Here is a 72,089-nt window from a genome sequence, read left to right on the forward strand (position 1 = left end):
GATCTTCCTGACCAGGGCTTTAACCTGTGTCTCCTGCACTGGCAGGCAGATTCTTAACCACAGAGCCACTAGGGATGCCCAAGACCAGGTTTTTAAACTTCCAGGACCAGAAAACATAGGCTGTCCTAGGAAAGGACCAGAGAGACTCTATGATTCCCGACTCATCACTATCTGCTCCTTCCACTTTGATGAGTGATGGGGAGCTGAGCTCAGAGGAGATGGAAGGCTGGTCTCCATTTGCTTGGTCTCTCTACACGAGACTGGTTCTCCCCATGAAAGTTCTTCTGTGAGGACAGACCCAATGAGAGGTCCACCCCTGGTCCAGAAGACAGGGTGAAGCAAGTCAGCATGTTAGAGGTCATAGAGAAGAGGCAGCATCAAGGAGAATGCAGAACCCTTCCTGGAGTGAGGGACAAGGTCTGGGAAGAAGCAACAGTCAGCATGAACCTTGGAAGACTGAAATAGAACAGAAAGGAAGGCCTGATGAACTGAGCATCTGAACAAAAGCCCAGGTGTGAATGTGCGTTCAGGAGGATTTAACAGCAGCATCTGTCCCCAAGGAAGCATAAGCTTTGCTCTAGGGATATCCAGATCTGTAGTCATATGATTCATCAAATACAAAAGTTTATTTTTTAACGTGATCTTGTGTTTGAATGTCCTCACTCTTTGTATGACATTAGTCCTCTTATAGACTCTGCAATGTAGATGCTGCAAAAACTGTATTAATAGTATCTGTTCCTATAAGTGATAGGAACCTAGTCCCTGGGAAAGTTCTTTTTAAGTCCCAATCTTTTCAAGATAAACTCAAGTGTTTCAGATACTTTCAAGAAAGGGTAAGTACTCCCTTTCACTCTGAAGGTACTCCCCGAGCTTCCTTTAATTTCTCAAAGCATTATAATATAAAGTTTAGCTTTTTCAATCATGTAAGAATTGCATGTCCAAATACAATGCTTGCCATATATGGGAAGAAGGAAAAACCTCCCACAGGCATGCTGCACTGAACGTCCACCATTGATATTTTGGTGTTTACTTCAAAGATTTCAGGCACTCCTTAACATAGTGGTGATTACCATACATATTTATGTTATTTCTTGCAAAGAATATTTTTATGTCCATAAAGGTAATTAATTGGACTTCCCTGGTGGCTCAAGGTGACTGGCTTTATTTCCACTTTAAATCGTCAAATTAGGGCTTCCCTAGTGACTCAGTGGTAAAGAATCTCCCTGTCCATGCAGGAGACATGGGTTTGATCCCGAGTTGGGAAAGATCCCACGTGCCATGGAGCAACTAAGCCCGACTGCCATGACTACTGAGCCCACCCACCCTAGAGGCTGTGCTCCACAGCAAGAGAAACCACCTGAGAAGCCTGCGCACCTTGACTAGAGACAGCCCATGCAGAAACGCAGACCCAGCACAGCCAAAAATGAATAAATCAAATTATTTTTTTTTAATCTGGGATTTACATCTGCTCAAGTACAATACAAGAGATCTATCAGTGCATGGTATCATTAAGAGAGTTCTCACATGGACGTTTGATGGCTGAAGGACAAAAATTAAAGCAGTATTACTTACTGCTAGCATTCAATATTATGATAGCATTCAATATTAAAGCACTCAATAGTAACCCTATTAATATGCTCCATTTAAAATCAGCTAATGGACAGTTAAGCATTAGCCAGACCTGTTCTGAACTTAACAAGAATCATCAGCTTCCTGAGAGCCAACTTTGGGCTGGAGGGGTTTTTCAAAGGAAATGTACACGTCTGATGAATGCTAATTACATGGTTCCAGATCTTCTTTAGCCAATCCGCTGGCAGCTGTTATCCAAGTTATTTTATAAATGTTGGAAACAGCTGTCAACATTCTGAGGGAGAAGCTCTTCAATCAATGAATTGACAGAAATGCAATACTTAGATTTTTCGGAGCAGAAGGCAAGAGAACATAATATACATCTATTTAGTGATGTAGCCAGCAGTGAAAGGGAAGGATCGATAACACCACTGTGTTTTCAAGTGTTATAGAACATTTTCACGCTCATGGGCATGGAAAAGACATTATGAGATCACACGACGTGGGGGAGACCCGCAAAGTCAAATGGGCTATTTGAGTGTCCTGAGGACACAAAGTGGTGCAATCTTATTTTCCTCTGATAAGAATGCTTCCAGTGGTGTCAAGCAACATTGTAAATCATATTTTAATTAAAATTTTAGTACTTGATGTTATTTGTTTATTGTCTCAATAAAACATTTTTAACAGATGACATCTGGACATTTTGCTTAATTTCTCTCTCTCTCTCTTTTTTTCCTCTATAAAATTCTTTAGTAAATCTCATTGTCAAAAAAAGGCATTAGACTGACAGCTCTGGAAGATGAAGCCTTTTCTTCAGCCTTCGAATCTGTGTGTTTAGAAAGGATCTATTTGCAGGGTAGGAATGGATACGGAGATGTGGGGAATGGACTTGTGGACACAGTGAGGGAAGGAGAGAGGGAGATGAATGGAGTATGTAGCACCAACATTTACACACTATCAGGTGTAAGACGGCTGGTGAGAAGCTGCTGTGTAACACAGGGGCACAGCCTGGCATTCTATAATAACCTAGAGGGATGGGGTAGGGGAGAGGAGCGAGACTTGGGAGCGAGGGAATGTCTGCGTAATTATGGCTGATTCACAAGGTTGTATGACAGAAACCTATGCAACGTTGTAAACTTAAAAGAAAAAGCACAAATCATAAAATTAAAAAAGAAAGGAGCTGCCTTTGGGCTGTTATGGCCTCAGTTCCAGGCTAGAGAAACGACTGCTTCAGAGAAGGCTCAGGCCATTTTTGACCTTGGTCTAGTGTTTGCTTCTTTGCTAAGGCTGCACGCTTAAGAGCAAAAATGAGCAGTGCTTTCTTGAGCCCCCTGTGTCTAAAATTAGACTGAATCTACTTTGTCTTTCTATTCGCAAGTGGTCCAAAAATGACTCTTGCATCACCGTGACCCACTTAAAAGTAACCCGATATTTTCTTGCCAAGAAAAGAGGGAAAATGTTATCTGCTCTGACTTCTCATGGAACCATGTTTCTACATGGGCATGCCATCATCAGTCTCACGCCAGTAGCAGTAGACAAGGCATCTAATTAGGGTGTGTTAGCTTCACAAGTCTACCTGGTTAAGTTATCCTGGTGGAATACATATACTTATCTCTGCAAATTTGATACTGATGATCAAATATATGACAGCATTTTGCTGTTGATGCTGTTGTCTAATAGATGGAAATATCGGTGGTTGTGGCATGGGATCTTTGGGCAGTTTTCAAAAACACAGAATAATCTTTTAACTTTCAAATGAAGAATAAAAATAGAATGTCCTCTTTGGTGACTTTGAGGCCTCTTCAAGCATTGCTGAATAAGTTTGTTCTTTTCCAATTAACACTTCACTCTATGATTTTCTCGTTTCTTCCTTAATGAACATCTTTGTACGGTTGGTTAGTTACTCTACTAGGCCACCAAGGAACCATAGCCTCACTGGGTTCCCAGAAGCAGATCCTGAGACAAGAATGTGTGTGCAAATGATTTATTCAGGAAGTGCTCCCAAGGGGAGCCAATCATGAGTGGGGTTGCTGGGTGGAGCAAGATGAAAAGAGCAAAAGTAAGCAAGGGTGTGACCTCGGGCAAAGTTTGCTGGAGAGAAGAAACAGGCTGATCCCGCAGAAGAACTGATCTGTGAGTCTTGTCACAGTTTATCCCAAATGGAGCAAGAGAGCTGCGTTTTCACTGGCCCCACCAGTAGCTGTTCGCTAACGGTATGGGGGGCTTCCCAGGTGGCTCAGCAGTAAAGAACCCGCCTGCCATTGCAAGAGATGGGAGTTTGATCCCTGGGTTGAGAAGACCCCCTGGAGGAGGGCATGGCAACCCACTCCAATATTCTTGCCTGGAAAATCCCATGGACAGAGGAGCCTGGCGGGCTACAGTCTGTGGAGTAGCAAAGAGTCAGACACAACTGAAATGACTCAGCACACATGCATGTCTTCTAAAAATTTCTTCAGTTTTCCTTTTCTCTTTTCATTTTTTTCTTTTGAGAGTCAAACATTTAGGGTCTAGGACATTTCAGAGCAAGCATGTATATGGGGGAATTGAGAAAAGTCATCATGCTTGCCTGAGGAAACAAATAGATGACCTTGTGTTTGCATTTCAGGGTGATTATCAGCACAGAGACAGCCTACAGCAATCAAAAACTAACAGAAGTCTCTCCTCATCAGTGAAGAGAGTGAAAGAAGAGAGTGAAAAAGCTGGCTTGAAACTCAACATTCAAAAAACTAAGATCATGGCATCTGATCAAATCACCTCATGAAACAGTTCACTTCCCCACTAGATGGAGAAAAAGTGGAAGCACTGACAGATTTTCTTTTCTTGGACTCCAAAATCACTGCAGACATGAAAGAAAAGCTAAGACCAACCTAGGCAGCATATTAAAAAACAGAGACAGTACTTTGCTGACAAAGGCCCACATAGACAAAGCTGTAGTTTTTCCGGTAGTCATGTGTGGATGGGAGAGTTGGACCATAAGGAGGGCTGAGCACTGAAGAATTGATGCTTTTGAACTGTGGTGCTGGAGAAGACTCTTGAGAGGCCTCTGGATAGCAAAGAGATCAAACTAATCAATCCTAAAGAAAATCAACTCTGAATGTTCATTGGAGGGACTGATACTGAAGCTGAAGCTCCAAAACTTTGGTCACCTGATGTGAAGAGCTGACTCATTGGAAAAGACCTTGATGCTGATAAAGATTGAAGGCAGGAGGAGAAGGGAACAGCAGAGGATGAGATGGTGGGATACCATCATCGGCTGCATGGATATGAATCTGAGCTAACTCTAAGAGATAGTGGCATGTGTGCATGCTAAGTTGCTTCAGTCATGTCCAACTCATTGCGACCCTATGGACAAGCCCACCAGGCTCCTCTGTCCATGGGATTTTCCAACCCTATGTTGCAATGTCCTCCTCCAGGGGATCTTCCTGACTCAGGGATTGAACCTGCATCTCATTATGTCTCCTGCATTGGCAGGGTTCTTTTTACCACTAGCCACCTGGGAAGCCGCTAGGAGATAGTGGAGGACAGAGGAATCTGGCATGCTATAGACCATGAGGTCTCAAAGAGTCGGACATGACTTAGTGATTCAACATCAATTCTTTAACAGTAATTACTTTGCGAGAAAGTGGATTAAACTCTCCAATCAAAAGACAGAGATTGAAGGACGCACAGTTTAGAGAGCATTAGCTTGCTGTGGCCCCCTTTGTCTGGCAAAGCAATAAAACTATTCTAAAAAAAAAAAAAAAAAAGACAGATTGCCAGAATGGATAAACACATGACCCAACTATATACTATCTACCCAATTCAAGAGGATCACTTTTGATGAAAGATGCTAATAGATTGGAGACAAAAGGTAGAAGATAGTCCATGCAAATAATAAATACATAGAAGCACTATTCAGAATAGCTAAAATGAAGAGGCAACCAAGCAGCCACTGACAGATGAATGGATGAGAAAAATAATATTCATACAATTCAGCCTTAAAAAAAAGGAAATTCTGACATCTGTCATAACAGGGATGAGGTTTGAGGCTATCGTGTTAAGTGAGGGGAGTGTGTGTGTGCTCAGTCGTGTCTGACTCTGTGACCCCGTGGACTGTAGCCCTCCAGGCTCCTCTGTTCATGGGATTTCCCAGGCCAGAATAATGGCGTGGGTAGCCATTTCCTTCTCCAGGGGATCTTCCCAACCCAGAGATTGAACCTGAGTCTCTTGCATATTCTGCATTGCAGGCAGATTCTTTATCACTATGCCATCTGTAAGCCAGCCATAAAAAGACATGTTCTGTGTGATTCCACTTACATGAGGTTCCTTGAGGTTCATATTCATAAAGAAAAAATTAATAAGATGGTGGTTGTCAGGAGCTGGGGAGAAGAAGGGATGAACAGTTACTGTTTTGTGAGTTCAGAGTTCAGTTTTGCAAGATAAATTTTAAGTTATGTTTATTTTGCCACAAAAAGAAAGAGAGAGAGAAAAAAAGTTTACATGATGAGAATAAGGCACTGAAGGAAATGGCAGGGAAGTGATGGAAGAAATATCTCAGCAGGAATCTCATAGGATTCCTATGCTGGCTCAATGCATAGGAATCTGCCTGCCACCATGGGGGACACGGGTTCCATCCCTGGTCCAGGAAGACCCCACATGTGGTGGAGCCGCCAAGCCTGTGCACAACAGCTGAGTCCACGCTCTATAAAGCCCATGTTCCTCAACAAGAGAAGCCATCGCAATGAGAAGCCTGCACACCACAATGAAAAAATAGCCCCCACAAGCAGCAAAGAAGACCCAGCACAGCCAAAAATAAACAAATAATTTGTAAAAGAGTAAAAGAAACATTCAGCCAGTTGTTTTCTGACTCCTTGCTGACTTTCTCTTACCCTGAATTTGGAGAATAAGCTTGAATCCCTGGCCAAAGGATCATTTCATGAAACCTGGATATCAATATTTATGGCAAATTTGTGTTTGTGGTGATGAAATTATTTCAAAAATTATTAAAGGATTTATTTCATCTTATTCAGGGTAATCTTTATTGACTGTGTGTGTGCACGTGTGTTTGTGTGTTATAGAAATTAAGACCATCAGAGAAATGCAAGGAGTAATTCTATTTTTGCAAGCAGTCTACCTAATGTTTTATTTTTCCTTTGAATACTTTATTTTCATAGTATCAGTAGGTGGCTTTTTCTTCCTAAAGCTCAAATAACATTTCTCCATTGCGAATATCAGTTTTTAGCATTTAAAATATCAAGCCAGTGTATCCAAACTTGACACAGTTTCTAGTACACTTGAAATATAATTAGGTTGTTGTGAAAATCAAATGACGTAAAATATGTAAAAATGCTTTAAAAATATATTATTGAATAAATATAAGGTATACTTTCTGCTGTAGATTTGTTTGTAAATCTAATTTTGGAAAGAAGAAGTCTTATGAAGTGGAAATTTGTGAAATAAAACACAGAATTGTGTATAATGTGCAATAAATTCCCTTTAATTAATTCCTAAAGGTGCTGAATTTGGGGTAATTCGATTAAATAATCATCACAATAATTCACTGATAGAAATATGCAGAAACTGGGTCTGCACATAAAATGAAATGGAGGTTCCTACAGGTATTGGAACAGAAAATTAAACACCAATGACTTTTCTTTAGGAAAAGAAAAATCAGAGTTTTAAAAATAAAGAATAAAAAAAGCTTATGAGTGTAGAAAAAGGGACGGTATCCTTAATTCCCACTCACAGAAATAAAGCCACAGCAAGGACGTGCTTTTGGAGCACTGACATGATGATTGTTATTTTCTGATTAATCCTGTGGCATTAGCCTTGCTTCAAGAGCCAAGGTGCTGTTTTCTAGGGTTAGAAGGAAGAAAGCTTCTATGAGGATAAAGATCTTCAAGGATATTTTTTTGTGCAGTAAAAATAGTAACGGACGCAGCAGACAACAGCACTGTTATTGGAACGGCCAGACTTAGTCTGAGTTAACTAAGCAGCAAAATAAATTTGGCTAACACAACATTGTAAAGCAATGACACTCCAGTAAAAAATAAAATAAACCCATGAGGATGTATTACACAGAACAAGAATACAGTCATCATTTTATAATGTTATATATGCTGGAGTATAATCTTAAAATGTATAAGTATAATCTAAAAAAATAAATAAATTCAGCTGTCAGCATGAAGAGTAGGTGCACACAGACATACTCACAAATCCTCAGTTTATACTCATCCTCAGCTGAGGAAAAGGAAACCAAATGATAAAAGCATCCACTATGATGCCTATACGAGAGCAAACAGAAATAGGAGAGTAATCGATATATAAATCTTGACCCCTAAAGAAAAGTAGAGATGGAAGAAAATGATAGCTTATGTTTTACTTGTCATTCATTCAACCAGCAAGAGTCTGCTGATAGTCTCATACTGTGCCTGGCACAGTCGAGTTGGGGACACAGTATGAACAAGACAGACGTGGACTCTGTCCTCTAGGGATTTGACAGAGACCCCAGTTCATCTCATCTAAGCATCTGTACACGCTAAGCCTCCTTTGCAATATATCCCCACTGAGTATACCTATATGATCAGTGGTATCAGACTCTTTGCGACCCCATGGACTGTAGCCCACCATGCTTCTCTGCCCATGGGATTCTCGAGGCAAGAATACAGGAGTAGGTTGCCATTTCCTACTCCAGGGGATCTTCCCAACCCGGGGACTGAACCTGTGTCTCCTGCAGTGGCAGGCAGATTCTTTACCACTGAGCCACCTGAGAAACCCTATCCCCATTGAGCCATTGAGTGGATGTGGCAAAAACCATGAATTAGCTTCCAATTTCCTTCCTTCAACAGGCGTTTATGTTCCAGGTTCTGGGTACTGTTTGGAAAACTGTTAGGAATAGAGCAGCAAGCAAGATGACAAAAAAATGTCATCCCTCCTGCACAGCAAAAGCTGGAAAGTTAAAGAGCCCCTTGCAGCTATAGCTCCAGATATGATTTAGTTTCTGGCTAATCAGAGGCCTCTGTGTGTGACTTGGATTTATAGTTGGATGTAGTGATCCTAGGGGCTTCCCTTGTGATCTAGGGGCTCAGATGGTAAAGAGTCCACCTGTAATGTGGGAGACCCAGGTACAATTCCCGGGTTGGGAAGATTCCTTGGAGAAGGGAAAGGCTACCCACTCCAGTATTCTGGCCTGGAGAATTCCATGGACTGTACAGACCATGGGGTCGCAAAGAAACGGACACAACTGAATGACTTTCACTTTCACTGGTCCTAGACAGGCAGAGCATGAGGCATCCACTTGGCTGGTGCACATCTTAGCATCCTCAGTGTAGTTCCAGGGAGATGGTGCTTGACTCACCACCCTGTTCCATGATTTCGTCAGTTACTTACTATCAGGTAATACACCCCAGCCACAAATGAGCACAGATTGATGCAATGTTAATAACCCAGTGCTTCCATATGTGGTTTCTTGGGAGTCCCTCCCTGCAGCTGGGAAGATGTAATTCTATAATACTGACTCAAAAAACAAAAGATGAAAACCAAAATCCCATTTCTTTCCTTTCACTTTCTCTTTCCAACAATAGATGAAACATATAATAAAACCTGGAAGTCACACAGGCTCGTATTGTCAATTTTATCTCCCCTGTTATAAATTGCAAGAACGGTTGAATTCTGAAATTGAACTCGAGTTCTGACTACATAAAGAAACTCATTCCTCTAATTAGATATGAAGTCACAAAGAATATGAATATCTGACAAGTGTGTACCCTGAGGTCAGCAACCTATATCTAAAGAGTGCTGGACACATAAATGATGGGAAATCATGGATTTACCGTGTAAGCATAGATGTTTCCAAGCTTCAAGGTTATTAAGAATGTAACTCTAATAGCTTCATTTGAAAATTGACATGCTTATTTCAGGAACCTGCATTTTCCCAGGATAAAATGTTCTTTTGAGTCTAAAGTTAAAATAACAACATGCAGGTGTTTACAATCTAATCACAGTGAACTTTATTCATAAAGAGATGTGATGGTTTAATCACACACCAGGCTGCGATCTGCTCAGTGAAATTGGACACAATTTCAGTTTTCAGGTAGGATGCTTGATTTTGGAAAACACTTGGAAAATGGGCCAGGAATGTTTCTTCACTGGAAATAGGAAAGGTGGTGTGCAAATTCTTGAGAGTCATTTAAGGATATTGCAGAATAATTTTTAATCGCCTGATCTGATAAATTGAGATAGAAAATTCCACTTTGTAGGGTTTGTAAAATGGGGTTGGTTAATTGCTTTCAGAGAGAGTTTAGAAGTGGTTCTGCATAATGGTGAAGAAATGAGTTCGATGGTTTCCTTATTTTGATTTGCAGCTCTTTAAAACATTTAGGAAATAAAACCATCTTGATCCATTTGGCAGGGAGTAATGTTTTCCTTTGCAAACTCCCACTTTACTTTGCGATTCTTTCACAACTACATCACAGTCTCTCTAGAATGATTAGATTTGTGTAAATATCTTTTTTTCCTATAAGTTGATAAGCTCCTGAAAGACAGGTATCATCTTAATACCCAGATAGTTCCTATCACAGAGCCTTGCAAAGTATACATCAATAAATAGTGGGTGATAAAGTAGTTTCTGTGTAGATTAATTTTTTACTTTAATTCTTAACGTACCAAGCTCCACTTTCCAGCTGGGCGGCAGTCAGCAGAGTTGTCAGGCAGGTTTATCCAATGTCTTCAAATCACTAAGTATCCGCTTCCCTGAAAGTTTGACCTTTCTGGAAGAATTCTTTGAGTCCTAGAACTTGAACATTCCTAGCTATCTTTGAGTAGGTAAAATCTGAATAATTTGGGGGTTCGTGTTTATGTTGTTGTTTTTTGGTCGCTATGTCATGTATGACTCTTTGCAACCCGGTGGATTGTAGCTTGCCAGGCTCCTCTGTCCATGGGGATTCTCCAGGCAAGAATACTGGAGCGGTTTGCCATTTTCTCCTCCAGGGGATATTTCAGAGCCAGAAATCGAACCCAGGTCTCCTGCATTGCAAGCAGATTCTTTACCATCTGAACCATCAGGGAAGCCCATATGTACACACAAGTACAAGTTATACAATTCTCTTTTATATTGCTTAGAATCATACCCTGTGGTCCATCTAAATCCACGCACTTTCTCTGAAAGAGACCCTAGAGATTTGCTCTCACCTTTACGAGTAAAAACTGACAATTACCCTTCAGTACCTTTTTGAATGAGAACACTTTCATTTTTCAGGTCTGATCACAGCCTTCTTCTACTTATTTACATTTTCAGGTTGCATCAACCTCTTAGGAGTAATGCGCTTTTTAAGTTGCCTCCCTGCTGGGTAAAGTGGTACTTCCTCTCTTGGTCCTAAAATCGTCTCTTTGATGCCTCAAGAAGTACACTTTAGTTCTGGTTTTCTGGAATTTGATTATTGTTTATTTTTGCCATGCCCTTAGTGATTTTATTGATTCCAGTTCTATTTCATTCTGCAAGCCCCAGGCTCTTGACTATATCCAGACTACAATCGTGTTCATTTAGTTCCTCTTTTCTAGGTCTTTTTACCTTCACTCATCAAAGGGGAGACCTGGATGGAGCTCAAATCCAGGCCACAGGCATGGATAAAGAGACACCCACAATGACATAGAACATTTTTTACACACCACTATTTCAGGTAAGGGAACAACGTATAGTCCCACCACTCTATCAGGATAACCACTTTCACTGTCTCAATGCACTTTAAAAAATGACTTTAAACAAACGAATTACAAACACGGTCAAGGAGACCAAGCATACGGCCCCTTGAACTTGTGTGTGTTTGAAGTCATTTTCCATGCACAGCAAATCGTGCGATCAATCCACCTTTATGTTTCATGTCAATTTGTTTTATTTTTGATAATGAAGCCTGAAGGAATGATTCTTGAAGCATCATAACAGCATTGACTGACAGCTCCCTAAGTGCTGTCTGTTTTATAGCAGACATAACTGACAGCTTGTAGGTAAAGAGCATATGCAGATGGATGGGGTTCACACTGAACACAGTGGGGCGAAAACCAAAGGAGACATTTATTCTATTTCTTATTTATTAAAATTCAATCAATATGGTAAAATATATGCATGTTGGGAGAATACATTTACTTGTGGGCTGAGACAGATTCCGTTTTTAAACTGTAATAGAAGCTTGATCTATAGAAATTATGTACTAAAATTACCTCATAAATATTTTTAAACTCCAGTGAGATTTACATTACTCATTTTCACACCCCATGTATACTATCTGTTTAGCTGGGAGTGGTCAATACAACTAGAGCCTTTTTAAGTTGTAGATTTAAATTATCAGGTTACCTTTTATGGGCACCCACTTGTGTTGATTAAGTTAAAAATCTGGCCAAGTTAAAAACAAGAATCCGGCAACGCTGCTTCTAGGTATATACCCCAAAGAACTGAAAGCAGTGACCTGAACAGACACTGTACAGGTAATGGTGTCTGTAGCACCATTATTTACAAGCTCAAAGGTGAAAACAACTCAAGTGTCCCTGGACACTTGGATGGATAAACAAAATGTGGTCTGTACACACAATGGAATACTAGGTAGCTTTAAAAAGGAATGAAATTCTGATGCATACCATAAGATAAGTAAATGAGTAAGACTTGAACCCACAACTTTTTCATTAGAATTACTCCTCTCCAATATTACTCAGCCATAAAAAGGAACAGTTTTGAGTCAGTTCTAGCAAGGTGGATGAATCTAGAGCCTGTTATACAGACTGAAGTAAGTCAGAAAGAGAAAAACAAATATCATATGTCAATGCATGTGTGTGGGATCAAGGAAATGGTACTGATGAGCCTATTTGCAGGGCAGGAATAGAGACGCAGACAGAGAGAATGGAGCTGTGGACACAGCGGGAAAGAAAGGGTGGGACGAACTGAGAGAGTAGCATTTAAATATATACGTTACCATGTATAAAACAGATAGCTAATGGGAAATTGCTGAATAACACCAGGAGCTCAGCCTGGCACTCTGTGACAACCCAGAGGGGTGGGACAGGTTAGGAGGTAGGATGGAGGTTTCAGAGGGAGGAGATGTATGTATACATACGGCTGATTCACATTGATGTAGCAGAAACCGACATAACATTATAAAGCAATTTTCATCCAATTAAAAATGACACAAAAAAGAATCACTTCCCTCCTCCTGCCCCTTACAAGTGTTGAGCCTCTCTTTATTCCCAATTTGTTGCAAGACCAGCTCCCACTCACTGCGGACACCATTGGGGACACCTTCTGTAGCATTCCCTTGCAGCAATTTTTTGGGCACTGACAGCTGGTTGGGAGACCATTTTTGAAGGGATAGCATGTGAAATCATACGTGCAAATCTCAACCAGATTGTGTCCTGGATTTTCACTTGAATGGAATTTTGGCTAGCATGGGGGTTAGAAACATCATCTTAGGCTTAGATCTGAAATGGGTCAGGCTGCATCAATCCTGGCTGACACCCCCTGGACCATATCCTCTAGGACTGCAAAAGATTCAGGCAACAGAAATGAAAAAGGAGAAACAAGCAAATAAAACACCTTAGTGGGACATGTAATCAGGTTTGATCATATATGAGTTAGGATGGAAGTACCCTATATTCAAATTTTCATGTCCTTGTGTCTAGGCAGTGGAACCCAAAAGGAATTTAAGGCCTATGTAGCTTGGACAGAAAACTCTAGAAAGGACATAGAAGACAATTTGACTGACCCACTCTAGAAGGCCATGGATGCCAAACCAGCAGAGATCCCTCTCACCCACCCTACCCCCGCCCCCATCCCCACCATCCCCTGGTTCAGGCCCTTTGGCCATGCATTTCATTGCCCAGTCTGCTCCAGACATCAGGCACAAAATTCAGGAAATGGTGCTGGTCCTCAGACTCTGATGAATGATTTGTTCCAATTGTTTTATTCCGTTTTCAGTAATAGGGATATGGCCAAAAAGGCTGAATGCACCCAGAGAACTATGCAAACAGCCCAAATGATTGCAGTGGGTGTGTTCGTTCAGGGGCCACCAATGGGGAGGTCTGTCTTTTGGGGCCAATTTGGCCCTGGCAGGCCCATGGGTACCCAGACAGGACCACTGCAGCCTGTGTGGACAACAGGTGCACCAGGGGGAGGATTGCAGTTGATACACCCTCTGCAAAGAGGCAGGGTATTGGTAGAGGGAATGCCCCAGATGCTAGAGAATATTGGGGCCCCCTCAGTCACTGACAGTTCTGCAATCAGAAGACTGAAGGGGCCCAAGGCCAAAAGTGATTCTGCCTAGAGATACCATCTACATAACTAATGTCAAGCCTTGTGCAGGCAGTGATGTGGCAGGCCACTAAATAGAGTTTCTGATAGACACTGGTGCAACCTTTCAGTCTTAACCCAAAGGACTAGAAACCTTAGGAACCATAAGGAATATGTAATGGGTGTGTCAGGGAAGAAATCAGGGCACACTTTTCCGGAACCCCTTTTGTGCAGCATCAGTGGCCTGTTATTTTTACAACCCTTTCTGTTTGTGCCTGACTGTCCCATCCCTTTAATGAGAAGAGACTGAGGGGTCGGTCGCTCTGTTTCTCAAGGGGCAAGGGAACCACCCTCATCACCAGATGGTTCTAACAAAGGAACAGTTCATAGTAGACCTTAGTAGACCCTGGAATGTGGAATTTTGAGGTACTGAGCTTGACCAAAGATACTCAGCTGGTGATTATTAAGTAAAAAGGCTTGTACAGTGTCTAAATAGAGAACACAAATTTCTTAAACCTAGGGAAGATCCTCAAAAATGTTTGTAATTAGATTATCAAAAGGGGAGGCCACTGGTCTAACTAAACGACGTGCATGCTCACTCATATCTAACTTACTGTGACCCCATGGATGTGGCACCCCAGGCTTCTCTGTCCATGGCATTTCCCAGTAAGAATATTTGAGTGGGCTGCCATTTCCTTCTCCAGGGGATCTTCTCAACCCAGGGATCAAACCAGCATCCTCTGCATTGGCAAGTGGATTCTTTACCACTAGTGCGACCTGGGAAGCCCCTTAAAGTTTTCCATATTGATCAAAAAAGCTCTGCAGCTCCAGAGATTTCTAGGCATCCTTTAAAGGTGTGTGTGTGGTTTTTTGTGTTGTTACAAAAGAAAATGATTCTATACATATTTGCATGCATGTATCCTGATATTCTGTGCAAGAATTTCTGCAGGGTATATACCTGGAAATGTAATCAGTAAAGTTGTGTGGTGTGTTCATCTTAACATAGATCCCTGACTCGCTGATTTCAGGAAAACTGTATCAATTTACACCCTCACGAGCAGCACCTAACAGTTTCTGCTGTTCATATCTGGCAGCACTTGTTTTGTTAGTGCAATGTTTCACTCTCCTGATATTTACATTAGAAGCTGGTTTTAGAACCAAACTTTCATATTTACATGATTCCACCATGTTGGATAGTTGGGATTTTATGATCCTGATATGGGACCAAGAATACCTGATGTCTCCAACATAACGGGTGCTCAGTAAATGAGAAAAGATTAAACAAATTTAAACTTCAGCTGTTTGGTAAAATCATAAGATTTTTTTCATATTTTAAACATTTATCAGTACATTCTTGATTCCACTCTTTCCTTCTGTCTCCAGATTTATGCACCCAGTATCAACTTACAGTGGTGTATTTCTTCCCAAACTCAAAGGCTACACAGGAAATTGAATGCAGCGGTCTAAGGGTTGCCCCTAGAGATGGGATATGTATTACAGTTACTTTACTAGTTACTTTACTGTAATCTAGTAAATCTAAGGAGAAGGCAATGGCAACCCACTCCAGTACTCTTGCCTGGAAAATCCCATGGATGGAGGAGCCTGGTAGGCTGCAGTCCATGGGGTTGCTAAGAGTCGGACACGACTGAGCGACTTCCCTTTTGCTTTTCACTTTCATACACTGGAGAAGGAAATGGCAACTCACTCCAGTGTTCTTCCCTGGAAAATCCCAGGGATGGGGGAGCCTGGTGGGCTGCCACCTACGGGTTGCACAGAGTCGGACACGACTGAAGCGACTTAGCAGTAGCAGCAGCACTAAATCTAAGTAAAATATCATAACATGAATTTTAGAGAAAAAAAAAAAACCTTCACAATTTCTAATCTTGAGTACTTCTGTAGTTTTTATGTGCTCTGCGGCTGCTGCTGCTAAGTCACTTCAGTCGTGTCCAACTCTGTGTGACCCCATAGATGGCAGCCCACCAAGCTCCCCCATCCCTGGGATTCTCCAGGCAAGAACACTGGAGTGGGTTGCCGTTTCCTTCTCTAATGCATGAAAGTGAAAAATGAAAGGGAAGTCGCTCAGTTGTGTCTGACTCTTCACGACCCCATGGACCGCAGCCTACCAGGCTCCTCTGTCCGTGGGATTTTCCAGGCAAGAGTACTGGAGTGGGGTGCCATTGTGTCATTTAAAAAAAATGATATAAGTTCAGTTTTAACATACTTATTTGATTGTTTTATACTTTGGTGAAATTTTCATGAGCTAAATCTTGGTTCCCAAATGCTAGTTCATGGACCTCTGCCAACTTCTGGCCTAAAAAGTAACAACAAAAAGAATAGAAGAGTGAACTGACCAAACAACTAAATGGATTCCATTAAAGGACCACATTTCATTCTGCAATTGTGTCATTTCTACCTTCTTACTAATTAAAATGTTCTGTTTTACAAAATAAGTAATAGTAGATGGTATTTATTTGCTTGACAACTTGACCTCAGATTTTCCATATGTGTGTGTTTGTGTATTAATTTTACTGATCTTTCAAATCTAAGTGTTTGGAAACATTTTCAGAGCTGTTTACTGCTTCCTTTAATAACTATTTTGTAGAAAGCATGTTGGGAGTTACCATCAGGAGCATACAAGCATCAGAAGGTAAGGCACAGTCATCAGGATTCATACCTATTTATTAATATTTAGTTCTGATTGGGTTTCCAGGGAGGCTTAGTATTACTACTAGTAAGGGTTATTGTTGTTGGTCAGTCTCTCAATCCTGTCCCATTCTTTGTGACCCCCTGGACAGTAGCCCACCAGGCTGCTCTGTCCATGGGGTTTCCCAGGCAAGAATACTAGAGTGGGTTGCCATTTCCTTCTCCAGGGGATCTTTCCAGATCAGGGATCAAAGCCCTGTCCCCTGCATTGGAAGGTGAATTCTTTACCACTGAGCCACCAGGGAAGCCCAACAGTAGGGGAAAGCAAGAAAGTTGGTTTGTGACAGTCCATGGAATTCTCCAGGCCAGAATACTGGAGTGGGTAGCCTTCCCCTGTGCCAGGTGATCTTCCCAACCCAGGGATCGAACCCAGGTCTCCCGCATTGCGGGCGGATTCTTTAGGAGATGAGCCACAGGGAAGCCCAACAGCAGGGGAGTGATGAGCAAAGACAAGGGTCTGTTCCCTCCGGTGTAAGGGTTAGCCTGTGCATCATACACTTAGGAAATAACCAGTTTCCTGCAGAAGGATGGAGACCCTGGACCCAGACCCAGGTGGGAAGGTGGAAGGAGGGAAAACCCGTGCTCGGACGCGGTCGGCTGGGAGCAGAGGCTCGGAGAGGAGCTGCGTGATAATGGGCGTGAAGTCAGGGCTGCGCAGGGGGAGCTGGCGCCAGGGCAGGCTGGGCGTGGCACGAAAAGGGTTGGCGAGAAGCCACGTGGAAAAGTTCCAAGGAGACTCGGTGAGCCACCGACTTCAGGATGCCCAGAAAGAACAGGATGCCAGGTAGACTAGGGACCCGGACCAGGGGCGGAGGCGGACACGCCCCGCGTTCTCCCGCGCCCAATCAGCGACTAGCCAACCCTGTCGCGGGACACGCCCCCTACTCGGCGCCTCTTCCCGGCAGCCTCGCGGACCCGGCGCCCATCTGCGCCGGCGCAGTTTGCAGGCCCCATCGCCCTCCGGCCTGCGCCTCCTGCCGCCAACATGGCAGCTCCCTGTGTGTCCTGCGGCGCAGCAGCTTCCTACCGGCTCTTTCTTGCGGGTAGGGTTAGCTTCGCCCGGGAACAAGGCCTCTGGAAAGCCGCGGCTGCTGGGCTGCAGACAGGTACCAGATGCCAGGTGAGGCTTGGGAAAGGTGGCAGTGCTGGTCCCTTTAGCACGCCGTGTGGCCAGGCGCCGCCGGAGTCCTTAGTTTCTCTGAGGATCTTTAGTTGCTGGGTGCGAGATCTCTTTAGTTGCGGCATATGAGGTCTAGTTCCCTGGCCGGAGATCGAACCCCGGCCCCCAGCATTGGGAGACGGGGCCTGTGGGACCTTAAGTGCTCAACAGAGGTCTCAGGTAAACAGAGGGTGGAATTGCGTTGCAGCGGCCAACCTTTGAGGTTGTGGCTGGTTTTATGAGGGTGCAGTGAGGGGGAACTTACCTGAGACAGAAACAGAGCGACCCTTCCCTTGACCTGTCGCCTGAGTGGATTATGGGTTCAGCCCTGCCCCCCACCCCCCAGACCCCGATCAAGAGGGTGGAGGTGGATGAGAACTGGCCTCCTGCAGTGGCCCAAAGACTTAATGCAGGAGATCATACAGTGGAGAGGAGAGAGAAACATGTCTAAAGTGTCTTGCGTCTGAGCAGTTTCCATTCTGTTAATTTTCTCGGTAATAGATCCCTCAATGATGGAGATCAGAACTTGTAAGTTACATTTAATTCTGGGGCCAGTGGGAAGCCAGGATTCTAGCCTCAGAACTGATTGGATGATAATGCCATTTACTGACATGGGATCTGAGTAAAAGGAACAAAATTTGAGAGGGGAAAAAAACAAGCTTAGTTTTGGAAATAATTGTATTTATTATATAGTTATATTTACAGTGTCCAAGGGGACCCAAAGAGGGGCAAGCCTATAGTTCAAGAAGAGAGCTGGTTTACAAGTCCTCTGTTACCTTGTGTGTGGTAATTAATGGATTAGATCATTTGGGGGAGGGTGCAGTCAGTGAGGAAAAGAAGGACCAGACCCTGAAGGACGAACAGTAGAGAAAGAAGGGCCCCCAGGAGATTGGGAATGACCTACCAAAGAAGTAGGAAAAGAACCAGGCAGTGTGGAGTCATGGAAAACAGGAGAATGTTGCAAGGAGGGAAAGTGATTAACAGGACCAGATATTGTAAAGAAGTCAAGTACTATGATCAAAAACTGTTGAAAAAAGGAATACTATCCATTTTTCATTTTTTCTTTTACATTTTAACAGCAGCCAATCCATCCATTCATTTACCCATCAAACATTTGTTTTTAATTGTTTTTTAACTGGAAAATAGGCTGGAAGTTTTTATTTTCTCATGCATCTCTTTTGAGTTATCCTTTTGTATACACACAGTTTTCTGGGAAAGGTACTGTAGGTTACAGAATGTCTTTATTGTTGACAGTGTGGGGGAGGCGGCCAAGAGTATTTTTTTCCCTCCCTGGAACTCCCAAACTTGCTAATGCATGTATCCTTCTGTGTCTTTATGTTTTTTTAATCACATGCAGACATACATGCAATGCATATTTTTTTTAAAGAATGGAGTCTCTTCTACTTTTTGTTTCTTTACCTAACATGTATAGTACAAGTCTCTCCAATTATTATTATTATTATTAAATACCTATTATGTGTCTTTGTTGTTAATTGCTTGGTCATGTCCAACTCTTTGCAAACCACATGGACTGTAGCCCACCAGCTCTGTCCAAGGAATTCTCTAGGTAATACTGGAGTGGGTTGCCATTTCCTTTTCCAGGGGCTCTTCCCAACCCAAGGATCGAACCCTCATCTCCTACATTGCAGGCAGATTCTTTACCACTGAGCCACGAGGGAAGCCTTCTTATAGAGGGTATTTTTACTTTTTGTTTATTAAGTGTAAGTGTGTTCCAGATAGTGATATAAGCAGTAGCTATTACTATGAGTCACAGTCAGAAACGTTTGAGAGACACTGATGCAACAAGGAAAAAGAAATAAGTTCTGTTAACCTGCGACTCCTGGGTGCTCCGTTGGGAGCCTCTGCGATGGGTTTTCTCCTGTGTACCAGAATTGGGGAATCCATGTTTCACATCAGTGCTTCAGTACAAGTGCAGATAATCTGGGTGTCCCAAATTTGAGTGGAGGAGGGAATATTCCTTGTGAATGGCCAGATTTTTCTGGTTTTAAACCTGTGAATATCAAGGATCTATACACAGTGTACTGTGAGATTTATAGAGGTAAATACAGAAGAGCACAGACATGCAGAGCCTAATACAAATGAGCTGAGATGGATAGAATAACAGCATCCTCTTGAGGAGGTAATGGGAGAGTCTGTCAGGAGTTACATGAGAAAAGAGGGATTCTGTTCCAGAAAGATGCAGTTGGTACCCAAGCACCAGAGATGTGCACAGTCAGTGGATTCTGGCAACGACAAATAATTGGTTCTAGCAATTACAGTTAGTATAATAACTGATGAGAGAATGGCGAGACAGGATTAGAAAGTCTTTTGCTATGCTAAGATACTTGATTTTTTTAAATTTATTTATTTTAATTGGAGGCTAATTACTTTACAATATTGTGGTTTTTGCCATACACTGACATGAATCAGCCACAGGTGTACATGTGTTCCCCCTTTCCCCGGTCCTGAACCCCCCCTCCCTCCCCACCGCTCTCCCTCCCACCTTCCTCCCCACCCATCCCTCTGAGTTGTCCCAATGCACTGGCTTTGAGTGCCCTATTTCATGCATTGAACTTGGACTGGTCATCTGTTTCAAATATGGTAATATACATGTTTCAATGCTATTCTCTCAAATCATCCCACCCTCGCCTTCTCCCACAGAGTCCAAAAAACATACTTTACATCTGTGTCTCTTTTGCTGCCTCGCATATAGGGTCATCATTACCATCTTTCTAAATTGCATATATGTGCATTAATATACTGTATTGGTGTTTTTCTTTCTGACTGACTTTCTTCTGACTTACTTTCTGATTTATTTTCTTTCTGACTCACTCTGTAAAATAGGCTCCAGTTTCATCTACCTCATTAGAACTGACTCAAATGCATTCTTTTTTATAGCTGAGTAATACTCCGTTGTGTATATGTACCACAGCTTTCTTATCCATTCATCTGCCGATGGACATCTAGGTTGCTTCCATGCCCTAGCTATCGTAAACAGTGCCGCATTGCACATTGAGGTACACATCTCTTTTACTGTCACAAATAAAAGTAGTTTTGGCTTTGTTATAAGTAGTTGACAGTCATGGTGTAATACAAAGGTTATCCATGAATTCCTAATGCCTATCAATATAGTTTTATGTAGGAATGCTCATTTAGCTTTCTGTAATATTTATGACATTCACAATAGGAAAAAGCAGTAGGCCAATCTCTATTTTGAAAACTGTTACTACAAACATCAGTATGTCCTCTTGATTTTCTACTGAGCACTTTCTAAGTTTTTACTGAGCCAACAAGCCTTTGTTGATTGGACTGTCAGCCAGAGAAGAATGCTGGATGATATTCGATGGCTTAGCCCTTGTGTATTTTGCTTTTATTGCAAAAAACATTGCTGCCTCTGTCTTAAGGATCTGTTCTTTTCATCTCTCATCTTGTGGGCTCCTGGAGGTTATAATGTTCTGTGTTTTTCACAGCATCCAGTTTGTTTTCAGTAGTCTTAATACTACTGGCAAATTCCTCAAAAGTCTTTGCAAAGCAGATTTAAAAATTGACCGGTGTTTGTAGCAGATGCTTTATACAGCTATGTGCATTAGTTGTGTTTTCCCCTAGATAATTTTTGAATTTTCAAAAATTCCATTTTGTTAGCAATGGGAAAGGAAAGCCCTTTGGTAGCATAAGTTGTTCCGTTGGCCATGTCATCCTTCAAGATGTTTTAGTGTGTCCCTCGTCACTTTAATTAAAATACTGGGTCATCAAAATTTTCATTTTCCTCATGTAGTTTACAAAGTTCTTATTTAAAGAAAACTTGATAATAGGTATGCGCATCGTTGCTACCCCTCTTTCCTTATAAAGCAGAGTAAGTGAACTTTCTTGTACTCTGCTTTATTGTTGTAATTGGGGTGTCGCTGCTAAGTCGCTTCAGTCGTGTCTGACTCTGTGCGACCCAATAGACGGCAGCCCACCAGGCTCCTCTGTCCCTAAGATTCTCCAGGCAAGAACACTGGAGTGGGTTGCCATTTCCTTCTCCAATGCTTGAAAGTGAAAAGTGAAAGTGAAATCGCTCAGTCGTGTCCGACCCTCAGCGACCCCATGGACTGCAGCCTTCCAGGCTCCTCTGTCCATGGGATTTTCCAGGCAAGAGTACTGGAGTGGGGTGCCACTGCCTTCTCCAAATTGGGGTGTTGAGTGATTATTTATTGCTGTATAGCAAATTAACCTCAAATATAGCAGCTGGAAACAACAGATATTTCCCTCGTGGACTCTGTGAGTCAGGATTCCAGGCACAGTTGCACTAGGCCTTCTGCTCAAGGTCTCCCGCAAGGCAGCAGCCCATGGTCATCTCGGGCCAGGGGTGGAAATCTGCTGCCCACATGCTCAGTGTGGGTGTGGGCAGGACTCACATCCTTGCAGCTGTTGTGCTGGCTCTTGGCCAGAGACCACCCTCAGTTCTTGGCCTGTGGATCTCTGGAGGGGCAGTTCACCACGTCTTGCTTTCCTCAATCTGATCAAGAGAGAGAAGAGGGGGAGGAGAGCCTTCTTGTCACCTGACCTCAGAAGTGTCCTTCTGCTTTGTCAGGGTATTGTGTCCATGAGAAGCGCGTGCCAGGTCTGTGTCTTCTGCTTGCTGCTTTCTCTCTACATGTACACGGGCTTATTTTACAGGAGTGGTGTTTCTCTCTTTGGGCTTCCCAGGTGGCGCTAGTGGTAAATAATCCCCCTGTCAGTGCAGGAGACACAGGTTCCATCTTGGGTTGAAAGATTCCCTGGAGGAGGACACAGTAACCCACTCCAGTTTTCTTGCCTGGAGAATCCCAACAGACAGAGGAGCCTGGGAGGTTACAGTTCATGGGATGCAAAGAGTCAGACAAGACTGAGGATGCACTGTACTGTTTTACCCTCATTCACTATACATCAAGTCCCATAGCAGCTGACATTGACCAGTCGGTATCAAAGGTGGATATTTCTAGCAGATAATGGAGGTAGCATATCACCCAGTTATTTTTATTATTATTTTAATGTGTTGAAATGCTAGTAGTTTAAACTTCTTTGTGAGCCTAGGCTTTTAAAAGCAAGCTTTATCTCGTCTCCAGACTCCTGTCAATTGAGTACCGTCCTAAAAAGACAATTGTTTAAAATATCTTCTTTTATTTAGAGACAGTGGCCTATAAGATCATTGTTTAACTTAAAATCTTGTCTTTCCATTTGTATTTTCTGCTAGATATTAAGGCTCAAACATTCCCCGGCTGTAACAACAAAGAAAAATGTTGCAGCCTTAAGACGTGAAAGTTACACAGTGGACTTTATTAAAAAGCAGATTGAAGAGTTCAACATTGGGAAGAGACACTTGGCCAACATGATGGGGGAGGACCCAGAAACCTTTACCCAGGAGGATGTTGATGTAAGTGCAGTACTTGTTCTGGGAATCACGGGAACAAGGGCAGATCTTTGTTTTTCTAACATTGTTCAGTGAAACATGACTTCTTAACAGTAAAGTCTTTAAACGAAGTGTTAGATGTCAGTTAAAACTCACAAGAATCAGAGATTTTTTTAAAAAATCATACTTTAAAGGATACAAGTTATTTATTTATTTATTGCATTAATTGACTTGTTAAACTAGGGGCTTCCCTGGTGGCTCAGTGAGTAAAGAACCTGCCTGCCAGTGCAAGAGCCGAATGAGACGTGGGTTTGATCCCTGGGTCTGGGAGACCCCCTGGAGAAGGAAATGACCGCCCACTCCAGTATTCTTGCCTGGAAAATCCCATGGACAGAGAAGCCTGGCGGGCTCCAGCCCCTGGGGTCACAATGAGTGGGACATGACTGAGTGACTGAATACACCTAGTTAAAAGTCTGGGCTCACTGTGTGATTTTTACATAGGAAAATTGGGTGCCACTGTATTCACATTAAACCATTTGTTATTATTTTATGTGTTTTAGAGATTGGGTTTTCCTTATTATTAATACTTAACCAGTTGCTAAAATAATGATCACTGAAATCATTTATGAAATTCATTTAGGCAAAAATATTGAGGATGTAAAACAATTTTTTCACATATTAAAATAGCTAACTTTTTTTGTTAAGAAGTTTAAAAATACATATTGGTGTCTTTCATCTAGAGTATCCTTCTTATATTATTTAGAGATATCTAAAATATTCTGTCATGCAGTCAGGTAGAAGCAGTATTATTAGTTCTGCCCCTTAAAATATTGAGTTGTTTTCCAGAGAAGATGTGTTTAAAATCTTGCTATAAATGTGAGAGGTCACAGCTTTCCTGCATTTTTAAAACTGTAGTGTGTGTGTTTTCAGTGAAAGTAAGTTGATAATATTTTGTATCATTGTGCTAGTCGAACATAATAAAAATCCTCTTTAGAGTTTGCCAATAAAGTAATGAAATCATGAATTAATATGGAAAAAACATACAATAGCTTCTTTTAAAATATGTAGAACCTTTTAAAATGAAGCTGGATTTCTTGTGAGGAATGTAGATGTAGAACTTTGTTACTGATCTTTCTTTAGAAAAGAAATGTGTCGTAGTTGAAGTGATGCTATAGAAAGCTACAGAAGCTGGCGTCAGGAGAGCCCTTGCAGTGTTGTGGACTTGCACATTTAGCAGCTCACAGCCTCGTCACTTGGTTTCCCCATCTCTGAAAGAAGAGCTGCTGTTCGCGACCTCAGAATCTAACTAGGGAGCAGGAGACTGATGTGCTGTGTTGTTGCTCTCATCGCCGTTAGCTGTAACGAACAAAATCCACCGTGACTTGAGTCAGTCGCCAGTGCCCCAGTGGCCTTGGTCGCATGACTCTCCACGAGACGGTGTGTTGGGGAGACTCTGCAGTCCCATTGGGAACGTGGATTCATCCTGGGGCTACTTCATCCCAAGAGCACTCTGCTGTGGGCTGGGGCGTTATGTCGCCTCGCCCACGTCTGGGAGCCCTTGAGAAAATGGGAGCCCTTCTCTGGGACGCAGTGCCCCTGCCTTCCACTTTACGGCCACTGACTGACCAGCTTTACCAAGTCTCACACTTTATGTCCGTTGACTCCTGTGGCATTGTATTAAACTCTCTATCATTAGAGTAGACACTAAAGCAGAAGAGGACAGTGACAACCAGCCATGACCAAAGCTTTGAAATTGTATGGGAATGTATCATTTTATAATTCTTGTTTCCATTCATGTTTCTGAGACTATTATTTCTGTAAGAGGTTTGGCTGTGTCTATCACCCGAAAGAGACAGTACAGCTGATGGGTCTTCTATAACATTTCCATACTGACAAAATGCTTGCTTATTTCTAAGGACAAAAATAAATAATTTGATATCCAAAGTTCAGTTCAGTTCAGTCACTCAGTCGTGTCCAACTCTTTGCAACCCCATGAACTGCAGCACATGAGGCTTCCCTGTCCATCACCGATTCCAGAGTCCACCCACACTCCTGTCCATTGAGTCGGTGATGCCGTCCAACCATCTCAATCCTCCGTCATCCCCTTCTCCTTCTGCCCTCAATCTTTCCCAGCATCAGGGTCTTTTCAAATGAGTCACCTCTTCGCATCAGGTGGCCAAACTATTGGAGTTTCAGCTTCAACATCAGTCCTTCCAATGAACACCCAGGACTGATCTCCTTTAGGATGGACTGGTTGGATCTCCTTGCAGTCCAAGGGACTCTCAAGAGTCTTCTCCAACACCACAGTTCAAAATCATCAATTCTTCTGCACTCGGGTTTCTTTATAATCCAACTCTCACATCCATACCATGACTATTGGAAAAACCATAGCTTTGACTAGACAGACCTTTGTTGGCAAAGTATTGTCTCTGCTTTTTAATATGCTGTCTAAGTTGGTCATAACTTTCCTTCCAAGGAGTAAGTGTCTTTTAATTTCATAGCTCCAGTCATCATCTGCAGTGATTTTGGAGCCCCCAAAATAAAATCTGTCACTGTTTCCACTCTTTCCTCATCTATTTCCCATGAAGTGATGGGACTGGATGCTATGATCTTAGTTTTCTGAATGTTGAGCTTTAAGTCAACTTTTTCACTCTCCTCTTTCACTTTCATCAAGAGGCTTTTTAGTTCCTCTTCACTTCCTGCCATAAGGGTGGTGTCATCTGCATATCTGAGGTTATTGATATTTCTCCCGGCAATCTTGATTCCAGCTTGTGTTTCTTCCAGCCTAGCGTTTGTTGTGATGTATGTGCATAGAAGTTAAATAAGCAGGGTGACAATATACAGCCTTGACGTACTCCTTTTCCTATTTGGAACCAGTCTGTTGTTCCACGTCCAGTTCTAACTGTTGCTTCCCGACCTGCATACAGATTTCTCAAGAGGCAGGGCAGGTGGTCTGGTGTTGCCATCTCCTTCAGAATTTTCCAGTTTATTGTGCTCCACACAGCTTTGGCATAGTCAGTAAAGTTAGGAAAATTTTTTAAAAATATTCATTTATTTGACCATGTCAGGTCTTAGCTGCAGCGTGTAGGGTCTGTCTTTGTGGTACACAGACTCTGTACTTGCCATGCGTGTAGGTTCAGTTGCCCCATGGCGTGTGGCATCTGAATTCCCCGGTCAGGGAAGGAACCTGTGCCTCTTGCATTGGCAGGTGGATTCCTAACCACTGGACCACCAGGGAAGTCCAGAGGGAGAGAAACTGATTTTCACTCGTTATGTGTGGTGAAGAGCACCGCCACTTCCTGAAACCTCCTGTGTGTGCTCATGATGCATCCCCGTGTTTCGTCTCCATAAAAACCTCACAGGGCAGGTGTTTCCTGTTGCGGACGCCGACTATACCAGGCGTTCACCCAAAGTCTGCTCTTCCCATGCTTTCAAAGATTTGACTTGGGTAACACTTTCTACAATCAGATGGCAGTCTCCCTGCCTCACTTAGTAGAACACAGTGAGCGCAGTGAACCTTTCGGAGCCGCAGGATTTTCCTTTCTGGGATGGTTGTCGACTGCGGGGTCCCTGAGGACGTGTTGTCCCTGTACTGAATGACCTGGCACGGCCCTTCTTCCACATCAACGTGTCCATCTCTGCTTCTGCCTCTCGGCGCCCCTTCACCTGCCTGCCTTTGGCACAGCTCAGGTTGTTAGGTGTGGATTTAGAGCCAAGAGCCACTGGACTCGGCATAAGGACCCATATGCCCTTTGTTCTAGATAAAATCACAGATTTACGTCAGCTCATTTATAGGCCTTTTTCATTGACTTCTAGGCTTAGAACTTTATTCCAGAAGGTTGAGCTGGACTAGGAGTCTGGCCTCTGGCCTCAGTGAAAGAAGGTAACATAAAAGTATGAAAATTACACCTAGCTAATCTTGCATGTTGGTGCACTGTTAATTTAATAAGCCTTTTAAAAAAGAGTGCTGAGGTTGATTAGTGAAATAAAAAAGAAATATCATTGGTAGAATTTATGAATAAAAATAATTCTGCTTGTCACTGTAAAAATACCCTTTTAGTTGGTAAAATGGCAAATTCACTAGAAAGAAATTAGGTGTAGACATTCTCCATTTCAAAATAGTTTGAATTTTGTCTAATTTCTTCGGTTATATTGAAAAGAAAGGAGCCGCGCACCATTCTTCATTCCCAAATCACTGGTGCTGCTGGTGACAGGAAGAGCAGCCCCTCTGTGCTATGCTCAGCCGCTCAGTCGTGTCCGACTCTTTGCAGCCCCGTGGACTGTAGCCTGCCAGGCTCCTCTGTCCATGGGATTCTCCAGGCAAGAGTACTGCAGTGGGTTACCATGCCCTCCTCCAGGGGATCTTCCCAAGCCAGGGATTGAACCCAAGTCTCTTTCTTAAGGAACTTAAACTTCCTTAAGAAGTCTGAGTGAGCAATATTTTTATATTTCTGTATTGGCAGGCGGGTCCTTTACCACTGAGCTGCCAGGGAACCCTGTGACAAGCAGTGGTAGTCTGTGTATGTGGCATCTTGCTGAAAGTACTTAAATGCATGCTAAATATTTTGAAGGTAGATCTTAATGGTGTGGACCTCAACTCCTGTGCCATAAATCATTCCCAGGTGACTGTCAGATGTTGATCAGATGAGTGTTCTTATCTGAGAATACTGTGTGCTGGGTTGGGGTGGTGGGGGGTGGTAATTTCTGTCAGATGAACACTGAGCTGAGTGGGGTTGTAATTCAATGTCAAGCAGTTGTACTTTGGCCAAGAGAAGAGTCTTTGTACAGAAACTGAGAAATAGCCCCATCATGTATAACAGGAGTGGGGTAGAAATCTTGACCCAGGGCTGCAGACTGGTTAGGTGAGTGGTGGCCAGGGCCCCAAATCCATAGACACAGTCACATGTTGCTTGCTGGAGTAGACAGACCTCTGTAGTGTTGCTGACTCTTAACCCTTTTTGATGGTTCACATGGATCATCAAAATTCCTTTTCTCAAAGTCATGCTGCAAATACACAAAAAGGTGAGGACCACCAGTATTTGTATCTTTCTTTTTGATTCAGCCTATCAATTTTAAGTTTGGAGATATTTCAGTTATCTTAAATATTACGGATACAGAACTGCACTTGCATTTACTAATGAGTGTATTTGGGAATTAAAAGTTAAGTTCTGCATTAGTCGAGAAATTCAGGAAAAAAGCCAGCAAATTGATATATAATACTGCTGAAGTCTACCAATTACTTTTTAATTGGTATTATAGACCTCCTTCCGAAACCTGAGTGTTTTATTCTCCTAAGTGCGAATCTGCTGTGTGAAGTTTCTCTAATTGATTTGCTGTGCCCATTCCATTTGATGTATCATTTTTCACAATATTTCATAATTTGTGCTCACTTCTAATGAACAGAGTCGTTAGGACAGGCATGTCTAAGTACAACTGACAGCCAACATTAGGTGCAGATGCAGCTTATAAAGCTGTGTAGCGCTGCAGAGAACAGTTTAAATAAATTAGCACCTGTACATTAGTCTCACTTGCTGGTAATTTATAAGCGAATCAGTAGAGATGACATGTAGGTAAGTCATTGATCACGTTAACAGCTGCAGACCCACTGCCCAGCTGGGATCCCTAATTAATAGGGATTGCAGTCCTGACCCAGGGCTTCCATGTCCCGGATGGCGTCTGCAGTCCTTTCATCCTTTGACATAAAGCCTGAGAATATACAGTTACATATTTAGCCTTCATGGGAGGGAACACTGCAGTCACCAGCATTCTCATGAAAATTTAAAGATGTAAGCAGGATGTTTACAAATGAGAAATACCTTACTTTACTCTGTGACACTTGGGTTAATTTTTTTTTTTACATTCTTTTGTTTTGGATTTAGATAAGCCATGCTGCAGTCTTATAAATTTCTAAAGGATTCTGTGTTGTTATTGTTCAGTTGCTGAGTCTTGTCTGACTCTGCGACCCCATGGGCTATCGCCTGGCAGGCTTCTCTGTCCATGGGATTCTCCAGGCAAGAATATTGGAATGGGTTGCCATGCCCTGCTCCAGGGGATCTTCCAGACGCAGAGAGCGAACCCAAGGCTCCCGCATTGCAGGCAGATTCTTTACCTCTGGGCCACCAGGGGAGGCCCTGGCGGAACTCATCCACGTTGTCTTCTGGTACTGCTTTGACTTCACTTTCCACCTTTGGCTCTCTGACTCATCTGGAGTTTATTCAGATATGTGGTGTGAGGTTTGGGTCCAGTTTTATCTTTTCCAATTGGCGACCACTTGTCTCAACATCATTTATGAAATAAAAAGTCCACCTTCTGCAGAGAAGGAGAGAGAGGAGCCCCTGGTTTTTTCAAAAAGAAAAAAGTTCACAAAAGTAGCACTCTGGTGTTTGACCTGAGTTTTGTTGTTGTTTTTGTTTTTTAGTGTTGGTTTTATTGCCAGAAGGCAGAATGAGTAAAACTTGACCCAGAGACATACCTAGGCTCCTTAGTGTAATTGAATTTGCCACCCCTCCCCCCCGCCCCCCGAATTTATAGGCCCTACTTCTAGGGACAGGATCTGGTCTAGCACATTTTCTTTAAATATATATATATATATTTCTTTGACTGCGTCAAGCCTTGATTGTGGCATGTGGGATCTAGTTCCCTGACCAGAGATCGAACCTGGGCCCCTGCATTGGGAGCACACAGTTTAGTCCCTGGACCCCCAGGGAAGTCCCCAGCATGTTTTCTTAGAAGTTCATTAGAAGTGCAGAAGAAACAGGTTCTGAAAGAAGAGCGCGGGTGCTGCAGGGGCTGCCAGTCCATCCGGAGCTCAGGGAGGGTGTAGGGTCCACAGGCTTTGCATCTGATGTTGTGCAGCAGAGATGAAGACCCGTGCTCTTTGTGTTTGCTTTTCCTTTTGATTGTGAGGAGGGTGCTGGAGAATACTGCAGGGGCTTACGTGGTCCCTCTCAGGTTGGGGGCAGTACTGCCCCCAGAAGGTGAAGGGCATTTGGAAACGTGTGGGGGCGAGATTTGTCAAGAGCATTGGGTATGTTCCTGCTGGAGGTTTTGGGAGAAGGACCAGGGATGACAGAATGACCCGCTTTATGGGGGAAGTTAGCCTACAGGGCGGCCTCACGTTCAAAATGCCGAGAGCATCTCCATTGAAAAGCAGGCACTGAAGAGAAGCGCTTGGGAAAACATAGTTGAAGAGCCTCTCCCAAGTTCGAGGGAAAGTTCAGAGAGCTTCTGAAAACATCCAGGTGTCACGGCGGTGGGGGATTGGGGCCTGCCCTTTGGGGAATGTATGTGTGGTGGTTTTATTAATTCACTTAAAAGACTGCACAGTAAGATAAGGCATATGAAACCCTTGGATAAACGTGAACTTGATTTTACAACTGGTGTTAATTTTGTGTGTCTTTTCAGAGGGCGATCACTTACCTTTTTCCCAGTGGTTTGTTTGAGAAGCGAGCCCGGCCCATAATGAAGGTAGTTCTCTTTATTAATACTTTTTACTAATTTCACTTAGCTTTATATGTTACAGTAATTACCTAATGCATTTTTAATTTATTTTACAGCATCCCGAAGAGATTTTTCCAAAACAGAGAGGTGAGTTTGTTCAAGAATAAACTAGCTCTTAATTTCCACAGTGCTGTTACATATCCTCAGTCACTCAGGTGTGTGGAAATCTGTGTCACGGTTGTCGTGAAAGAAGTCAGGAATATTTTATAACTAATAATGAATAACTGGAGTTTGCAGATTGTTTCCTTTTCACCAAATAATATTAAAATTAGATCAGGTTAGAGTTTACGCCTATACTGATGTCAGTTTATTTGCATTCTAATATGCCTTTTTGAAGAAGAATTGGGTATAGATCTGCTGGAGACAAATTCAGCTTTTTTAAATATGAGAATTTTTTAATGTTCTTCATTTTATAAGCATATTTTCACTAAATACAGATTTTTGGTCTTATTTATGTGATCTGTTGTTTCTGATGAGCAGTTAGCCATCACTGTTCTCTTGCCCCCTGTCTTTATTTTCTTTTAAGATTTTCTGTTTATCTTTTAAATATGTCAACTGAAACTTTGGAGAAAGCATGGGGCAAGTTTTAAGGTCACCAGGAAATAGCATATATACTTTTTCTAATTCAGATTAGAAGCTTCTTGGATAAGCTTGCGGGGGGGAGGTGGGTTGTCAGTTACTTTAAAAAGTATTAAAGCCAGAAATCATTTCTTGAGAACGTTTGAGATAGAGATTTGTATTCGGCAGACTTTTGCTGTAACCCTGGAGAGTTTTCCTTTGAGGATGTGTCTGTCCCTCCTTGTATCTTTCATGCATCTTAGCTGCTGATGTTTCATCACAGGTTTCAGCTCTGGTTTCCTTACAGTGGAGCAAAGAACTTAAACTTCCTTAAGAAATCTGAGTGAGCAATACTTCTGTATTTCTGCAGATGTCCCACCAACCACACTGAAGTTGAACAAACCTTTTTTTTTTTAGTAACTTGCCTTTGAATCTTTCTAAAGCATTCAACTTAGACTTCAGAGAAGCAGCTACTATCTTTTTCTGTTTTCACCCATGTTTCATCTGTTTATAGAATACTTAATTCATGTAATTATAGGAGTAAGTACAATAGCAATAAACACGTTTGGGAATAAACACAACTGACTCTTAGTGAGCGTGTACGTCAGCAGTGAAAACATGTGGAGACACTGGAAGGTCGCCTGCTGGCCACAGATGCTCAGTTTGTGGGTGGCATTAGAGTGTTTCAGAACCAAGAAATTGATTGGTAAGAGTAGATATTTCTGTTAAAAATCAATTTGTTCCAAATTGATGTTTTTGGTGAATGTTCACCTCTATTCAAAGCTAGGCATTCTTTCATTCTCTGCTTCACTCTTTTCAGGATAACTTTTATTTTGAATCCTGCTAGAGGTATTTTGAATCTTCTAATACATACTTTCTGTCTTTTATATTTTCTGAACTCTTACATGTGGTTGATAATAAACTGTGACATCAATTTAATTAATAGCTTCTGGGAAGATAATAAACGAGGCTATATTAAGAATGTAAATCAAATTTAAAGACACAATTCAGCTTTCTAGAAATAAAACTGAAGGCATAGCGCACAGTAGCTTACACTTAGAGCTTTTCTGTAGATGATCGTAAGGATAGTGATGTTCCCCCCTCTTTTAGCGGTTTTTCCATTTTTTCAGCCTCTCAGGCTCCTCACCTGTGTCCCTTCCTCTCTTTGTTCTACGTCTCTGTTGGTTGCATCTCTTCTTGTATATCTCCGCCTCTGAGCCTGGTCCTTTGATGTCACACCACCTTCTCAGTAGTAGGAAGTGTTTGCTACTGTCAGCTGGAATGTAACCAGTGAAATGTCCGTGTGTCCCTGCAAAATGCCCATATGTTATCCTGGAAACATGTCCGTGTTGGTAGGATTTCCTTCCATTTCAGTTAAGTACATTTATCTGTGTTTTGGGGGCTCCCCTGGTGGCTCAGATGGTAAAGAATCCACCTGCAATGCAGGAAACCCAGGTTCGATCCCTGGGTTGGAAAAATCCCCTGGAGAAGGGCATGGCTACCCACTCCAGCATTCCCGGCCTGGAGTATTCCACGGACAGAGGAGCCTGGGCTACCTACAGTCCATGGAGTTGCAAAGAGTCAGACACAACTGAGCAAGTAACACTCACTTTCACTTCAGACACTATACCTTTAGAATCAGCTAGAATTTGCCATCTGTCTGTTGACCTACTTAGCAATTTTGCTATACTTTGTAAATACAGAACAAATTGATTTTTATGTTAAAAAATATCATTTAATTTTAGATTTGAATAGATTATGGCACTTTCAATGTGCTCCTACTCCCTTTATCAAAAGATGGAAGCTTCTAGATTGAGTTAACATAAAATCCTGCTCTGCTGTTTAAAGCAAGTGATTAAAAAATTATTGGGAAAAACAAAGATATGTACCCGGTTGATGACAGAAGCAAAGAGGAACACCTAATACCAGACAGAATGGAACTCAGGGAGCTTAGGGAATGGTTCAGTGAGACAGGAATGTTAATTTATATTGATAAAACCTAATATCCATTAAGTGGCTTTGACGACCATGAACCTTTTTGCACCAGGCATTTAGCATGGAAACATTTAAAGCAAAAAGCTGTTAACTAAGGCTCTAAAGAATTCGAGTAACACAGCATGATTTTATAGCTACAGATTGAAGTACAAAGAATACATTTTCTATGCAGATGCCAGTGGAATATTAATAGAATTATGATGCAGTAGGTTGTAGAGAAAACCCAACAAATTATAAAAATAGAAATTATGTGGATTAGAACTGTAAAACTTCGGGGTTAAAGTGAAATCAAAATTGAGATTACAGACTGTTCAAAAATATTTGACAGTTCATATTAAACCCTATAGGATATGGACAGTGTTTAACACAGAGGCAAATGTATTTATTAAGCAGTGAGAAAGACTAGAAATAAAATGAACAGTAGTCAGTTCAAAAAGGCAGAAAAAGAATGAAATGGATGATTGAATTAAAGACATTTAAAAGAAAGGGTAGGACAAATAAAACCAACTAACTCTTTGAACTTCCCTGGTGGCTCAGAGGTTAAAGTGTCTGCCTGGAATGCAGGAGACATGGGTTCAGTCCCTGGGTTGGGAAGATCCCCTGGAGAAGGAAATGGCAACCCACTCCAGTACTCTTGCTTGGAGAATCCTATGGAGGGAGGAGCCTGGTGGGCTACAGTCCATGGGGTCACAAAGAGTCGGACATGACTGGGCGACTTCACTCACTCAACCCTTTGAAAAACCGGTGAAATTGATCAAGTGCTAGCAAGTCTGGTGAATGGAAGAAGAAAACCTAAGAGGACAACATAATGTCCATTATGATATTCAGAGGGTATATAAAAGTATAAAATTGTCATGGGTAACTTGATTCTAATTGATTTGAAGTGTCCTGAATTATAGTAACTGGTATTTATTGAAACTTAGAGCAGACCAGGTACAGTTCTCAGTATTTTGCATGCATAACTCATAATTTTCACAACAGCTTTAGTAAGTAGATAACTGTTGTTTTTCTTGTTTTCCAATGTGGGAGATTAAATGCTATCCACAACTCCTTTTGCTGAGGTTTCCCTGGTCATCTGTTGGTTGAATGCAGTTCATTCATTTTCTAGTAGATTTTCCAAAAGGGCTCACAGATACAAATTCTTAAGTTTTTAAAATTGTTTCTTTATAGCTTTGATACTTGAAGGACAGCTTAGCTGAAGGAGAAAGTCTCTGGTTTTCATACTTCTTTTCTTGAGTTACTTGAAAATGCTGCTCCGTTGCCTTGCTTTGCCTGTAGTTTTTGAGAAGTTTTGTGCGAGTCATCTTCCCCCGGTGGTCTAAAGGGTTTTTTATCTATTTAGTAGCTTTATGAAAATATGGCATCCATTGATTATTATTGAGGGTTAGATTACAGTGGTGATAGTTCTTTCAATAGGTAGATTCAAGTCCTTACATCCAGAAATAGTTCTCTTAACAGTTACAAATTTTAGTTCTATTCCACTTTTAATTCTTGTCCTTTGGACTCCAATTATGTAAGTGTTATTCCTTCCTTGGTTGCCTTCCAGATCAGTCACACCAACTCTGACTCTTAACATCTTTATCTCATTTTCATTTCTTTGGTTGTTTCTTTTTTGTTTTTTAATGTATTATGTTTTAGTCTATTCTCTTTTAAGTTACTTACGAGCTAGTTGACATTTCTCCCCTGAATTTAATCAAGCTGTCTCATTTCTTTGAGTTTTTTTGTCCATTCTGTTTTCAGTTTTGAGCTGTTGATTCAAAGTGTTCTCCAAAAACTCCAAATGTTTGCTTGATGATATTTAATTCAGTTCGGAGGGTTATGTTTCACTTTCCTTGTTTTACCAGAAGTTTCCTTCAGTTTACCTTGTTTTGGTGAAGATGAATTTTCATCAGCAGAGCATTTGGATTATTCTCACTTTCTGGGTTTTTAAAAATTATTTTATTGATTTTATTGATTCATTTATGGCTGTGTTGGGTCTTTACTGCTGCGTGGACTTTTTCTAGTTGCAGTAAGCAGGGGCTACTCTCTGCTTATGGTATGCAGGCTTCTCATTGCAGCGGCTTCTCCACGGGGCTCAAAGCTCTTGCAAGGTGGGGGCGGGGCACAGACATTCCGTCTGCAGCAGGTGTGTGATGTGAATGCAGCTGGATGCCATTTGTATTTTTCATATGTGTTTTAAGTATTGTTCATTTATTCTCATAATCCTCGTGATTATTTTGTGGTTTTCTTTCTTTTTTTTTTTTCCACAAATGAGCAGCCTGACTCACAAAAGAGTTAATAACCCAGTTAAGGTCACAACTATTAAGTAAAGAAGCTAAAAAACAAACCAAGGAAGTTTGACTTTGCAGCCTAAGTTCTTTCAATTACACACTCTCTAATAGAGGGACAAATATTTGCATAGGTCAAGAGATGCCACTTGTACTTATAAACACATACAACAAGCATCTCTGTCTCAGAAGGTGGGCATATGTAAATGCAGTGGAGGAATCGAGAGCAATAATCTCTAAGCTTGCTTCTGTTGAGAGGATTCTAATATCTGAAAGATTATAAAGGTAAGAAGAGTGGGCCAAAGCCGTGCTCAGAGGGAAATCTGTAGCACTGAATGCATGTATTAGAAAAGAAGGAAAATCTAAATTCAGTTATCTAAACATCCATCTGAGGGAAGTAGAAAAAGAAGAGCAAGTTAAATCAGAGTAAGCAGAAGAAAAGAGACATTAAAAGTTAGAAGAGAAGTCAGTGAAATTGAAAAAAAGGAAATTAGGGGAGAAAATGAACAAAACCAAAAGTTGGGTCTTTGAGAAGACAGTAAAACTGATCATCTTCTAGCCAGGCATAGCTGAAAAAAAGGAGAGAGGACACAATACTGTTATCAGCAAAGGAAGGGGGCAGCGATTCTGGTCCTGGGACATTAAAAGGATAATCAAGGGAATACTGTGAACAGCTCTGTGCCCACCCACTTGATAACCCAGATGAAATGGGCCAGTTCACTGAAAGGCCATCTGCTGAGATTTGAGCATGAGGAAGTAGACAGTGTGAATAGGCCTGTACCTATTAGAGAAACTGAACCAGTACTGAGCAACCTAGAAGACTTGGGTTTGCCCCTAGCTTTTTAGATAATACGCTGAAGGTATGGTTCATGACAGAATTGATGAATTGGATATCATTACAGTTAAAATTTTCTGCTCTGTGAGCAACATGGTCAAGAGAATGAAAAAACAAGCCATAGGACGGTAGAAAAATATTTAGAAAAGACACATCTGATAAAGGACTGTTACCTAAAATGTATGAAGAACTCTTAAAACTCAACAATAAGAAAAGAACCACCTGATTTAAAAATGAGCCAGAGACCATAGCACACATCACTGGAGAACATACTCAGATGGTGGGAAAAAGCGGATGAAAAGATGCTTCAGGAAGATACAAACTAAAGCAACAGTGAGATACCAGTACACACCTGTTTTCCACCATTTATTATGAAATGGCTTTCATTTTAAGTGTATTCATTTAAACTAGCCTGTGTATAATCCAGTTATCCCAGAAGAGGAAGATACCCTACGTGCTGTACAGCTGATATTTCAAACCAAAAAAGCATATTATTTTTTAAAAAACTGATGGAGTAATGACCCTCTTTGTTGGACAGAATAGGGTGTACTTGGGTTTCTGCCTCACAGATGTATTAATAAATTGCATGTTGATTAAATTTCTGATCAGGAAAACATACAAAAATTCCAGAAGATAGTATATAGGAAAATAGTTTTTAGACAGCCCAGAGTCTTAGAGCAGGTTTTCTCAATGAGGATGATATTGCCCCCAAGGGAGTGTAAATTGGTTCATAGGAGGCAAAAAAAATCTTAGCTGTTACTATGTTTGTGGCCCTGGAAAGGGCCACAGTGCATGTCAGCAGCTATTCAGTGTATCTACAGTGTTCAGCTTTCCTGGGGAGACAGGCGATGAGGGAGAAAGGGTCTAGTAAGGGCTCCTTAGTAGGGATGATAATGAAAAAGCAGTTGAAAAGCACCGCCATGAAGGAGCAGGGCAGAGTCCCCTGCCACACTGTGCATATCTTGACTGTGAAGGACACCCCAGACAAGGTCAGAAGGCAGGCAGATTGGGAGAAAAGCGTTTACAACTCGTGCAATAGAGAGTGTAACCTCCGTGTTTGGAGTTCTTGCCAGTGGTTAACAGAGTAACATTGCCGTGCAAATACAAGGACATGGAGTTAGTGTTGGCTTCCTCTACTGCTGCGATGCCATTTCTCAGCTTGTTTGCTGTTTATTAGATGTGAGCAATTATCTGTATTTCAAAAGGAACCACACACAACATCTGTGGGGCCCCTCCTATTTTAGACTTCTTAAACTCTCGGAGGTATGTCACCACAGAGTTGAAATAAACAGTGGCGCAGACAAATCCGTTTTGTTCTCTTCTGTGTTATATTTTCCTGACTGTATTACATTTGACTTTATCGCTGTTCCTTTTCAAGAATATGGGAGTGCATTATATTAATAACCAAACATAACTTGTTATGTTCTAGCAAGAAAATACTGGTATTTTGTGTGTTAATTTAAAACAAATTATGGAAACCCTCATGGTGAAATGTTTAGGAATGTTTTATCGAATATAAACATTGTTTTGTATCAACGGGTATGAAATATTAAATATCCTAAATTTAGGGTAAACCTGCCAAACTCAATTCTAATGATTAATGCTTTTTTTGTTATTTTAAAAGTTAATCAGAATTAAAAGCATGTCTTATTGCAGAATTATAAAACCGCAATTAAATGCAGGCTATTTGGTCTCTGTATTTTTATTTTTGCTTATTTGTTTTCATTTGGTTTGTATTAGCTATCCAGTGGGGAGAAGATGGCCGCCCATTTCATTTTCTCTTTTACACTGGCAAACAGTCATACTACTCATTAATGCATGTAAGTATATCACACGGTAAATAATATGAGCTGTTAACTAAGTAACTAATGATACCAGAGATTTTGCTCAGCTTCAGAATTTTACCTAGTACGTTTCATAACGGACAAAAAGTAGGACTTCTAGAGGTAAGACAGTATGTTAAAAGGCTTTATATCTTATTAATTTATTTTTGCTAAAGGTAAGCACTAGAGAATTTATGTCAGAATGGCTTGTCCTTAAAACGCTTTTACTTCCAAAGGTCGTGTTGAGAGAGAGATGCTCAGGTCAGTATCCAGTTGTGGGTGTGTATCACAAGGCCAGAATCAGGAAAGATACCATCAGGGTGATGGGGCGCTCACTCACCTGGAAAGAGGCAAAGTCCTTCCCTCTCGTTGTTGTTCAGTCGCTGAGTCATCTCATCCTCTGTCCCCCTCTTCTCCTTCTACCCTCCATCTTTCCCAGTATCAGGATCTTTTCCAGTGAGTCAGCTCTTTGCATCAAGTGGCTGGAGTATTGGAACTTCCACATCAGTCCTTCCAATGAACACCCAGGACCCATTTCCTTTAGAATGGACTAGTTGGATCTCCTTGCAGTCCAAGGGACTCTCAAGAGTCTTCTCCAGCACCACAGTTTGAAAGCATCAGTGCTCAGCCTTCTTTATGGTCCAGCTCTCATACATGAGTACTGGAAAAACCATAGCTTTGACTGTACAGACCTTTGTTGGCAAAGGGATGTCTCTGCTTTTCATACGCTGTCTAGCTTTGTCATAGCTTTCCTCCTGAGGAGCAAGCGTCTTTTAATTTCATGGCTGTAGTCACTGTCTGCAGTGATTCTGGAGCCCAAGAAAAGAAAATATGTCACTGCTTCCACTGTTTCTCCATCTATTTGCCATGAAATGATTACTTATTCAAATACAATTTGCTTTTTATAGGCCAGCACAATGTATGAGGTTAGAATCAGGGTCTAGAGGACCCACAAAAAAGTGATTTCACTACATTTTGACCCCCCACCACATTTGCCTGTCCTGGGAACAGGTTGTATTTTTCTTTCAGAGCCTAGGTGTTTGATGGTGTACACACTGGGGCATCTCCTACAGTTACTGTGACAAAAGGCTGGATGCTAATACCCAGTTTTAAACAACAGAACCCGCTTCATCTGTAGAACACGGTGTCAAGTTTTATTTTATTCATAGTATGTATGATTTCTCCCAGTTAACAGAAACAATCTCCAGGCCTCCGTGGCCCCAGTGCACTCTCAGGCAGCTTGGCCCGCACGCACATGGGTACTCTGTTTTGTCAAGCTGGCTGGTGTTTGCGCTCTGCAAAGCCAGAGGATAGAATCCCCAGTTGTCAGGAGCATTTATTTCTTGGGGAGGGGCGTGGAAAAAAAGAAAACCTTCCTTTCACTTTCTGTTGACCTTGGGCAAATGAGCTTCTTGCCCAGCAGAAACGAAATGAATGATGGATGCGGAGGGCATCTTTGCTGAGTAATGGAGCTGGCCGCGCTCTCCACCCAGGCTCTCCGCACCGCCTGCGGCCGCCCGGGGACCCCTGCCGCTCATTTAAATAGGTATGTCAAATCTGCCTCCCGACGCCTCTGGTTTGATCTGTGGTAATATTTGTGAAGGTTCCATATGGACTCGAGCCCCCTGCAGAGCTCAGAAATAATGTACAACGCTTCATGGTACAGACGCAAATTCCCCCTGAAAAGGGGCGCAGTGCGCGCAGTAGCTGTCGGAGAGGTGATGGAGCTGGCGCGCTCGGCTGTCAGCTTGTTACACGGATGGCTTGCACGCAGCGAAGCTGTGGAAAATCTGTGCCTTTTAACTTTTCTACTTAATCACGGTTGTAGCATTGCCTTTAGACTGTATGCTACATTAATTCTCTTCCTGCCTTCTGCCTTTCATCCCAAGTTTCACGGGAAAAAGTAAAGCGGGTGGGTCGTGGAGAGGAGCCTTATCAAACAGCTGTCACCCGACAGGCCATTTGCATTTGTCTGGGCTGAAACCGAGCAACCTCAGGGCTCGGTATTCGGTTGCATTCCATCATAATGAAGAAATTACACATCGGAGAAGAGGCCTAACTTTAGTTTATATGTTTTTAATAGGGATCGCTCAAGAATCTGATTGGTTTCTCAGCCAATCAGATACTACCCCAGTCTAAACTCAAATGTCAGATTACACTCAGTTTATCAATGATCTTCCTTAATGCATCATACAGTTTCGTTACATACAGGAGAGTTCTTCAGGCTTCTACATTTTAGATAAATCTAGTAATTTAGGTCTGTCTTAAGAGTCTTTTGCGTGTTTTGACCCCCAAACACTGTGGGTTTGGTATTTGTTTTTGTTGTCCATCAGAACAGTTTACACCTGTGAATTACAGATGTTTTGGTTAAATTTGAGCATATTAATTCAGATAATTAATAAAATTTTGTATTTTCGAAAAATGCACCTTATGAAATTTTAAACTAATTGTATGTATGGAAAAAAGGATAGGAGTTTCCCTAAGTGCATACCAAGTGCTTGCACCTCATGCAGGGCAGATGTTGTTAATCCCAGTTGTGGTCCTTGCCGGGCCAGTGTGGGTCCGAGTTATGCGAGAAGCTGCTTGTAACCCTGAACCGTGTTATGTGACTAAACCCTCCCTGTTTGTGGTGAATCAGGCATCGCATATGATATAAGACAGTATACCTGGAAGCTGCTCCCTGAGTTGCTCTGCCCTCTCTTGGTGGAGGAGGGGAGTCCTCCCACTACCATCCACCACAGCCCAGGGCATCGACCCCCCAAAGACTGTGACAGGTGGGCGGGAAGTGAGTCACTGTTGTCACCATCTCTTTCTTTCGATGTCATTTCTTCCCATGTGGCAGGGTGAAAGACTCTAAGCCAGACTCTGATTCTCCCATGTCCTGGGCAGTCTGTGACGGCATGAGCCATGGGCGTCCTTGGCCAGGCTTTTTGGCAGAAGAGCACCAATCCCAAGCCTGAGTGCAGTTCTGCCGGGGGCCCTCTGTGGCATCTGTTGACCTTCTGTAATGATGTCGGAGCCGCTTTCCCATGTCTGATCGCTGCCTGCCTGTTAAAGTTATACAACACGGGCCTGCTACAGCTTCCAGTTGAGGATGAGACATAAAGCTTTAGAGAGCACTGTTTCCCACTGGCCTGAAGTTAGTCCATCCGGTTATTTGTGGAGAAGTGGGAGGAGTTTTGAGGGAAGCAGAGGATTCTCAGAAAGAAGCAGCTCGTTGTTTTGCCCAGAAGTGAAACTGCTGGAGAATGTAAGGTGTGGGAGTACGTCCTGGTCCTTGGGGGTTGCACCCTGAGTGTGTTACACCCTGAGTGAGCGTGTTATCCCTGAGTGTGTTACACGCGGAGAGTTCACTGGCTAGAACTCCCACCTGTGGGCACAGCCGCGCACCTGTCTCCAGGTTCCTGGGAAAGTCAATAAAAACCATCTGTTTTACAAAAGAGCGAACAAGATGTACATATGTAGTGAATGAAGTGTGAAACACTACTAACAAGTAAATTCTTAAACAGTAAAGGTCGTTTTAAGTAAGAGGAAAAGAGAGCCTTACAGTTTCTCAAAGGATCACTGTGGAGGATTAAGGGGCTCCATGCTGGACAGCGCTGCTCATCTGTCTTTCTTACCCAAAGTAGATAACTTTCCATCTCCTTAATAGCCACTTACCAATAGAATTTGTGTACTTCTCAGACATGATTTAAGCTTTCAGGAGCAGAATGAAAAAAGATAGTAAAGGAAGTGACCTGAAACCTCTCCACCCAGAACACCTTTTCACATCCCATGAAACCAGAGCTCAGGAAAGGGTGTGAAACACTTCGAAAACACTGTAAGCTGTCAGAAACATTCAGCATTTATTGAAATTATCCATCAGCTCTCCCTACCACAATCTTTAAGATAAGGTTCTTCATCTATAAAGGCTACGCCGGGAATTTAGAAACCTCATTTATATTTCATGACTTGTCTTACAGTAAACATTGGAGTATTGCCAGAATATTTCTATAATTCAAAGCAAGTATATGGCCACAGATGAAACTTTTACCCAAAGAAGGGTCAAATTAAGGAATAAGTAGATTATTATATACTTAAACTATTCTACCCAATTGGGGGGAGAAAGTTTAAAATGTGGAAAAAAAAAGAGGTGATTCTAATCCTGATAGTGTAGGTAGAAACAGGATTCATTTGCCTAGCTCATGTAGAAATTCTCCAGTTTATTTTGAGTGACTTAAATAACTTCTGGGTTCACACAGCAGCCCCAGAGGGGTGTGTATGTCCACTTATGGTGCTGCAGACCCAACTAACGAAAGTTCTAGGGACCTGGCACCCCAGGGTTCTTCCTTGGTTTCCATCCTCCCTGTCACCTGGTAGTGCATGTTGAAAACTTTTGAAGCAGCACTTCTTAAAAATGGACTTAAAGCAGTGACCCTTCCCACAGTGAGGTATTACAGAACTCTGCTTCACAACTACACTCAGGGCTTCCTTTTAGAAAGCTGCAGACCAGGCTGGCATGCATCTGCGTGCTGTCTTCAGTCCTCCTTGACATGCATCTGTGCGTGCTGTGTCGCTTCAGTTGCGTCCAACTCCCTGCGACCTTTTGGACTGTATGTAGCCCACCAGGCTCCTCTGTCCATGGGATTCTCCAGGCAAGAATAGTGGAGAGTTACTTTGGTAACTAATTCAGTAACAGAATCTGCTGTTCTGGAAGTATCTTTAATATACATTTTCCTCACATGTGAATAATTACTGTTGTGGATCTTGTATGTTCTAAGTGTAACAATTAGGAAAATCAGTTTTTAAAAACCGATTCAACTTACTGCCTCTGTTGATTTCAACCAGATCACTTCTTTTATAATGATAAGATTATTTTTCTAAATAAATGATGGAGCTTTAGGTAGTGAAAATGTATGGTATTGAGTCACAAGCACTCCTGTGTAATTACTCCTGGTGTGTACTTTCCCAGAGGACTTGTCTCCATGACCTACGTGTGAGACTGTTTTGTTTGTGCTGAATAGCATTACATGAAGTATAGCACACTGTTCATGAAGTGATAGTCATGGTCTCCTGTGTAAATATGTCTCTTGGAACTCTAGATAAATAGCATGATGAAATCCATGAGAAATGAATTGTATTACATTTATTTCAGTTGGTTTTGTATATGCCAGTAGCCAAAAAATTTTGAGAAGATTGTTATTTAGGAAATTTATTTCCTGTGATTTTCTTTTTCCCAATAAACATTTTAAAATCTCAACTGTATTGAACTAGTATCTAAGATGATAATTACTGTTAGTTGTATATATTTTGTATATCAAAAAATATATATATACAGACTTTTTCTGTACCACTCTCCTAAGAAATGTTATTTGTTTGCCCTTCCTAAAATTGGAACTTCTACATGATTAATAAACCAAAACAGATTTGGGAAGACTAAAATCAGATTTCTTTAGACTAAAAATCGTATTGCTCATGCTCTTGGAAGAGTTTAGTTTAAGCATTTCTTTTTTGCACCCTGAGCATCTGGTATTTTCAAATTAGGCACCTTCTAAATGCAACTCATACATTATGGAAATCTGATGACATGAGGGGTGGATAGACTGGCTTTGATTTTATGAAATATTAATCATAGCTGTGATTAATGATTCAGCATTTCACATCTGGGTTATTCCTGTCATATTTGAAAATTATACTATTAAATACAGTATATAAACTTAGCGTAGCTGGGGTCACGGCTAATCCTCTAGTGCCCCTTAAAAATTAAGTGGAAATTGAACAATAGACCAGAAGCCAGTCCTGATAATCTGTGATGTTGACAGTGCCTGGCGTATTTTATACTCTCGAGGATTTTCTGATGTAAATTAATACACACACCTCTTCAGGGAGCTGAAGCTGTAGGGTGTACTTTCCAGACGACTCTTGTCTCAGAGTAGCCAGGACAGACTCTGAAGAGCGGGTTTATTATTTAGAAGAGAAAGAAAGGTAGAAACGGCGTGCACATAAAATGGTTTCGCGTATTTGACACCCAAACACCATACCTCACCACTGTGTCCTTTTTTGGCCATTGCTATAGGCCAGGCACTGTGCCAAGTACTTTACATATATTTTCCTAAATATTTAGAGAACTGAATGAAGGGCTTTAATGTGAGCATTATATAACTTGATGGATCACAACTGTCAAAGCACATCTGAGCCACCAGGGAAGCTCCATCAATGATTAGAACTTAGCATATTTGAAATTTGACGTGTACCTTCATGGGTGGTTTTTCTCATTTTCGACGGTTTTTCTGGTGATTTTACATACACTATTTATGCATTTTTGTGGAACTAAATATATGAACTGCAGAAGATAATAGCAGAGTGAACAGTTTAAGAAAAATGTGGCCTTAATGTAAAAATTGCTCAGAAGTCACCGGCAAACGATAACAACTTTAGCAGCCCAAACTTTGACTTGAAACTTACCTGTGAAGCAGGTGAACTATTTTTGTTTTTGTTGCTTTGGTTATTCCAGAAAATTAAATAGATCTTTAACAAGCTGGGTGTGTTAGTCGCTCAGTCGTGTTCAGCCCTTTGTGACTGCGTGGACTGCAGCACACCAGGCTTCCCTGTGTTTCACCATCTCCCAGAGCTTGCCCAAACTCAAGTCCGTTGAGTCAGCGATGCCATCCGAACATCTCATCCTCTGTTGTCCCCTTCTTTTCCTGCCTTCAGTCTTTCCCAGCATCAGGGTCTTTTCCAGTGAGTTGGCTCTTCGCATCAGGCGGCCAAAGTATTGGAGCTTCAGCATCAGTCTTTCCAATGAATATTCAGGGTTTATTTCTTTTAGGATTGACTGGTTTGATCTTCTTGCTGTCCACGTTGTAGAGGTAGTTATTTTTAACCTGGACAATAGAATTGAATTAACCTAATTTCTTTCCGTAGTTCTGATGTTTAAACCTAGACTTCAGTGTACATTACTCTGGGGCATGGTTCCAACAGATCAGTGAGCCCATGTCAGAGGTTCCTCTTCCGGAAGTCTGGGGTGGAGCCTGAGACGGTGCATTTCTGACCTGGTGTTTGGCTTAGCAGCTGCTGCTGCTGATGGGGCCTTAGCTGTAGAACCTCTGACTGGTTAGTGATTCTTCACCGTGTCGGAGATGCTCAGCCCGGCTTCACAGTTTCTGCATGTGGCTGCTTTTCTTCTTCTCGTCTAAGTTATCAATTCTACTCTCCTTCCAAGAACAAACAACACAAAACACGCTCTCAGGAGTCTCCCAGCCACAGGAAATGAGCTTTGTCCTCGTCTCACCATTCCTTTTTTCTCACCTATATTTATGCAAATCAAAGGTGCAGTCCTTATATCCTTTCTTCCTTCGTCTGCCCTTTCTCCCTTTTCCACTTGAAAGAAATGGATTCCTGAGAAGAGGTTGCAGAATGAAGATAATAAAATGGAAGCGCTGGTCAGTACAGAGGCAGCAGCCAGGGACACTCCCATTCTTAGAGCAGACTCTTTATCGGCAGCTTTGAATATAAAATAGTGCTCTGATCAGCATCCACACAAGGTTGACCCCAAGCTGGAGATCATTAAGACTGTTTGAAATACGGACAGGCATCTCGTAGTAACCAGTTGTGTCTTCTGAGATCTCTAGTTCATCCTTTGAGCGTGTCTGTTCCTTCGATTAGTATATTATAAACAAATACGTACTTGAAATTAGTATGAAATGATAAATGAATGCACACCAATTCAACATGAGTCTTCAAATAGGCTCAGTCAAAAAAAACTGGGAGGCAGTTGCATTATTCTGCTTGTTGTAAACTCATTTCCTGGAAAAATGTATTTTATTAATCACCTTTGTTGCCAGATTATTGCTTTTTTACAATTCTAACAAAATGGTAAATTTCCCTTACTTGCATTACAGTTTTGACAGGTGACATACATTTGAAGTCTTTTCTAGAAAGTAAATTAATAGAAATCAAATAATGAGAAGTAAATATTAATAGAGAACTTTTAAAGACACAGACTGCATGGTAAAGACTTAACTATTACATAAGTGTTAAATATTAGAAAAGTTGTTCAGTGGCAAGTATAATTTTTACTGGCATTTCTCCAAGTTTAAAGGCATATTGCTGCTGTATAAATTAGGAATTTTTTAAGGAAAGTTTTTGATTCTGTTTGAGGAATTCTTAAGGAAAATAAATCATTTGTAACTTTATTTTGTGTTTAATATCCTCACTGAGCTAGTTGTAAACCTTTTATAGAGTTATTTAAATTCAGCTGAAGTGTGTTACTATGCAGAATACTAAATTCTCATTGAAATTACTCTACCATTCTTCAGGTTGAGTGAGAAATAGTATTGTGGAAAAGCATTTTCAGCAGTACTTGCTGTGCAGCTGTGACTTGAGAATTGAGGAGGGGTACTTTTGAGATGAGGGGGACTCAAAGGGAGGAGAAAGTAGTGGTAAGAATGTGCAGTCTCTCGGTTTAGCGTGTGTTTTACTTGCCACAGGAAGCGTATGGAAAGGTGCTCCATGTAGAAGAACGCCAAGACCAGCTGCGAGCCAAAGGTCTGTTTTCAGAAAAACCTAGAACCAAGTAAGTTCTTCTCTGTGTTAAAATACTAACTAAAAACATACCACTTATCATAGTGTTTCTTAGGCATTACATAAAGCTTAAAAATGTGTTCATTATTTCAACATTAATCTTTATGATTTGTTTTTTTGTTCGGGAGGATGTAAATATTAAGGTTATTATTTTTATATTACTTCATTCCAGATTTATATATTAAATGGCACTTAATTACTATATTTGAATATTATTTCTTCAAAATTTTTGTGCTTATGTATGTATGCATATGTATATGGGTGTGTGTGTGTATATTTTATGTATTTTGTGTTTAAAGATTTGTGCAACCATTTAGCAAACAGTGATAGACTAGATCCATCAACTTGACCAACTGGTTTTAAATTTTGGACTGGTTAGTCATATATTTCCTCTTATTCAAAAGACACAAATTTTTGATCCAGATGACACAGTGGTAAAGAACCTGCCTGCCAATGCAGGGGAGACACAAGAAATGTGGGTTCAATCCCTGGGTTGGGAAGCTCTCCTGGAGAAGGAGTAGCAGTCCACTCCAGCATTCTCGCCTGGAGCATCCCATGGACAGAGGAGCCTGGCGGGCTACAGGCCACGGGGCCACAGAGACCTGACTGGGCGCACAGCACATGCTTGTGTTTTCTCTTCTTCAAAAGACCCAGGTTTTGGAACATAGCTAGTTTAGTCTGTTAAGTACTATCCCTAGCCTTTTCTTTGTATTCATTACTGCTTTAGTCCACTGACAGATTACTGTGCTTCCATAACCTCTCCTTTCAAACAAATTATGAAAAGCAAGCACAATTTGAGTTTTTGAGAAAGCTGGTGACTTGAATATCCAGCAAGTTTCACACTGCCAAGTCTAACTCTGCCAATGGGACATTGCTAGCCTGGTTATCTCTTCTTTTAAAGTAGACTGAGGAAACGTAATAACCTATCTCAAAAAACTATTCACTTGGATGGAGTTTTACAACTGTGTAATATTAATACAAAAGTGTATTTCCCCATCAAGAATCACTACCACTTGTGGGATCTTCCATGATATAACTCTCATTGCATGGTTAATTTAAAAGAGAATATATGTGATATTTTAACAGAGACCCGATTGGTAGCAGATGGCTGATTAAGGAGGAACTGGAAGAAATGTTAGTAGAAAAACTGTCAGATCAAGACGTGAGTAATTAATCTTTTTAATTTAAGGGGACCTATGCCGTAAGATTGTAGACAATTGCTATATTAATATTTAGGATCCTAATAGTAATGTTCCTCAAGAGCCATGTGTTCCTAAGACAGTTTTCCTTTTAAAAAACAAAAAAAAACATTTGGAGTCGATTCTGCCCATAGGCCAGGAAGGTGGAAGCCTAGAAGACCCAGACCCTCCCCTGCAAGTGCACTGGCCGTCCTCTGCCCATTGTCTTGGGAGTGTGGCGGGTATCATTTTTTACATCCTTCAATAGAGCAGGTGTTAATTTTACAGGCCAATGGTAAGTATAAGGAGCCTTTACAGATGAAATAGGAAGAAACGAAGCACAGGGTTCCCTTCCTGCTTAGCATATGCAGTATCTGTATGGCCAGTTGTTAGATTCAGCAAAACCACCAGTGTCCGGATCACCTGGAATGCTGGGAACAAAATGTGGTTTCCTACGGTCCAGGCCTTGCCCAGAATTTCCACCGGCCTCTCCCAGGAATATATATTTTTAGCAGGCTCCCAAAAGCGTATAAAGATGGTGATCCTTGGTTAGGTCTCAGCCCGATTCTTATTTTGCTCAGTATTCTAACATATGCCAAAATTACCAGAGGAAATCTGATGTTTTAAATATGTTGATGTTCTGGATTTAGATTATTTCTAGAAGATGAGAGTGTAGATAAATTTCACAAATTGTTTCAAGAAAGGTTTTTTCCTTCCCACGGCAGTGACTGACATTGTTAGTACCTTGCCACCGTGTAGATTTTAAGTCATATACTTAAATTTCTCTGTTCTTCATTTAAGTTATTATAGAAATTAATGTGTTGGAAAAGTTGCAGTTTGCTAAACTGAGGTGTTGGACGTTTGGTGAGTGGTAGAGCTGGAATTAATTTCTTTCTTTTTTTTTTTGGAATTAATTTCTAATAGCCTGACTGCCAAGTCGGTATTACTGCATTGGATGCAGCTGAAAAAAAGATCTCTTTTGCCTCTTAACTGACTGCATCATTTCTGTGTTTCCCATTTCCTGGCTGCTTTCATTTTTTATAAAATAACAAGTTTGTTTTCATTTTGGAAATATCCCAAAGACTTTGTTAAAGGTGCGCAGCCATGAAAACAAAACAACCAAATATATAAGCTCATCTATTCATCTGTCTATCTGCAAATATATGGGGTCTTTGTACTTTGGACAGTTGGATAGTGGAAGAAATCCTGAAGCTGACAACTGGTGTTGAGATGAAGGAGGCAGGAGTGGTCGGTGATAGCTCGACTCATGATCTCAGTTCCTGAGCATGGCTTTGTCACAGCTCTAGTTACCTACTTGTGGGTTTGAGGGTGTCACGGCACATTCAGGGGAACTCAGAGCAGCTGGGGAAGGACAGCTGCGAATGGAGGCAATGGAGCTCCACCAGATTGGGTGCCTAAGTATCTCACCCTTCCTTAGGCTGCTTCTCTCGTAACATCCTTGGAGGCAATCACTGAAGCAGCCCTTTGAATCTTACATGTGTGTTTTTTATATATTTCAAATCATTAGTGGCAGATTTTCACTATAAAGGCAGAGGTCATAAAGGCGAGCCTGATTTTTAGGGTTGGCAAAAACATAAATCAGGTTATCAAAAAACTGGGTTTCACACTCTGTGCTCAACTAGGATGTCAAGTGTCAGTTGTTTCCTTCTGCATAAACACTTTAGAGTGATTACTCTGGCTTCTAATTTTAAGGGGTTAATACCAAGTTGTTTACTTTCTAATCACATGTTCAAGAACTATTAAAAAAATGCACAGAGTAGCAAGGATAATTTATTTCAAGAGGTTGCCCTTTAAGTCAAGTATCTCTTGAATTTTTAAATAGCTTGATTGTTCAGTTTTAAAGGAAATCATAAACATTAAAGTAACACAGCTTGAACAGCTAAAGATATATTTGCCAAGTGTATTATGAAATATAATTTAAGAGGTACATTTTCTCAAAATCAGACTCTCCCCATTTTACTGTGTGAAACTCGCTGGAAATTATTTATGAAGCTCCTCTTGATAGCAATTCTAGTAAGAGAGTAGAAGTCACACTCAGAGATCCTCTAAATATTTTTTTGAAACGGAATTTAAATTTCACTTTCTTGTAATATCCCAGTTCAGAGAAATGGATTTTTCTTTGAAAGGTTTTATCTCTTTGTTTCTCTAAAGAAACGATTGAGGACCAGAGGTGCCCAGGGAGAATGCCACGCCTGCACGCTGTTTTAGAAGCAGCGCAAGTGTCATCCTGTCAGAATTCATCAAGAAAAGCAACACTGGAAAGATCAAGTATATAAAAATAGAAAAAACTCAGCAAATGCAATTACACTCCCATCTCCTAATGAATTTTTATTGTCTGCAGTACACACAGTTCATCCGGCTGCTGGAAAGGTTATCAGCCTTGCCATGCGATGCAGCTGAAGAGGACTTTGTGGGCAGGTTCCGCAGGACAGTGACCGTTCAGTCGAAGAAACATGTGATCGAGCCTTTGCAGTATGATGAGCAGGGCATGGCCTTCAGCACAGGCCAAGGTAACGCACCCTGGAGACGAGGCGCGCCCCCGAGCGTGGGGAGACGGCGGGGGGTGTGCACTCTCACCCTTTGCTGTTCATTTTGTCCATTTGTCTATTTTTGCTGTTGTTAACACTGGATTTCCGAGGTTATGAGATTCTTGTTGACATTTTGAAAAACCGAACCTTTTAATGTCCCAAGAAAAGATGTGGACACACAGCCTGCACAATCACATTAGCACTTGGTATTTTCACATTCTCACCTGGTGGAAACAACAACGTATTTACCACAGAGCTTTCTTACATACACTAAAAATGTTCAGCAAATCTGCCTGTCAGATGCCAAAACTACGAAACCCGAAAACTTTAGGTCCTCAGCTGACATCTTCCTTGTAGATGCCCAAAGCCATTTGACGTGGTGTCACTTTAAAGAATTGAGCTATTAAATGATCCATCTGCAAAAGTTTAACATCTTTTCCTGTGTCATTTTCAGTTAATATTTTCAAAGAAGTGTGACCTTCCCTGAGGATTCCTTTTCTTTTAGTTATACTCTATTATACTGTTCATGTATTATAAAAATTTACAGCTGAGATTCAGGTATATTCTTATTAATTTAAAAAAGAATACTAGGTAAATTCATTTTAAAAAAATGATGTAAACAAATGTGAATTACTTAGTTGAAACGAGAATCATTGTAATATTTCTAAAATGGGATCAAAGAACAAAACACCCCCATAATAAGTTCATTACATCAATTATGGTGTAGTTTGCCTGTTTTATTTTTGTTTGATGTGTAATAATTATAGAACTTTCCTATATAGAGTGTTAGGTATTGTTACTCTGAGGGGAGGAAATTAATGTAGTTTTGCCTCACTCAGAGCACTGGTCTTCAAGATGTTCGCCGCATAGATGTCTTGTATTTTTCAAGGTAAGAGAAAGACTGCAAATGCGGAGGCGGTTGTTTATGGCCATGGAAGTGGGAAGATAGAAATAAATGGGGTCGACTACCTGCTCTACTTCCCAGTGACCCAAGACAGGTGAGATCTGCGTTTGGGTTTGGCTTTTTGATTTTAAAAGGAAATACGCTTCATGATACATCCCGATCAACAAGGCTTATGATTTCCTTATGTTTGTCCGATTACTTCTCTTTGTTGTTTAGTTGCTAAGTCATGTCTAACTCCTTTCGACCCCCTGGACCGTAGCCCACCAGGCTCCTCTGTCCGTGGCATTTCTCAGGCAAGGATGCTAAAGTGGGTTGCCATTCCCTTCTCCGAGGGATCCTCCCCACCCAGGGATCAAGCCTGCACCTCCTGCATCGGCAGGCTCGTTCTTTGCCACTGAGCTACCAGGGAAGCTCCAGTCCAGGTTAACGCAGATCACTAGTGGAGTGACCGCTTCTAGCTGCTCCCCTTTGGGTGTGGTTCCCTGTCCTCATAGACGTTTGCTGTATTCTGGGTACCTGCCTCCTGACTGTGCAGACCCCGCCTCCTGGGGCTTCTTTCTCACCTTGACCACCCTGATGCAAGTGTTCTCTGATTTTTTTTCTCAATTTTATTCTCAGTTTCTTTATGTTTATCAGCATTTGCTTGGGAATCTTAAAAGTTTCAGGAATCAAAGCAGATACATGTTTAAGCTCCCAAACGAGTAGGTGAGCAGAGCTTCCCTTTAGCATCGTCACTCCCGTCACTCCCCCTCAGTGAGGCAGGGTGTGCCACTGCACCCGAAGAAGAGAGACCGGCCCCACACTCACGGGGTCTGAGTATCCGAAACAGCAGTGTCTCTGCGTGTGTTGTGGTTCCTATAAACGACTGGAGTGTGAGTGTTCTGTGAAGTCGTGTGTAGATGCCGCAAATCTAACTCCGCCTCTTGTGATGTCCTCAGAGAGCAGCTCATGTTCCCCTTTCATTTCCTTGACCGGCTTGGGAAGCACGACGTGACCTGCACGGTGTCGGGGGGCGGGCGGTCGTCGCAGGCGGGGGCCATCCGCCTGGCCGTGGCCAGGGCCCTGTGCAGCTTCATCACCGAGGACGAGGTTGAATGGATGCGCCAAGGTACGGCTAGTTTGAGTTTCTGTGAGCCCTGAAACGAATAAGGCATCGTCACTTACCTTTTCAACTAGAATTTAGACAGGTCTGGTTTGCCTTCCATGTAAGCTCGTTGTTTTTTTCCCACTCCTTTTAAGTCGAGCCCGTGCAAAAGCCATGGGTATATGGTAAGTGAAGTTTTGCCTTTGCTCTGTGGCCATTAAAAGTACTCTTAACAAAATATGTGAGCCTGGCACACAATGAAAAGAAGTGCTAGTGTTGGAAGAGTGAAGAGAACAGTGAAAAACTCCAGCCTGTGTAATACTTAACAAACACATCAGGGATGGAGGCTGAGAGTGACTCGTAATCACGCCTGAGGACTGGGAGAGTGGGAGCCACCAGCAAAACTGACCTTACTCTCCCAGAATGGGAGTCTTGTGCTGAGAACACAACTCTAAAGCTTTTTTCTTAGATCTTGAAACAAAGTCCCAAGAAATACTATTGTCACACAAGTTAAAAGGTAGAAGTTTCTTTTCTCAGATGTGTTTATGAAGTCATATGTTACTTGTGACATATGGAGCCCAGAGGTAGAAAAGAAAACCCTCCTGGACGGTGAAGTGTGTGGAAGTATAGACACCTTAGAGTCACAGTGTCTGTAAAACTTCCGCTTTTGTAACGGTAAGCGCACCAGGCGGCTTTCCTTGCAGTGACTAGTGATGCCGCCACAGGAGCAGCTTTGTCCTTAGTTGAACAAGTTTTAAAACCAAAAAGGAATTGATCGTAGCTCTCAGAGCAGAAGACAAGCAGACTCAAATAACGTGCCTGGTGTTTGTCCCAGAAATCAGAAAGATAGCCCCGAAGAGGGAAAGCACGCTGCTGTCTGGAGGTTTTGTGAGGCGGGAGTTGGCCATGGGCCTGGGTGCTTCCTCTTACCCCAGGAGCTGTTGGTTCACACTACTTACCTACTTCCCTGTGTTTTCCGTGGTTCCTAAAGGCTTCTCTTTTTATGCTGCAGCTGGACTGCTCACCACGGATCCCCGTGTCCGAGAGCGTAAGAAGCCAGGCCAGGAGGGCGCCCGGAGGAAGTTCACCTGGAAGAAGCGCTGAGTGTCCCTCGTGGGAAAGCGAGGGGCGCACAGGAGACCAGGGCCACCTGGGCGGCTGCCTCGTGAGATGACTTACTCTAAGATGCAATGCTGTGAAGGTCGCCTTCTGAAAATAATTACTTAAAATGTTTTAGCTTTGTTCCGCTGCTTCACTTTTAAAACTTTCAGAAGAGAGTTTTCAAAGCCTAACTCAGACTCTTGGCGTATTTGATCTGAAAGGAACATTCAGCAAAACCCAGCCAGGAGACCTTTCTCAGATGGGAAGGCCCAGCCCACAGATCTGAGCTCTGGAGCCACACCGCTGACCTAAGAGCAGCACAGACTTGAGCTCCATCCTCCGCATGCTGTCGCTTTTCCAGACAGCTACACATTTTTCACAATTGAGGGATGAGATGCTTGTCGAAAAGAATGGAGCCAGCGGAGTGCCATTGTCGGGAGCCCTGCCGAGTCGCTGAGGACGACGGCAGGCCCACCTCTTTCGGGCCCCGGCAGCCACCAGTCCTCTGTTTGTTTCTATGAGTTTGACTTTTTTTTTTCTTTAAGATTCTATGTATAAGTGATACCATACAGTGTTTGTCTTTCTCTGTCTGGCTTATTTCATGGAGCATGGTACCCTCCAGGTTGGACACAGACTTGCAGTCACAGGATGAATCAGTTCTGAGGCTCTGGGCTCGCACAATGCCCTGGGGGTCCCTCTCTGTGACACTGGGAACCACAGGCATGAGGCGGGTTTGGGGTTTCATAAAGGACAGTAAGTCTGGTCTTCGTGTGCAGCCCTGAATACAGCGGACAGTGTGGTGAGAGGGCCTGGCCCAGGGGGAGCAGTGATTGAGGGCCCCTGGGCGTGATCTCTGTCTCGGAGGGGAGGACAGGAGTGTCCACTTTACCTCCCAAATGTGATACAAGCAGCCTTTGTTACAGTTTTATGATAAAAGTGACTAAAGGACCGACCACCGTGAGGCAGGATGTAGGGCTCAGGTGTGGCCTTGGGTGGGAGTGGGGGGGTGGGCCACCCTTGAAATGTGGGCATAGCAGCCCCTGGCCCAGGTTTGGGGGGTCAGGACAATCCACAGGCCCGCAGGGCCCCAGTAGGTGCACGGTGATCATGGGTTGTGCTTCTCATCAGGAAACCCACCCGCCCCTGAGCCCCGTATCCTCTATCGTTCAGTACACACGTGCGTGCAGGGGTCTCAGTCTGGACGGGCGGGGGGAGTCATGGTGTGAACGGGCAGTGTCCTTGAGAGTGAAGGATGCTTCATTGCCTTGGCCCCTCAGAACAAACAGAAGCACAATGGTCGGGATGGAGTAGCTGCGCGCTGCAGACCCAGGGCTTCCACATGTTACGATGTCCAGGCTACACCCCACTTGGCAGCCCCACAGACACGGGTGTGTAGCCCGCATAAACAAGGGAGGTGGCCAACCACGAGGACCTCTCTATCTATAAGGGAAGGTCAGCCCATCGCATTTGCACAATGCTGACTTCAGGCACCTCTGTCATGAAAGCTGTGACCCCTTCCACCAAATTAACCGTCAAGGAGGGGCTTCCCTGTGGTCCAGTGGTAAAGAATCCTCCTTCCACTGAAGGGCGGGGACACGGGCCTAATCCCTGATAGGGAAACTGAGACCACCCATCTGGGGGCCTGCCAAGCCTGCACGCCACAACTCAAGAATCCCAGGCCCTGCGATGACCCCGCACAGCCCCCAAAATAAAAAGTTTAAAAATGTAATCAAGGAGCTATAAAAATCAACATCTCACAAAAATACTGCCACCTTCTTTGGTGACCAGCCTTGGGATATAGAAATTTTTCTTATTATATGTAAACCCTTGGTTAAGACACAATAAACTCATAATTAAAAATCGTCAGTCGTCTTTGAGTGCTAAGCTGTAAAAACTCCTGAGCTTCAGCACTGAGCAAGAGCTTGTCTATTTTCTTCTGTCATTTCTTAGAAAATATAAATTACTACAGAGGTGCGAAGTGTAGGGAAAAAGTTCAAAGTCGTATCACTGTATTCCTTCAACTCAGGCCATTAGTTTTTTAAACAAAGTGATAAAATTCATATGTTTTTAAAAAGGAACCATAGTTAGAATTAGGTATCTCATTAGCATCAGAAGACACTCGGGTCATGATGTAGTGGACCGAGGGCCTGCTTTACCTTTGTGTTTCTAAGCTTCTGGGGGCCTTGCTGTCTAAAGGGAGAGCCCCTCCCAGGCTTGCCAGACCCTGGAGACGGTAACCACATGCCTGCTCCATGCCTTCCAAGCAGTCGCTCCTGGTCTGTTGGATGCCTCATACCTGATAATGATAAAACCTAGGTTTTACTCCGGGCCTCGGCCTTTCAGGCTCTGTTCCTGCAGTAGCAGCATGGAGGGTCACAGTCTAGCCTTGCTGTTAGTGCCTTTTTGTACTCAAGTTTTGTTCATCAAACATTTACTTACTACATTATAAATACAGGTTCCTTCTAGGAAATTTTCTTTAAAGGATGGGAGGAGACCCCTACATGAAAATGGTAAATTCCTGTTGCATGCATGCTTAGTCGCTCAGTCGTGTCCGACTGCAATCCTTTGGATGACAGCCTGCCAGGTTCCTCTGACCATGGGATTTTCCAGGCAACGATACTGGAGTGGGTTGCCATTTCCCACAAAATTATGGCTGCTTAAAGCTTCCACAAAAGTTAGGACCGCTTTTGGATCCTCTATGAGAACTTCTCATGAGAAAAGCAAATTTATTCCTTTTTCATTTTCCCAACACCTGAATGAAACCTGCCTGGGGAGCCGGCCTTGTAGTGTGGGGTCTTCCTCTCCATGTGGAGAATGAGGGGTTCACGCAAGCTCTCCTGATTGAGTCTCACCTGCCATCAACCTCTCCACCAGAGATGCCGTTACCACTGTTCCCTCGCAGCTTCCCTACTATTTCTTGAATTTTTCTCCTGTGATTTCAGTACACTACCTTGAAGTGAGGGGTTGGTGGTGGGAGGGGCATTTTTCATGATGGTGATTAATGAAGCAGAATATTGCAGGTCAGTTACACGAGGACCTCAGTTGCAGGTGGCAGAAGCCCCAAACTTGGACTCGACACTGAAAAGGAGGATCTTGGGAGGTTCTTGGGGTATATGACCCCTGAGGGAGGGGCTGGGTGGACGTCCTGCAGGGCAAGAAAGGGGCTGTGTCCCCCGTCTCCGGGGCGCTCAGCTCCCAATCCAGGGTCTTGCTTGTTCCTTGGGGTTCTTCCCACAGACTAGGGATCTAGGGTCACTTGGGACCGAGGGCCACCCCCATGGAAGCCGTGGTGGGGCAGGGGCAGACCTGGCAGACAGTCCTGTGCCCGGAGGTGGAAGCTGGACGCCAGGGTCAGGCCTGGGTCCCTCGCTTCAGGGCTGTGCAGAGTGGTCTGGGACCCCTCACCCCCAGCCCCAGGCTCAGCCCTGCCTGCAGCTCCCCAACCAGCGCCAGCGGGGTGGCCGACCCCTGACACTGCCACCAGGTCCAACTCTGACCCTCCACGCGGACACCCCGCCCTGCCCTGCCCGGTGCCCACGAATGGCCCGGCCACTGGCCCCAGTGCCCCTCCTGCCCTCGCATCCGCCCATCCTCAGCCCAAGCGTGGCGTGCAGTGCTGATCTGCGCCTGTCTCCTCCAGCAGATGTGGGCTGTGGACTCTGCTGCCTGCCCAGCACCTGGCTCGCAGGGGGCTCGGGAGTGAGCAGGCCGCCTCGGGGAGGGCCGTCACTGCCGACCCGTTGCTGGGTGGCTCAGGTAACTCAGGAGCTGGGCCCGTCTGCCTGTCTGCCCCGGATCGTCATCTGCCCGCGGCGTCTTCACTGGGGACTCCTTGGGGTCCCGCAGGACAGGGGTTACAGAAAACCCTTGATGGAGTTCCTGTCCTCCAAGCCGTGAGTTTGTGTCTCTAATTAGAGACACACAACAAACAGAGAAAACAATTAGACGGCAATTAGGCCCTGCTGGGAAATGTCGACTGAGATAATGACACAGAGCCAAAGATGGGCCGCCCTCACCCGGCAGGTCGGCTCGGAGCCTCTACAAAGCCTGGGTGACAACTGCTCAGGAGACCACTGCCCTCTGTCCCCACGGCCTCTGCCCTCCGGCCTGAAAAATGAGGCAGAATCCGGGCATTCCAGGGCTTCTTGGACCCCTCAGAACTGGAGTGAGACGCGGGCAGTCTGAGGCATCTAGTCCTAGAGAATCACTGTGACTGGCAATTTGACCGGAAACATCAAAACAAAACTGCCCAGAGAAGGAGATGGGCCCTGCCCACAGGGCAGCAGCCAGAGGCTGCACCCTAGCTGCTCCTGGCAGTCACCCCCCTGCACACCACCCGCCTGCCGGAGGAAAGAAGTGACAGGAAGTCGGCGCCCACTGTTGCTGCCTGGCACTGTGCCCTGGGCATTCCCGTGTCCCGAGGTGGGCTGACCTCGCCGGGCTGGCTGGATTCCTGGTGAGGTCCCTCTTCCAGGCCCTCCTGGATCTGGCTTCCCTTCGCTCTGACCTGGCTCCCCACAGGCAGCGACAAGGACATCAGTGAACTATGGCCTGACACACGGCGTTTGGGGGCTCTCCCTGGAGGCATCTCTGCATACAGATGCCGAGCAAGCTGGAGGCCCACACGCACATCGGCACCAGGGGTTCTCTCTCAAGGTGATGCAAATTCAAACCGTGAAACTTCCAATCCATGTGGGAACCATGGATCCATGTGGGAACCAGGGCATGAGATGGAAGCACAGGCCCCTCACCCTGGAGAGACGTCAGGTAGGAGAATACCACTGAGGGGAGGAAGGAGCATCGTCAGGTGAGCGGGAGCTTAGAGCTTGTTCTGTCCAGCAGTCACCAACCAGAGGCTCCCCACACGGACACCAGGGAGGTCAGGGGCCAGACTCGGGGTCCCACTGGGGTGCAACCTCTGACACCTGCCCCCCACCCTTTCTCAGACAGGGACACCAAGGTGTACCAAGGGGGTGGCTTCCCTCATTGCTGGGTGACAGGGTTCCAAGTTTTTATTCCAACATGCCAACTGATCAAATCCTGACCAGCTGTCATTCCTGAATCATCTAGAAACATTGATTCATTGAAAGTGAAGCCAAGTGGTGACTATTTCTCTTCTATCAAAGGATATTCATTTATTATGTGCCTGTATTTGATTTATAGAATCTACTTGTGTCTAGATATCTTTAGGTGGTGAAATTATGGATAATTTTTCACTTTCTCCTTTTATGTGTGGTTTGAACTTTTTAAAGCTCATTTATAACTTCTATCACATAAAATAGTGATTTTTCACTGTGACGTGTCGATTTCTAGCGGGCAGTACCCTTGTTTAACCACAAGGTGGAGGAGTTTACAACAGAATAAGCAACTCCATGAGGTGAGGTGAAGGGGTGGATCCCTGGCTCCTCCCCAGGTTCACCTAGGTGATCCATGGATGTTCTAAGGCCCTTGGAAACAACAGGCGTATTAATTATATTTTCAGATCCATCCGTTGCGGATGAAACTAAATTCTGGTATATTTTCATATGCTTACATTTGAATATATAATTATCTCACATAAAATTGATTCCTTTTTACTATATTAGTTTTAGGTGGGCAACATAATGATTTGATATTTGTACACAGGCATACCTCATTATTTTACTGTGCTTCCCAGATACTGCATTTTTTTTTTTTAACAAATGGAAGGTTTGTGGCAAACCTGTGTTTGCCACACAAGGCTGTCGATGCCATTTCCCCAAAGCATCTCCTCTCTTTGTGTTTCTGTGTCCCGTTTTGGTAATTCTCTCAATGTTTCCAACATTTTCATTATTATTAAATTTGCTAGGGTGCTGTGTGATCAGTGACCTTTGATGTTATTGGACTGTAACCATCTTGGGCAGCCACGAGCCACATCAACAAAAGACAGGAACTTCTTCGATTAACGTGTGTGTGTGGTGACTGCTCCACTGACCAGCTGTTACTGCTCTCTCTCCTTCTCCTTGGGCCTCCACCTTTTCAGAGACACAATATTGAAATCAGGCCAATTGATAGCTCTTCAGTGGCCTCTAGTGTTCAAGTGAAAGGAAGATCCACGCTCTCTCACTTGAAATAAAAATTTAGAAATGGGGCTTTCCTGGTGGTCCAGTGGTTGAGAATCCTCCTGCCAATGCAGGAGACATGGGTTCAATCCCTGACCCGGGAAGACCCCACCTGCCGCAGAGCAACTAACCTCATGTGCCTCTAGCTGACCCAAGCTCTAGAGCCCATGCTCTGCAACAAGAGAAGCCACTGCAATGAGAGGCCCACATACCAAATCGAAGAAGAGCCCCCGCTTGCCACAACTGGAGAAAGCCTGCACGCAGCAACAAAGACCCAGTGCAGCCAAAAATAAATAAATACATCTTTTGTTTAAAATGCCAAAAGTGATTAAGCTTAATGAAGAAAGCACATCGAAAGCCACGACAGGCTGACAGCTAATGTTCTTGTGCCAAACAGCCTGCTAGTGGATACAAAGGAAAGGTCCTTGGAGAAAATGAAAAGTGCTCCAGTGGACACACACAGATGATAAGACGTGCCTCGGAGCAACTCAGCCCGAGAGTCACAACTATCCGGCCTGTGCTCCAGAGCCTGGGAGCCACAGCCACTGAAGCCCCTGCACCCTGGAGCCTGTGCTCTGCAACAAGAGAACTCCCTGCAGTGGGAGCCTGTGCATCACAACCAGAGAGTAACCCCGCTAGCCGCAACTAGAGAAGACTCTTGCAGCAATGAAGACCCAAAACCAAAATGAATAAATAAATAACTTTGTTTAAGTTTCTTTCAGAATAATACTGCTTACTGACAGTGACCCAAGAGTATCTCTGGTGGAGACAATGAGATTAAAGCTGTTTTCATCCTGCAGTCCATTTCAACTTTCAAGTCTCATTATTTACAAAAAACATTTTTTAAGGCTATAGGCACCATTGATAGTGGCTCCTCCAATGGGTCTGAGAGAAAAAAAAATCAGACTCACTGAGGGCTCAGGTGATGTTAGCGTTTTTTAGCAATAAAATGTTTTTGATTAAGGTTTGTACATTTCTTAGACATGACGCTACACTTAATAGACTATAGTATAGCATAAATGTAACCTTTATGCACTGGGAAATGAAACATTTCATGTGACTCACTTTATTGTGATATTTGCCGTACCCATGGAGGTCTGGAAGCAAACCCACAGCACCTCCGAGGTCTGCCTGTATTGCAAAAGGATCACCATAAGAGGTTGAGTTCCCATCTGTTGCCGCACATTGTGACAAATAAATGATTATTGTGATGAGGATAAACTGGGTCCTTTTCCGAGAAGTGAATTGTTGGAGATGACCAAGATCCGCCATCGCAGGACTTGGCCACAGCATCCTGCAGAGAAGGAAGTTTCCTGCAGAGGGAAGACTGGATGCCCCAGCTGCCTCCTCCAGCCGCCACCCCCAGGACAGCATGGCTCCCCTGAGACGTTGAGTTGCTGTTTCAAAACATACATTTACATCAGCGTTTTGAATATTAATAAACTGTCTAAATGCTAGTTTACAGAAAAAAAAAGTGGAGAGAATTTAACTCAAAATAGTGGAAGCCACAGGGAAGGCAATGGCACCTCACTCCAGTACTCTTGTCTGGAAAATCCCATGGACAGAGGAGCCTGGTAGGCTGCAGTGCATGGGGTCGCTAGGAGTTGGACACGACTGAACGACTTCACTTTCACTTTTCACTTTCATGCATTAGAGAAGGAAATGGCAACCCACTCAAGTGTTCTTGCCTGGAGAATCCCAGGGACAGGGGAGCCTGGTGGGCTGCCATCTCTAGGGTCGCACAGAGTCGGACATGACTGAAGCTACTTAGCAGCAGCAGCAGCAGTGGAAGGCAAGTGTTAAGAAACTGAGACACAACACCAACCCACTTAGGATGGTGATTCATCCTGAGTCTCAGGTGGGAGGGGTGGGGGTGGGTGAGACTCCTACATGCTACAGGGGCTCGGAAGCTCCAGGGACTTGGCCAGGATGGACATTTCTCCACTTCTCTGCCGTCCGCCCACAATCCATCCTGGCAGGACACGTGGACGGAGAGTGGCAGGAGTTTAATCAGCTTGTTTTCTTCCAGAAGCATCCAGGCGCCTCCGGGGTGACCCGGGCTGCAGTGGGGAAGGAGACAGCCCTGGCTGGAAACACTCACCCTCCCCCATCCAAGGCAGGTGTGAGCGGATTCTCTGTATCACAGAAACGCCATCTCCTTAGACCTCCGTACTGTCAGAGGACCGAGGGGAAGGATTGAGCCATGACCCCATAGACGGCAGCCCACCAGGCTCCCCCGTCCCTGGGATTCTCCAGGCAAGAACACTGGAGTGGGTTGCCATTTCCTTCTCCAATGCATGAAAGTGAAAAGTGAAAGTGAAGTCTCAGTCGTGTCCAACTCTTAGCAACTCCATGGACTGCAGCCTACCAGGCTCCTCCATCCATGGGATTTTCCAGGCAAGAGTACTGGAGTGGGTTGCCACTGGTCGCACAGAGTCGGACACGACTGAAGTGACTTAGCAACAGCAGCAGCTCTTTCCAATAGGCTGAGAACTAATAAGATATAAGCTGCTTTTCTGTTGTTCTAACCACTGCTGGCAGCACTCAGATTCAAAGTGAATTTACCAAATAGAGAAAGAGAAAAACCCATCTGGGCTTCCCAGGTGGCTCAGTGGTAAAGAACCCATCTACCAATGCAAGAGACTCAGGAGATACAGGTTTGATTCCTGGGTCAGGAAGATCCCCTGTAGAGGAAATGGCAACCCACTCCAGTGTTCTTACCTTGGAGATCCCGTAGACAGAGAAGCCTGTTGGGCTACAGTCCATGGAGGCGCAAGGAGTCGATCATGACTTAGTGATTGAACAAGAATCATAAATCTTACCTTGATCCCCAACTGACAGCTAGTAGCATTTTCAGAAGTTCTATTTTGTATATTTTCACGTGAAAGCATATTTTCCATAGTTGTAATTGCGGCATACATAAGATTTTAAAACAGATTTTCACTTACTATCGAAACCACTCTGAACTGCATAATTATCATTTTAATGACCTCATAATAGACTCAGATGGCAAAGCGTCTGTCTACTATGTGGGAGACCCGGGTTCCATCCCTGGGTTGGGAAGACCCCCTGAAGAAGGAAATGGCGATCCACTCCAGGACTATTGCCTGGAAAATCCCATGGACTGAGGAGCCTGGTAGGCTACAGCCCATGGGGTGGCAAAGAGTCGGACACGACTGAGCGACTTCACTTGCTCTGAGCATATGCTCCCTCATGGACTTAGCTAGTTTCCATACTGTTGGTCACGTGGGCTTGTTAAAAATGATACTGTAAATAATGTGTCGCCAGCATTCTTGCATGGCTGCTTTTTCTTTCATTTACCCTTAGGGTCGGGCTTCCCTGGCAGCTCTGATGGTAAAGAATCGCCTGCAATGCAGGAGACCTGGGTTCGATCCCTGGGTTGGGAGGATCCCCTGAAGGAGGGCATGGCAACCCACTCCAGTATTCTTGCCTGGAGGATCCCCATGGACGGAGGAGCCTGGTGGGCTACAGTCTATAGGGTTGCAAAGAGTCAGACATGACTGAGCAACTAAGCACACCCTTAGGGTCAGTGCCCTGAACCACCTTTATCAGATCAATGGCATGAATTGTGACTTTATCCCCAGAGCACCCTGCCGTTTCTGGGGTACATGTGCCAGCCCTACGGCCAAGGTCAAAACCGACCATTTCCTTTTTCAGAGACTCCGGCTTTCCCGTGGGCTCTGCCTGGGGGACACGGACACCCAGCTGTTCCTCAGCTCCATTCTGTTCTCAGGTGTCCCTCTGCTGGGAGTGAGTCTTGTCTATTCAGCCTGTCCTCTGGTCTCCCAAACCCAGGAGGTCTGCACAGCTCCTTTCCTTGGTGGGAGTGTGTCTGCTGCTCCCCAGGGTCCCCCCACAGCCTCTGCCCACTTCCCCTCCTCCTGGTGCCCGTCCACATCCTTCCACACCCCACATACGCCCTGCTCTGCCAGGCCCTGGCCCAGGACGCTTCCACCACATGGGGGACTGGCTTTTTCCAGTATCACTGGGGTGTTAACTGCAGAGGCCCTTCCACTTGGTCTCTGTGAGGCCTGGATCTCATCCTTGCAGACACTTTCTTTCACCTTGGAGCCTGTGTCCTCCTGCCGCTTCTCTGTGTCAGCTGTCTCCTCTCTGCTGACTCAGTTCCTAACCACCGGTGTCCCCCAGCTAGGATGGATGGCTAGCGGGGCAGTGCAGTGGGGCCTCACCCCTCTCTCCAGGCTGTCGTATCAGTTCTAAAATTTACAGAAAGTGGTCACAACCCAAGTGCCCATCGACAGATGATGGAGAAACAAAATGCTGTCTGCATGCGATGGAGTACTAAGTGTGGAGTCCCGGAGGTTTTAGCTCATCTGTCTCTGAGCTTGAAATTAACTAAGACGAATGTAAGACTTCAAGCAATATTTTGATATTATGCAAATAAGACAGCAAAGTTTGTTGAAAAACATTAGCATAAGTAACAGGTAAACTTCATGGGTTTTTCTAATGAGAAAGGCAAGAAATAAAGCTGAGTGTTAATTCCTGCCGATTCATCTATATGATAAGAAGCGTCAGGATACTATCAAGAAGGAAGCGTGCGGCTCCTAGCGAGTCCGGCAGCGAGTCTGCATTTAAATCTGAGGGATGTCCCCCTCCTCTCATGTCTCAAAACTTTGTTCGGGGGTTAGAAAGTCCTGGAACATGAATACGTTAAATGGAAAACTTCCCCTTTCATCACACAAGAACTTTCCCTGATTATCCGCTGGTTTGCATCAACTACAAAGCAGGAAAGAGCTTCATAAAAGGCATTTTTAAGCTACTGACTTTATTTTGTTGTGGGTGGGGGAGGCTATTTTTGCAAGCAATGGTGAATATGGCTAATTTTTAATTGTTTCCCTAACTTAAAACTCCAGTTTTAACTGGAGTCTTTCCTCCAGTCTGAGATCAAACAAAACTGTTGTGAGCCTCTGGGTACGTATTTTTGTGTGAACCTAAGTCTTTATTGGAGAAGGAAATGGTAGCCCACTCCAGTACTCTTGCCTGGAAAATCCCACGGACAGAGGAGCCTGATAGGCTACAGTCTATGGAGTCGCAAAGAGTTGGACATGATTGAGTGACTTCACTTTCACTTTCAAATCTTCATTTCTCTGAACAGAGACCCAAGCGTGCAGGTCACATGGTCACTGCCTATTTGGTTTTATGAGAAACTGCTGAACTGTTAGAGGCTTCCCTGGTGGCAGGGTGGTAAAGAATCCACCTGCCAATGCAGAAGATGCGGGTTCGATCCTGGGTTGGGAAGATCCCCTGGAGAAGGGAATGGCAACCCACCACAGTATTCTTGCCTGGAGAATCCCGTGGACAGAGGAGCCTGGTGGGCTACAGTCCATGGGGTTGAAAAGAGTCGGACACGACAGAACTATTGGCTGGGAGGCTGAACCATTTTACGTTCCCTCTAGCCAAGTGTGAGGAGAAGGCAATGGCACCCCACTCCAGTACTATTGCCTGGAAAGTCCCATGGAGGGAGGAGCCTGGTAGGCTACAGTCCATGGGGTCGCTAAGAGTCGGACATGACTGAGCGACTTCACTTTCACTTTTCACTTTCATGCATTGGAGAAGGAAATGGCAACCCACTCTGGTGTTCTTGCCTGGAGAATCCCAGGGACGGGGGAGCCCGGTGGGCTGCCGTCTATGGGGTCGCACAGAGTCGGACACGACTGATGCAACTTAGCAGCAGCAGCAGCAGCAGCAGCCAGGGGTGAGAGGTCCAGTGTCTGCATTTGGTGTTGTCACTTGTTTTTATTTTAGCCATTCTGTGTTGTTTCAGTGTGGATTTTATTTGTGTTTCCATAATGGCAAAAGGAAGTGAAGGTGCGGGGAGGAAGAGAAGATGGAGGAAGTGTAGGTGGGAAAGGAAATGAAGGGGGGAAAGAGATTAAGATGTTAGGAAAGGGGGTGACGTGGAGGAGAGAAGCCCTGGGAAACCAGGGAAGTGAGGACAGAGGAGGCTGTAACCGCAGACAGGAGAAAGCTCCCTTCTTCTGTTAGACAGGAGAGAGCCAGAGCGCAGATGCAGATCTCAGGTGCATTTGATGGTGAAAGTGGTGTGGACCAGTGGCTCTTTCCAAGACGGAAAACAGGGGGGAGGCCTTTGGGGGGAAGTGTGTTTCTCAGTGACTGAGGGGTAACGCTGGTGTTTACTGCACCAGGGCCAGGAGGCCAGGTGACCTGCAGTGCTAAGACAGGGACTCACCTTTTTAGAAAATGATCCATTGGAAACAGTGCTTACCGACACAGCCACTGCTCACAGCTATGCGCACAACAGTACTCAACCTGATTTCTAAGTACTATTTTGTACTAAAAAGGAATCAGGGCTTGTTGGAGAAGTCACTGCTGTGTCCAAGGCAGGGAATGTACGTGGTGACCTTGGGTGGCCTTGTGCCAGCATCTATACAGTTCAGTTCAGTTCAGTCGCTCAGTCCTGTCCAGCTCTGCAACCCCATGGACTGCACTATACAGGCTTCCCTGTCCATCACCAGCTCCCCGAGCTTGCTCAAACTCATGTTCATCGAGTTGGTGATGCCATCCAACCATCTCATCATCTGTCATCCCCTTCTCCTCCTGCCTTCAATCTTTCCCAGCATCAGGGTATTTTCAAATGAGTCAGCTCTTCACATCAGGTGCCAAAGTATTGGAGTTTCAGCTTCAGCATCAGTCCTTCCAATGAGTATTCAGGACTGATTTCCGTTAGGATTGACTGGTTGGATCTCCTTGCAGTCCAAGGGACTCTCAAGAGTCTTCTCCAACACCACAGTTCAAAAAGCATCAATTCTTCAGCATGCAGTCTTCTTTATGGTCCAACTCTCACATCCATACATGACTACTGGAAAAACCATAGCTTTGACTAGACAGACCTTTGTCAGCAAAGTAATGTCTCTGCTTTTGAATATGCTGTCTTGGTTGCTCAAAGCTTTTCTTCCAAGGAGCAAGCATCTTTTAATTTCATGGCTGCACTCACCATATGCAATGATTTTGGAGCCCCCCAAAATAAAGTTTATCACTGTTTCCGTTGATTCCCCCATCTATTTGCCATGAAGTGATGGGACCGGATGCCATGATCTTCGTTTTCTGAATGTTGAGCTTTAAGCCAACTTTTGCACTCTCCTCTTTCACCTTCATCAAGAGGCTCTTTAGTTCTTTTTTGCTTTTTGCTATAAGGGTGGCGTCATCTGCATATCTGAGGTTATTGATATTTCTCCCAGCAATCTTGATTCCAGCTTTTGCTTCATCCAGCCCAGTGTTCCTCATGATGTACTCTGCATATAAGTTAAATAAGCAGGGTGACAATATACAGCCTTGATATACTCCTTTCCCAATTTGAAACCAGTCTGTTGTTCCATATCCAGTTCTAACTGTTGCTTCTTGACCACTAACCATATGGGTGAGAAGTCCCAGCCTGGATTTTATCCAAGAGAAATTGAATCTATGTCCACACAGAGACTTGTATGTGGGCAGATTCGTAGTTGCTTTATTCTCACTAGGACTTCCTTTGTGACTCAGATGATAAAGAATCTGCCTGCAATACAGGAGACATGAGTTCAATCCCTGGGTTGGGAAGATCCCCTGGAGAAGGAAATGGCAACCCATTCCAGTATTCTTCCTTGTGAAATCCCACAGACAGAGGAGCCTTGGAGGGCTACAGTTCATGGGGTCACAAAGAGTCAGCCATGACTGACACTTTACTCTCACTAGTCTCACCCTGGAAACAACCCAAACATCCATCAACAGATGAACAGATGTACAGTTGTGATGTAGCCTGCAGGGCAGTGCTTCCCAGAAATAGCAACACAGATAAGCCTCAACACATTACACTGAGTGAAAAATTAGCAGATATGAGACTTCCCTGGTGGCCAGCGGATGGAAATCCGCCTGCCAGTGCAAGGGACACAGGTTCAATCCCTGGTCTAGGGAGAGTCCACATGCTTCAGAGCGACTAACCCCACGGGCCACAACTACGAAAGCCTGCATGCCCTTGAGGCCATGCTCTGCAACAAGAGAAGGCCACCCACACAGCCAGAGAGGAGCCGCCTCTCGCCACAACTCAAAAAGCCTGAGCAGCAACGAAGACCCAGCACAGCCCACAGTAAATAAGTCAATTATAGAAGAGAAAAGCACATGGAGGACTGCAGGTGAAGTCTGGGGCTGTGGGTGGGGGGCCAGCGGGGCCTTTGGGTGCTGGTGGAGTTCTCTTTCTTGGTCTCCACAGTGATGGCACGCAGTGTCCCGGGGAGAATTATCCATTCAACTGCACACGCCTGTACGGATGTTGTGTCCCACAATAAGAAGTGACCTTCCGGGTTCAGAGAAGCAGCAGAAATCCAGGTGGCCCACGTAGAAATGCTATTTCAACCCACTGATTCCATTTCACTAATCAAAGTACCTGTTGTTTTTGACAAGGGGAGATGCCTGTGCAATTTAAAATAGAGCTAGTTCTTACATAAATGTTATTGAGAAAGCCATTTTTGAAAATACAGATAGGGCTTCTTAGATAAGCCAAGACGAGAGATACCAAGTTGTCAGAAGAGAAACAGTTTTCTAATAATTTGTTCTTGTTTTGTAGTCCCTTCAGTAGTATCCAGCTCTCTGTGGCCCCATGGACTGTAGCCCACCAGGCTCCGCTGTCCACGGGACCCTCCAGGCAAGAATACTAGAGTGAGTGGCCATTTCTTTCTCCAAGGGATCGTCCCAACCCAGGGATCAAACCCTCATCGCCTGCATTGGCAGGCAGATTCTTTACTACTGAGCCACTTGGGAAGCCGTTTTAATAATTTATCTCTGCCCAGTTTAGAAGGATTCCAAGAGGCCTTGAGCTAGAAAAGGTCTATGTGCGTGCATGCTCAGTTGCTCAGTCGTGGCTGAATCTTTGTGACCCCACAGATTGTAGGCCACCAGACTGCTCTGCCCATGGGATTTCCCAGGCAAGAATACTGGAGTGGGTTGCCCTGCCCTCCTCTAGGGGATCTTCCTGACCCAGGGATTGAACCCAGGTCTCCCACATTGCAGGTCTGCTGAGCCACTAGGGATATCCAGAAAATGGCTACTCTTTTCTAAAACTGGAACAAGGACATGAACTGCAGAATCTCCTTTATTTGGATTAAAATCCAGCTCACTTAGGATCTTAAGTGGGAAGTGGCTTTCTCAGGCTTCCTCTGAACATATTAATTATCAAGCAAAATTTGGTTTTCATAAGAACGTTGAGGGGAGCTGCTTGGAGGCTACTGTTTCCGAAGGTTCAGGTCCGGGGCTGTTTTGGCCTCATCCTCCCTTCGAGATGTTCTGTGCAGCCTTATCATTACATTGATGACAAAAGGCTGGATGATCAAAATTGAAAGTAACAGGCAGATTCCATCTCTCCTACCTCCATCTTGGGTGAAAACCTCTTCATTTTCAGAGGCTTGGTGTTTTTTTTTTTCTTTTTTTTTCCCCCTTCATTTTAACACATTCATTCTGCTTTGCCCCGAAAATTACTTCGGTCTCAGACAACTCTTATTTATTCATTCCCACAGATGAAAGCAGAAGCCTGGATAATGCAAAATGATACAAATGCAGAAACCCTTTATATTTGACTTTCAAATGTGAGCTTGTACTTACATTATGCGTGTGTTTAATATTCTGGGGATTCGATTCAGACAAAATAACCAAGTCACAGGATGAGCATCTAACCGGCAAAGTGCGAGCTGCTTTGCTGGGTCCCGACCACGTTCCTGAGCACCTCGACAGCCCGGAGGACGAGGGCAGGCAGGACTCCAGACAGACAGACCCTCCCAGCCCACCCTCTTCTGGCTTCTCGGGCATCCTGGATGCTCTGCACCCCCAAACCTGCTGTTCACCTGAGAGCAGGTACCGCACGTGCTCTGAGCTCCAAGGTGGGAGCTTCGCCACCGAGCTGATTGCTTTACACACGTCCAAAGAACACACATCTGTCTTTCCTTCCTGTCCAAACTGAGGTTCGGTTGTTTACACCAGTCCCCCACACTCAGGAGAGCAGATTCTACCCCCTGGGGGCAGGAGTGGGCATCACAGGGCCTTCCTGGAGTAGTCTGTCCTCCCTATTACTGTTTTTATAACGAGCCTGTCCCGCAGAGTAAGACCAACACCTGTGCAAACAGGGTGTGAGGAGTTGCTCTGGGCCAGCCCCTCCGTCCCGCCCCTCTACCCTTGCCATCCGCACTGAGACCGTTGTCCTGATGGTACACCAGCATCCCCAGGCTGGCACCAAGGTCCTTCCCAGCTTTCCTCTCCCCCTAACACCTCCTGTTCTAGAAACTGCAAAGGTTTATGTGTGGCAAAGGTTTCTGCTGGGATTTTATCACCAGGAAAGAACTGGAGGATGCTGGCAGGAAGCTGACATCATTGGCTGTAGTATCAGAGAGGGGTCAAGTCTTAGAAATGGAAATTACTAGAGAAGGGAAAAGGAAAGACAAGAAGGAAAAAGGAGGGACAAAGAGACACACAGGGGGGAAGAGAGCTTGAAGGCTGGGCCCCAGAATCTCAGGAGGCACTGGGGCTGGGAGGGAGGGCTCAGCGTCTGGGACCACTGATCTGGGCACCTCTCATGACCTTTCCATGTGGCTCAGACTTCTCCCAGCCGGATGGCCATGTTCTGAATGGGCTTATCCTAAGAGGGAGCACTGGAGGGTGAGTGCTCCAAATGACCCAGATGGAGGCTACATGCCTCTGACAATCTGGTCCCAGGAGACCCCACTGGACCCTTCCTCCGTTCTCTGTTGACCAAAGCCACCCGAAGCCCATCCAGATTCAGTGGGTGGGGACGCAGACCACACCTCACCCCGTATGATCATCTCAACTTTCTTAGTTTCCAGCTAAGGTGTGAAAGCTCCCTTGTCAGGACAGCCGATTTCCTCTGATGTAGGAGCGTGAGGGTTCGGGTTCCTATGATGCATGGAGCACTTGGTGGTTAATAATCTGCGGCCCATTACGATGATCTGTGGTCTCTATAACAGTCAGTGGGCTGGAACCACAGATGTATTTACTGCCTTCATTTAATTGCTAACATTAGGCTTATTTTCAAGTATTTTCTCTCCATTTGGATAGAGTGCCTTTTATCTGAGCTTATCTTCAGTGTCAATAAGTTTCCCATTTCTCGACAGCTGGACACCCCGATAACATACAGCTCTCCTTCTATTAATCTTCTGTGAATTGATCATTGCTGCTGCTAAGTCGCTTCAGTCGTGCCCAACTCTGTGTGACCCCATGGACTGCAGCCTACCAGGCTCCTCCATCCATGGGATTTTCCAGGCAAGAGTACAGGAGTGGGGTGCCATTGCCTTCTCCAGAATTGATCATTAGGGTTGTGAAATCCATTCATCGCCAAGCGTTGTCCTTTCACAATTGCATGGTCTTCCGTTTAGCTAAACCAAACCCTCTTTCTTTACCATGACTAAGGCTCTTTGTCACTTTAATAGTTCTTCCTAGAGCTGGCACAGGGTGTCAGACTGTCCCCCAAAGAACAAGTAGATGCCGGCAATGCTCTCTGTTACCCTGGGTGGTTGTTGTTCAGTCACTGAGTCATGTCTTTTGCATGCTGGACGCCAGGCTTCCCTGTCCTTCATTATGTCCCGGAATTTGCTCAAATCCAGGTCTGTTGAGTTGGTATTGCTAACTATCCCATCCTCTGTCGCCCTTCTCCTGCCCTCAATCTTTCCCAGCATCAGGGTCTTTTCCAGTAAGTCAGCTCATTGGAAGGGCTACCTTGGGAGCCTTTGGTAAATGTATTCCCGAGAAGACCCATAGGCCTGCATATCCCTCAGATATTCTCTACTAAAGTCTTCCCGTTGGGCTGCTCTCCCTTGAGTAGAATTGGACGCTGAGTGTCACTAGTCCATCTCACTCCACAAAAGCTTTAATCTTGGCTTTATTCACCTACATAATCCCTCACTGCTACAAGCAAAGTACATCAAGTGGTTTTAAAAACCAATACAGTCTGGATTGTGAGATAGGAAAACAGGAAGTCGTGAGTGGGAGAAGGGAGGGGGAGACTGGAGAGAGGAGAGGAGCCTTCCCACAGGGCGGCAGATACAGAGCAACCAGGAGAAGAGGCAAGGTCAAACGGTCACAATCAGGGAGACTGGGACACCCCAGCCCAGGGCACGTTCTTTCCCCCTCCGGCCCTGTCCTGCCCCTAGGAAGGGCTTGAGGAAGTGCACAGGTGTGAGTTGCCCAAGCTAATGGCTGGGAGATCCTGGCTTGGGCCGAAACCTCTTGGGAGGGTGGCCTGTGATCTGTGTGCACACTACATGAGGCACCCCTTGCACCAGTCCTGGTGGATGACGGACAGGTGTCTGGGTGATGCTGATATTGTTCGTTGGGCTTCCCCGGTGGCTCAGTGGTAAAAAATCTGCCTGCCAGTGCAGGAGACGGAGGTTTGATCCTTGGGTCGGGAAAATCCCCTGGAGAAGGAAATGGCAACCCACTCCAGTATTCTTGTCTGAGATAAGATGCCATCCAACCATCTCATCCTTTAGGTCCTTGTTATTTATCTATTTAATAAGTGTGAAACTCCTGGAATTTAAATAAAAATTCTCTGTGTGCCTTTTTTCTG

General features: G+C 43.9%; 1 protein-coding gene across 1 annotated transcript; it reads left to right on the forward strand.

Annotated features, from left to right (window-relative positions):
* The first annotated feature begins 17,431 nt into the window (after window positions 1–17,431).
* On the forward strand, window positions 17,432–53,984 carry MRPS9 (mitochondrial ribosomal protein S9). Its single transcript, XM_040223824.1, has 11 exons — window positions 17,432–17,642; window positions 22,897–23,076; window positions 30,457–30,519; window positions 30,609–30,639; window positions 37,948–38,027; window positions 46,499–46,584; window positions 47,679–47,754; window positions 50,133–50,301; window positions 51,209–51,317; window positions 52,162–52,331; window positions 53,320–53,984. Exons 1-11 carry the CDS (start codon window positions 17,508–17,510, stop codon window positions 53,409–53,411), a joined length of 1,191 nt encoding a protein of 396 aa, XP_040079758.1. The 5' UTR covers window positions 17,432–17,507; the 3' UTR covers window positions 53,412–53,984.
* Window positions 53,985–72,089: the final 18,105 nt, after the last annotated feature.

Source organism: Oryx dammah, unplaced genomic scaffold (genome assembly GCF_014754425.2).
Source record: "Oryx dammah isolate SB20612 unplaced genomic scaffold, SCBI_Odam_1.1 HiC_scaffold_25, whole genome shotgun sequence".
NCBI lineage: Eukaryota > Metazoa > Chordata > Mammalia > Artiodactyla > Bovidae > Oryx > Oryx dammah.

Excerpts from the sequence above, each read along its gene's own strand:
- MRPS9 (XM_040223824.1), top strand. The coding sequence starts at position 17,508 with ATGGCAGCTCCCTGTGTGTCCTGCGGCGCAGCAGCTTCCTACCGGCTC. Across the intron at positions 17,643-22,896 it reads AGACAGGTACCAGATGCCAG|ATATTAAGGCTCAAACATTC; the intron begins GTGAGGCTTGGG and ends ATTTTCTGCTAG. Across the intron at positions 51,318-52,161 it reads TTCCCAGTGACCCAAGACAG|AGAGCAGCTCATGTTCCCCT; the intron begins GTGAGATCTGCG and ends TGATGTCCTCAG.